The 70,634-nt window shown below is 33.7% G+C and overlaps 8 protein-coding genes, 1 non-coding gene and 1 pseudogene across 11 annotated transcripts; 9 read left to right on the top strand and 1 right to left on the bottom strand.

Moving 5' to 3' along the window:
* The first annotated feature begins 5,003 nt into the window (after positions 1-5,003).
* Positions 5,004-7,772, top strand: LOC102611292 (transcription factor HHO2-like). The gene is made up of 5 exons (XM_006480077.4): positions 5,004-5,656; positions 5,860-6,125; positions 6,227-6,608; positions 6,944-7,020; positions 7,208-7,772. Exons 1-5 carry the CDS (start codon positions 5,440-5,442, stop codon positions 7,487-7,489), a joined length of 1,224 nt encoding a protein of 407 aa, XP_006480140.2. The 5' UTR covers positions 5,004-5,439; the 3' UTR covers positions 7,490-7,772.
* A 5,467-nt stretch (positions 7,773-13,239) lies between these two features.
* Positions 13,240-16,421, top strand: LOC102615614 (la-related protein 6C). The gene is made up of 10 exons (XM_006480182.4): positions 13,240-13,965; positions 14,450-14,531; positions 14,621-14,715; positions 14,823-14,894; positions 14,990-15,069; positions 15,172-15,250; positions 15,337-15,384; positions 15,486-15,554; positions 15,642-15,764; positions 15,893-16,421. The coding sequence occupies exons 1-10, from the start codon at positions 13,585-13,587 to the stop codon at positions 16,136-16,138; spliced, it is 1,275 nt and encodes a 424-aa protein (XP_006480245.2). The 5' UTR covers positions 13,240-13,584; the 3' UTR covers positions 16,139-16,421.
* Positions 16,422-17,009: 588 nt separating this feature from the next.
* On the top strand, positions 17,010-17,083 carry TRNAI-AAU (transfer RNA isoleucine (anticodon AAU)). The gene has a single exon. It is a non-coding gene; the product is annotated as a tRNA-Ile (tRNA).
* A 25-nt stretch (positions 17,084-17,108) lies between these two features.
* On the top strand, positions 17,109-20,995 carry LOC102610999 (peroxidase 10). Of its 2 annotated transcripts, none has more exons than XM_025099196.2 (4): positions 17,109-17,238; positions 19,544-19,735; positions 19,850-20,015; positions 20,433-20,995. In XM_025099196.2, exons 1-4 carry the CDS (start codon positions 17,146-17,148, stop codon positions 20,840-20,842), a joined length of 861 nt encoding a protein of 286 aa, XP_024954964.2. In that variant the 5' UTR covers positions 17,109-17,145; the 3' UTR covers positions 20,843-20,995. The 2 variants fall into 2 exon arrangements, with proteins under 2 accessions (XP_024954964.2, XP_006480139.2); XM_006480076.4 differs by lacking the exon at positions 17,109-17,238 and adding an exon at positions 18,781-19,058.
* A 1,349-nt stretch (positions 20,996-22,344) lies between these two features.
* Positions 22,345-32,251, top strand: LOC127899118 (peroxidase 10-like; annotated as a pseudogene).
* Positions 32,252-35,356: 3,105 nt separating this feature from the next.
* On the top strand, positions 35,357-35,782 carry LOC107177264 (uncharacterized). The gene has a single exon (XM_015530888.2). It carries the CDS (start codon positions 35,357-35,359, stop codon positions 35,780-35,782), a length of 426 nt encoding a protein of 141 aa, XP_015386374.2.
* A 6,332-nt stretch (positions 35,783-42,114) lies between these two features.
* LOC102610492 (peptidyl-prolyl cis-trans isomerase CYP40) lies at positions 42,115-46,270 on the top strand. 2 transcript variants are annotated; one of them, XM_052432930.1, is made up of 10 exons: positions 42,115-42,505; positions 43,129-43,629; positions 43,839-43,926; positions 44,032-44,084; positions 44,843-44,947; positions 45,149-45,224; positions 45,498-45,535; positions 45,621-45,722; positions 45,798-45,895; positions 46,049-46,270. In XM_052432930.1, the coding sequence occupies exons 1-8, from the start codon at positions 42,335-42,337 to the stop codon at positions 45,672-45,674; spliced, it is 1,086 nt and encodes a 361-aa protein (XP_052288890.1). In that variant the 5' UTR covers positions 42,115-42,334; the 3' UTR covers positions 45,675-45,722; positions 45,798-45,895; positions 46,049-46,270. The 2 variants fall into 2 exon arrangements, with proteins under 2 accessions (XP_052288890.1, XP_052288891.1); XM_052432931.1 differs by having other exon boundaries at positions 46,035-46,270.
* Positions 46,271-46,377: 107 nt separating this feature from the next.
* LOC102610178 (uncharacterized) lies at positions 46,378-54,993 on the bottom strand. Its single transcript, XM_006480074.4, has 13 exons — positions 54,615-54,993; positions 53,210-53,406; positions 52,634-52,732; positions 51,918-51,969; positions 51,525-51,625; positions 49,770-49,917; positions 49,357-49,662; positions 48,926-49,209; positions 48,637-48,765; positions 48,130-48,252; positions 47,500-47,607; positions 46,879-47,057; positions 46,378-46,748 (listed from the first exon to the last, which is right to left on the bottom strand). The coding sequence occupies exons 1-13, from the start codon at positions 54,772-54,774 to the stop codon at positions 46,625-46,627; spliced, it is 2,010 nt and encodes a 669-aa protein (XP_006480137.2). The 5' UTR covers positions 54,775-54,993; the 3' UTR covers positions 46,378-46,624.
* A 2,676-nt stretch (positions 54,994-57,669) lies between these two features.
* LOC107177263 (uncharacterized) lies at positions 57,670-58,616 on the top strand. Its single transcript, XM_015530887.3, has 2 exons — positions 57,670-58,027; positions 58,155-58,616. Exons 1-2 carry the CDS (start codon positions 57,754-57,756, stop codon positions 58,415-58,417), a joined length of 537 nt encoding a protein of 178 aa, XP_015386373.2. The 5' UTR covers positions 57,670-57,753; the 3' UTR covers positions 58,418-58,616.
* Positions 58,617-66,076: 7,460 nt separating this feature from the next.
* Positions 66,077-67,041, top strand: LOC102615331 (uncharacterized). Its single transcript, XM_025098367.2, has 2 exons — positions 66,077-66,410; positions 66,538-67,041. The coding sequence occupies exons 1-2, from the start codon at positions 66,137-66,139 to the stop codon at positions 66,798-66,800; spliced, it is 537 nt and encodes a 178-aa protein (XP_024954135.2). The 5' UTR covers positions 66,077-66,136; the 3' UTR covers positions 66,801-67,041.
* Positions 67,042-70,634: the final 3,593 nt, after the last annotated feature.

Genomic DNA, 70,634 nt, shown 5'->3' with positions numbered 1-70,634 from the left:
AACTTTCTCTCTCCCATGAGTAAATTCCACATTTCCCCTTTTTTTTTCTTCCCTCCCTTTTTCTTGAATTGACCAAATTGGCAACTTGTTCTCTTGCATAAATAAATAAATTTGAACGACGCCCATCAATCATCATCATTATCACATCTTATATATATCTATATATATATATATGAGAATGATCTGGCTGGCTGTGGCTGGCTTCAATTCCTTCATTTCCTTGCTATCATTACTTTCAATGGAAGCAGGATTAAGAGAATCTAATTCCCTTTGACACATTTCTAGAGAAAGAATATTAATAAAAATTCTTCACATTTACATTAGGAATGCCAAGCCATTCTTTCTTTTCTTTGGGGGTCACCTAAACTGCCCTTCTTCCTACTATTATTCCTTTATACTGACATTTTACTATGTCAATAATATCATAATTGTTTTCTTTTTCATGACCTTACATTTATTAATACTATTTTATCTATGCTTCAAATCACTTGCAATATCAATAAATAAATAAAAAATGATTTTCCTACATTTCACATAAACAATGACGGAATTATATAAAGTGTGATTACACTTGTTGTTGGGCACTTAAAACTTTTTCTAAATGATAATAGCATTAGCTTCTACATCTTTTATAAAGAATTAGTTATTGTCTATAATAAAATATATCACGGATTAAAAATTCTGATTCCACCACTATATCTGAATCAAACAATAAAATTCAAGTTTACAACATTATTACATTATATGATGAAAAAAAATTTTAATTATTGGATCATAAACTTGAAATATAGATGATGTCTAAGAGTGAAAATTTTGATGACCAAGAGGGAGGAGGGAATAGGGTTTGAAAGGAAGATGGCAGCTACCAATCAATCAACTTGGGTATAGTTTTGATTTTGAAGAGAAAGCCGTATCTACATTTAATTTTTATTAGGGCCGAAATGACTCCACTTGCATAAACATTGCTATTCCACTTATCCCTGAAAAAGACTTCATAAATCACATTCATTCAATCTTTACACTATTTTCGATTTTTTTGATGGGTTGATTATTCCTTTGAAAAAAAAAAAAAAACTTAAAATGAAAGGGTATTTTGGGAAATTTTGTGGAATAAAAATAAAATTCTAGATTCTCTCAAATCTCAATAGACAAAGAGCAAAGGAGATGCGGGAAATTGGGTGGATCCAATCCAACCTACACCTCTGAGATAAAATTATTAATAGAATTTTTTTATTATTATTTTAATATCGTTTTCTTAAATAATTTATTTTATTTTTTATTAAAAGAATTAGCGATCAAATTTGATGAATGGAAAGAGAGATTCTTACTTCTATGGAAGAGAAGACGGAATCTAATGGCTGTAAAAGCTTGTCCTTTATTTGCTTGGGAGAAAAAAAAAAAAAAAAAGGCATCTTCTCTCATCTGTCTTTCCTTTTTATTTTTGTTTTTATTTATTCTTAAAATAAATAAATAAATAATAAAAACTTTGTTGACAAATCTTTCCAACTGAAATCTCAGGCAATATCAAAAAGTGGGACCCTGACATCTTGAAGATTCCTTATCTCTAAGTTAACCATTTTTGTTTGTTTGATGTTGATCCAATCCACACGCTTTTCAGGTGTGTGTGCTTCAAAATATCCAATCACTGCCAGTAATCTGTCAGTTTTAGGAATTCTCACCATTACAATTTTCCCTTTTTTCAAAAAAAGAAAAAAGAAAAAAAAGGAAAGAGATTATGTATTTATTTATTTTTTAACGGAATATATTATTTACACCCTCACCCTGTAAAAATCATTAAAATTTGTGATGCCAATTACAATTTTTTTTTTAAAAAAATAATTATTATTGTAGTAAGCTTTTAGTATGGCACAGGTTTAAATACAACTTTAAATAATTTTACTTGTGGCACTGTTAAATTTTTTATATTTATTTTATTTTTATTGGTCCTCAAGGTCTAAGCCAGTGAATTTTGAGTAATTTTTTTAATCCATCCTTACTCGAATTTTGAGGAGAGAAGGATTAAAAAATTAATTTAGATTTTGTCCACATTCTTACATAAATAATAATAATGATATCACAAAAGTTCATTGTGCATGCTAAAATTTGATTCAAGGGTCTAGTGATAACATTAGGTATATATCTTCTTCAACTTTACTTTGAAATCAAGTGTAACAAGATTTTTTATGGTTATTAGCCAATTAAATTGAAAAACATCTTATTAAATGTTAATAAGAAATCTTCTAAAATGAATTTGAACGTGTTGAATTTTTTTATCTTCACACTTATTTATACTTTGTGGAGAACTTGTCACAATCATTGGCCTCGAATTCAGAGGGATGAGTAAGGTATTCTGATTTCCAAGTTAGTGTTTAATTAAGATTAAAGAAATAAAAAATATGGAGAATATGAGTTTCTCTCTCTAAGCATAAACAATGCTTTTAGAGGTCAAAAATCCCTTTCTCTTAGATATGGGTCTCTATTTATAGATGACGAGTAATGTGAATTTAATGTTTTACTTTGAATCCTCAACCTAATGACACGTGTCACCTATCAATTCTGTACTCGTGGAAGTAAATTTGGTCATAGAATATTATTTCACACGTGTGAATTTTCCTGTCATTGTAAATTTTGGGCGTGATTTTCTTAGACCAATGAATTGAGAAAATAATTCCCCCTCTTGCCATATTTATGAACTCAGTAAGAATTTTTCCTTAAGTGCTATTCCTCTGGAATAGTTAGGGTATTATTACCCTAAAATATCTTCTTTTATCTGCAAAGACAGACATAAGATAAAAGACAGACATGTGGCATGATTTGCTGCCTTTGAAATATGGCACCTACAGGATTTAAAATTTAAACACATGAACTGCGATATAAAAACACTAATTAAGCCAAGTCTCATTCATCTAATTGAATGTAAATGAGATGTGGTTATGTACTTCTATGGTCATATAATAATCCTAATTAACCAGCAAATTTTCCACCAAATTCAGATATTTAAATGGCGTGTGGACGGTCGCGATTAAAATAATCACAAAATTTGCAGGAATCCTAATTAATAAATGGTCCTTAGGTGGACTGTGTGTACCTTTTTAGGTATAAAAGAATAACCACAAAGAAACAAGGGTTACGGAATCAACAAAAGTGGATATTTTCTAATCTAACCACTAACCCAAAAGGCTAATTAGAAAATGGGGGGATTCCCTTTGAAATTGGGAATCAAAAGATCAAGCATTTCAAGAAAGAAAAAAAAGAGGAATCTTAAGGCAGATGGTGAACAAGAATTAAGTTAAAAAGAAATGGTAAAATACACGTGTTGGAATCCCAGTGAACAAAGCCTAACCCTAAAACATTCCAATTAGATGGCCCCTATTGCTTCAAAAAAACTTAAAATGATTCTTGACCTATCTCACTAGACAAGCCAAGCCCCAAAGTTTGCTTCATTAAGATTAAACTAGTTTCCTTCATTTGACTGCAATGTCACCTTTCCATTTAATATTATCTGTTGGATTACCTCAATTGACCCATTCAAGATACAATGATTTAGATGCTTACCCCATTAAATATATATATATATATATAGGGTTGATTAGTCAGTTGGTAAAAGCGGAGGGCATTTTGGTAAAAAGGGAACAATAACTTTTGACATTTTTGTATTTACAACATGACATTTGTCAATCGGTAGCTTCATCCTCGAGAATCTTATGAAGCAAAAATAATAAAGAAATCAAATTTCCCTTTTTTTTATAAATATATTAAAAAATGAGAAAAGGACATTAAAAAAAGAAAAGTTTGTACTCCGTGTACGATTAAAAAAAAAAAAAGATTCCGATTCATGAGTCGTCAAATTCGCTGCCTCGTTTGAGTTAAGTTCGATTTAAGCAATTTAGAAGAAAAGGAAAAAACACTGTTAAATTCTAAAAAAAACAAAATATTTATTTGCTATTTTTATAAAAGGAAACTTGTGAGATATTCCATACTAACCCTGAATACTTTTTACTGCATTACATTTTTTAAATACTTTCAAATTAATCATAGTTTTGATTATTTATAAAAATATGAATATTAATTGATTCATTTGATATAATTTTTATTGACAATACATGGAAGAGATTTTGATGTGAACCAAACCAACAAATTAAAAGGGATAAATGAAATTTTACACTTACTTTGAATTTAATGTAATAAACTGGGAATGTGCTCCTATGATAACAACCGAATCCCTAGTATTTTTAAAAATTATGAAATGAGTATATAATTTGTAACTCACTTCATACAAGTCTTTGTCATTGAATTTTGTTGAAACTGTATTTGTATACTCTTAAAATATGTTAATCTATAGACTTATATATATTTTTGTCAAATAAACATTCATCCAAAAGTCAAACACTAGACATTATAAAGAGTCAATACTTATTGATAAATATCTTCTAACTAGATCACAAAAAAAAAAAAAAAACTAACTTATAAAATAATTTTTGCTAATTGATGAGTTGTACCATTAGAAGATCGAACTACAATATGTCGAATTTGAAAACAATCACGTGGATATCAAGCGAACTACTTTGTTAGAGTCGAACTCAATAATAAGTGGACAACAAACTTGAGTTAAACACAACCACCCAAAGCAAATTTAAGCACCATAATCTTAGTATAATCAATGCATGTTAATATAACTTATCTTATCAATCACGAGCTACTATAACTCCTGAACCTGCCAAATCACGAGCACCGTCCATAGTAGTATCAATGTTTTAACATGTAGTATCCTGTAAAATAATTCAGATTTATAATAGTCAAACGCCGAATAGTTGATATTAAAAATAATATTATTTAGTATTTGCAAGCAATTGAGCAAAAGTACAGGGTCAAGCATTTAATATTACTAAAGCGTGGGGACCTAAAACTAAACGGTGAGTTGGAGAGGAGCGAGTTGAAGAAAAAAAGGAAAGGAAATTCAGAGCAGCGGATGAAGGACGCGACGACGCGAGAGAGAGTAAATAGACCAAAAATCACAAAACACAGAATCTTCTGGGCGTTCCAAATTTCCTCTTCCCACTCTCTGCTCGTTTTCTTCTTTTATTCCTTTTTTTCTCTTTCTTTCTCTCTCTTTCTTTCTCTCCAAACAACCCAACAAAACAAAAAACAAAAAACAAAAAACGAAATACAAAATCACCTCTCTCTCTCTCTCTCAATCTCAATCTCACCGCATACATACATCTATTCATCTGTACATCTATACATACACATACATATATGTGTGATATATTTCCTCTATATATACACAGAGATCTCCCCATTTCTTATTCTCTCCTATTTTCTTCCTCAGCTGCAGCATCCATTATCAGACAAACCTACATATACATACAATAGGAGAAACAAAATCAGATTTCTAAGGAAAGGGATAAGAGAAAAGTTTTGAGTTTTGAGTTTTGAGAAATGGGTTCGGTTCCGCCAGAACTGAGCTTGGATTTTAGACCTACAAATTTTGTGCCAAAAACGATCACTGATTTTCTCAGGGAAGTTTCTTTGATCGGTAATGTTTCTGAGAAACTTTCCAAGCTTGATTCCTTTCTCAAGGGATTAGAAGATGAATTGAGAAAGATCGATGCCTTTAAACGCGAGCTTCCTCTTTGCATGCTCCTCTTGAACGATGGTTCGTCTTTCAATTTTTTTTTCTTCTTTATTTCTAAACATCAAATCCTTAATCGGGTTGTTTTGAAAAATTGTTTTTGAGAGATGTGTTTTGGTTTGTTATGGTTTTGATTGGTTTTAGTTGTTGAAAAATTCATTTTTTATTTTTTATTTTTTTATAAAGTCAATTGAGCTTCTTCTGATACACCTGTGTTGTTTTTGTAGCAATTTTGGTATTGAAGGAGGAGTCAATGCAATGTGCTAGAGCATCAAAGAAAGTGCAACCAGTGTTGGAAGAATTTATTCCATTGAAGAATAACAACTCTGAAGATGATGATGAAGATGCGAGACCAATCAAAAAAGAAAAAGACTCTAGTAAAGATAACAAGAAAAATTGGATGAGCTCTGTTCAGCTCTGGAACACTGATTATAATCATCCAACTAATGATCCCATCTTTGATTCGAAGCAAAATCTTAATTTAAAAATTAAGGTACAAACCTAAAACGAAGTTAACAATATGAAAAACGCGAGAGTTTGAAAGAATTGATTTTGATGTTTTTCTGCTTTGGTTGTTTTTTTCATTTATGGCAGAGAAATGAAGAAGAGAATCCATTCCAGGCCTGTAAAAGTAGGGCTGGGGCAGTGGCTGGAGCTGGGGCTGGAGCAACGGCATTTCTGCCGTTTAAGACCTGTCCAGTTTTCCCAAGAAAGGATGACAAAGAGGAGTTGCCAGTTCATGGGTTGTCTCTTGTTACTCCTGGAATGAAGAATCCTAGAGAGGATACAGGTTCTACTGGTTCAAGAACCAGTTGTAGTAAATCAGTTTCCTCTTCGGCCCCTAATGTACAGTCAAATTTGAGGACTGGGCCACAGCCACCTCAGCAACAGACCAATAGGAAGCAGAGGAGGTGCTGGTCGCCAGAATTGCACCGCCGGTTTGTCAGTGCCTTGCAGCAACTTGGAGGCTCACAAGGTCAGTGATGAACTAAATTTCTAGGTTCAGATGATTTTTTGATTGTGATGTATGGTACTGTTGCTATGATCTTGTAGTTGAGTTGTTGGATTCGATTCCTTTAGGCCAGAGATTAAATTGGCAAATATTGGAAATTGTTTTCTGATTCAATGATGCTTCAAGTAGATTTATAGACCTGGCTAGAAGAAATTGTACAGCACAAATGAATCTTTACACCAAGCATGATTCTCAATGTTGTTGTATCTTTGGTTCCCTTGGCTTAAGTAGTTGTGATGGCTTTTAATCTTTGATTCATTTATCTTGAAGCATCTAATATTTGAGCATTTTGGTTGCAGTTGCCACTCCAAAGCAGATTAGAGAACTTATGCAAGTTGATGGCTTGACCAACGATGAAGTAAAGAGTCATTTGCAGGTGAGCTATTGTTCTTCCATCTTGTTCGATTATTGGGAAGAATGAGCGATGTCAAAGTCAACACCTTAAAAGCTTAAGTTAGGAACTGACTTCTATGAAGTTCCTTTCTAATTCCTATGCTCTTATTTGTAATGTATGAAATTTGAATTTTGTGGAGATTGACAAAAGATTTTTCTTGTCATTCTAGAAATACCGACTTCACACTCGTAGAACGTCACCTGCTGTTCCAGCTGCTCCTGCAAACCAATCAACAGTTGTTTTGGGGAGTTTGTGGATGTCTCAAGATCAGTATGGTGACTCCTCAAAGGCGAGCAGTTCCCAATCTGGTTCTCCTCAGGGCCCTCTCCAGTTAACTGGAAACACTGGAGGGACCTCTACTACTGGAGGTGATAGCATGGAGGATGATGAAGATGCAAAATCTGAGGGCTATAGCTGGAAAAGTCATATTCACAAACCTGGAAAAGAATGATGTATAGAGTTTATCCACCATGAATTTTGCAGATAAAAGTATACATGGGAGGAAGTTTTATGACTATATAACAATAATTATATACTATATATATATAAAGGAGAAGGATCTTGAGAGAAAGAGAGAGGCTGTGAAATTTTGCAGGATTAGCTTTCCTTGTGTATTGAATCTGAGTTTTATTTACTCTCGGAATTGGTATAAGGGTACTAAAATGCTCATGTTTTCGTGGAAGAAACTGAGACCATCTATTTCTATATCATAAAGCTTCTAGTTTCCTGTTTAATTTCCTTGTTTGCTTTGCTTTTAAAACTTCCAATTTTTCCCATGAATTTAAGGTTTTGACTTTTGAGTTTAATCTGTTTCCTTGGTGACAGATATTTCTGGAATTTTGGTAGAATTAGCCTGTCAACTTCCCATCTTTTTAACTTAGATAGCTTGGAACTTCATTTCTCTCCCCAGTCAGAGCTTGTTCATGGGTAAGGTCTGTTAAACACGATTACCAGTACTTCGTTATCAAGATGCCCTTTTTGGTTCTCAATAGCTTGACATATTAGGCTAGAACCTGCAAAAAGATCTCATTGTTCTTCTTATCTTGCACTTAGACCTTGAATATTTCTTCTTCTGAGACTGAACAAGACCAAACTTCAGCTTTTACTTTTGAAAATTAGGAGACAATATCTTCACCCAATCTGCTTCATCTCTTTCGCAATTTTTTTTCCTTTTCTCCATCTTCTTTCAGTAATGATGCTGCATCCTACCTGTTCAAAATGTATCAGCATTTGAGTTCCTTCTGGCATACAATTATTTTTATGTTAAGATACAGAATAAGTTGTTACGGGAATGATTCTGTATGATCTGTATGTAATGCCACTATTGTATTTACCAAAATGATGAGTAGAAAGAAACATGCCATGAAGAAATTATTGTGTTTTTGTTGTACATGATAACAAGACAAGATCTAAAATTATCTTTTAGTGGGAGAGAATACATTGAAAGGGCCTTTAATTTAATGTGATCACTTATCATATTCTTTCTTAATCAAAATCTTAATGAGATTCTCTAGTTTTAATATCTTTTATTGATGGGTAGATGAGTAAGCTGTGGAGAATATTTTCCCATATTTAGACCAACAATTCCCGGTTTGCAAGTCTCAATTTGAGGGACTAAATGGGAAAAAGAACTCAGACCCAAATTGATTACGACGTTAGGCCTAACTGCAGTTTCTTACGGCTACATAGATGAAAGAACATGCTTTTGTCCATGGGGTTTTTGACAAAAGATAATTATTATTCAAACACACCCTAAAAGATTCCAAACCTTTATGTTTTAACATGTGTTTGTAATTTGGTTTTGGCTTTTTTAAAAGTACTTTTGGGCGTTTTCTCAATGTGTGGTGAATGTGGCCCAAGGCCCCTTGTCAAGAGATGTTAAACAAGCATGATTCCAAATGCATGATGAATCTATCAGTTTTCATGATTTTGAAGCAGCTGAGGCTGTGCTGGGTGCTGATCCCCAATAATTTGGTCTACAAACAGCTTCTTGATTGGTGAAGCTTGTTGAAGATCCCCAGATATTATCCTTTTACCTAACCTAACCCTAGTCATATCCCACTAAAATTTAAAGTACACACAAAAAACTGTAATGTTTATTTGGGTTCATGACAATCAAGTCACATTCACAGGCAAAATAATAGAGAGAATCTTATAGACAAGAAGATATCATGGAGGAGCCCACATTGATCGGTCCCCTTTAAATATGGCATTAAATTATTTTGTTTGTTTGGTGAGATGAAAAGAATTGTGATTTGTGAGTGAAAATGATGGGAGCCCTCATTAAATTTTCTTTCTAAATTGGGTTAACTTATATAATCTCTCAGGTTGAGTAAGCAATTAAAGATTCTTAAATGCAATAATTATTTGAGTTCTTTAATTGGGATGTGAGATTAGAGAATGGAATATATGCCAATTGTAGCAGCAGGCTGCAGCTAAGCACTTTGGCTGCAAATAAAATATGAACAAATGATCCCACAATCAGAACAATTCTTATCATAGTTCCTCCATACAGCAGACATAGAGTATGCCCACTTATTTATTAGTATATATTTAATCTTATGATTATAAAATTTTAAGTGGAGAGAACTACCAAAATGGGTAATTTTCAGCAGTATATTTGGCAAAAAGGGCAAGTAAAAACAAGCCAATTGCGATAATGCAAGAGCCAACATGATGATTTTAAACTATATTGTCTAAATTATTTAAATCATTTTTCACATTCAAGCTTTGTTTGGAGTTAGTACCTCTTGTGCCCAATCTGTCTTCTTGCACGTCTTGAATGATGTTTGGAAAATATGACTTTTCCTTTATAGAGTTAATATTTTGACAAAATAGAGAAAGTATAATATCATCTTAATTTTTAAATTAAAATTATAAGTATTTACCAAACATTTTACACCAATAATTTTAAAGCCACAAATGCTAGAGAATAATAACGAATGATATTTTTCTTTTTTCTTTTAGGTTACCTTAGTTTGCTGACACCAAAGCATGTGTTCAAGGAATCAAGGCTCCTTTTTAACATAGGAACTTTGCATAAGTAAAATTTATATAGGTGATTCGCAGTTTATTAATAAAATTATTGAAGCAATTACATTTTAAACACACACTTTCATTTAATAAAAAAAAAATCTACATGACTTTCAAAGTTCAAGAGAGCCCATATATAGAGAGAGTATCTTAATTCATGTTTAAGTAGTCTGAGTTTAAAGTTTATTAAGCGATTGAAGTGATTAAAAATATAAATTATATTATTATTAATTTTTTTTCCTTAGAAGTGAGGCTATGCCCAAAAAGGGACTAGTTTGCTTAAAATTGAAGAAGACAAAGTTGGGCCAGAAGCTATTAGCAGCCCTTTATTGTTTTTACAAAACCTCACTTTGTGTGCAATTACATTTAAGGATAAATATGAATCTAATTAAACACATTAATTTTCTTTCCTTGCAAATTACTTACCAGCATAATCAATCAATTTTTTTTTTAATTTGTCACTTCCTATCTAACCAAAATTAAATTAAACAAATTTAAAATAATTTATTGTTCCTTTTCTATTTCTCACTGATTGAACATTTATGAACTTTAGATTGCTTTCAAGTTATTATTAAAAATATATGTAATCGACGTGAATGATTGACATTAAAAAACTTATTACCCATAAATTTTTAAATGTTTGTGTACAGTAATAATAAGATTGCAAAAGAAAAAAAAATAGATGCTACTTTAAATTTTAACAATAAAAAAATTAAGTTAAAAATAGAAGAGTGTTTTATTTTTAGACTTTTTTAAATTAAAGTAAGAATAACTGTAAAAAAAAAAAAGTTTTATGAGGAGATTAAAGGGGTATCAATAGTCCAACTCAAAGTACTAATATTTTGGTTGGGCTTTAATGGGTAAATCTATAGTGGCAGTTTGACCCATCAAATTACTTCTTCAAAAGGTGCATGGACTAATGTCACAAGATGAGTTTGTTGCATAGTAACTCTTACGACACTTAAACAACTTTTAGCAAAATAGTTGTTAAGTAAGCCTATTGAACTTCTCAAGCTAACTAAGGAATAATGCTTGGGAGTAAGCTAGAAAGACGAAAAAGTAATATGGTTAAAGAGAATTTTATTACTCACAAGAGAGAATACAAGAAAGCTTGACAAGGATGCTTGAGTTGCTTAGTGCATGGTGTGGTGTTGAGCAAAATGGTGGGTGCCATACCCTATTTTATAGAGTGGCTTGCCTAGGTCTAGAAAGTTTTATGCCACTTGCACAACTTGCACAAATTGCCTAGGTCTAGAAAGTTTTATGCCCTGTTGCTTAGCGCACTCCACCTTTGGCCGGTCTTTTACTTAGCGTACCTGTGCGCGCCAATTGAGCCTCCGTTGGTGGCAAATTTGAGCGGCCTGTGACACTAAGGTGACATTTGTTTTTTTCATTTAAAGTCTGAATAGACCTAAATATGTGAATTTGAATTATATATATAATTATATATATGTGTGTGTGTGTGTGTGTGTGTCTCTCTCTCTCTCTCTCTCTTTCTATGAAAATAAGCATTAAGTACTTTGTTTTTTTAACTTCAAAAACTAAAAACATGAATTTTACATTTGTATCCTTATTAAATTTGTATACACACATGCCGCATCAAATAACATAAATACCATAATATTTTATCATATATAAGCAAAACCATGTTCAATAATTTTTTTATTATAAAAATAGATTATATAATTACATAAAAAGCTTAAGAATAATACCTTTGATTATTGATAATGGGAGATTCAAGAACTTGATGAGAGAAGCAAAGTGAGGAGGGATTCCATTATGGTTAAGAAAAAAATAAAGTTGAGATTAGTGGTGGGTAAACATATATAGGTGTGTTTTGGGATAAATATAAAAAATAAATAATAAAATATGAACATGTTTTACAATTAAAATTAGTTGGCTAATTCAGATTTCTCTACTCAACAAGAAGTCAAAAATTAACTTATTTTATTAAGTTAAAATTATCTGAAAAGTCTCGTTAAGTTATAAAAACAAACACATATAAAAACTTAATTAATTAAGTCAATTAACTTTAAGTCATTCAATTAAAAAACAAACACTCTCTAAATGAATAACACTCACTAAATTATTTGAGTGTTATCCAAAAATTTGTATTTGACAGATTCTCTTTAGAATCCACTTTTGTTTCTTCCAGGGGTAGGCAAAACCCAAAGCAAAACCGAAAAATTTTGTTCGGTTTGGTTTTTCTTACTTTCGGTTCGGTTTTTTAAAACTAAAAAAACCAAATGTATAAATACTGAACCAAACCATTTTCGGAGCAAGGGTAACAAAACCCGAACCGAATCAATAATATTGTTTGGACCTATATCCTTTATAAAATTTTAGTACGACACAATGTTTAGGAAATGTTTGCATACAGAAATTCTATTATGACCTCATACTTTTAGCAAACTTTACAAAAGGGTCCTTGACCGAAAGTCAATAGGAAAAAATATCATTATGATCCCTAAAGTTTTGATAAAAACTATTATGACGCAGAAATTTATTTTATTTTATTTACATTTTGGTCTAAAAGTTTTGATATTAAAAAAGTGACAATAATTCTAAACATTCTTCATGTTAGTCCAAACTTCAATAATTCTAAACATTCTTCATTTTAGTCCAAACTTCTTGCAATTTTTTTTGGGCAAATACAAATTTGTAAATTATTTTATATATTTTTATTATACATTGATTATAGTAGGTCTTGTGTGCAACTTAAGCTGAACCGAAAAACCAATTTGTTAATCTGAACTGTTAAGCAAACCGTTATCGAAAAATAAAAAACTAATAATCAAATCGAAACTGAATGGAACCGAATTATTGGTTCTGCTTCGATTTTTATTTTCCTTAAAGACTAATTGATTTTTTTTAAATTTCGGATCTGAACTAAACCGAAATCGAAAGTTTATCCCAAAATCAAACCGATACCCACCCCTACTTTCTTCTTCAAATTTTTGAATAGCACTCAGTTAGTTAGTATACCCTTTGATTGAAAAAAAAAACAAAAACCGTTTGATTTTAATTTTTTTGAAGGAAAACTACTATTTAGGATATCTATTAAACTTGTTTCACAATGTTTGTTTAAATAAAAGATTTATTTAGTGCAAGAAAATCAGGAAAGATAAAAGCCCATCACTATTCACTTGCATGGTGGTTAACAATTCCCACTGAAACATATAATAGAATGACGAAATTACCCTCACGGGTCAAAACCTATTGGCAAAATACAAACCTTTAAAAAATTTTGGTCAAACCCACATGGAAGCAACGGTCAACTGTCTCCTTTATTGCCCATATTTGGGCGCCAAATGTGGATTCACTATGAAATTTTCAGTTACTAAACTTCAGGAGAGCAAGAGAGAGAAAAAAAAATTAAAAACAAAAAGAAAAATATTCAAAGCACACACAACAAAAACATAAGTCACAAAACACACAAAGAAAGCAAAAGGGAAAACGGGAAGAAAAAAAAAAAGAAAAAGGCACCAAACAAAACAAGAAACAAAAATACTAATGGCACAAGCACATGCTGAGAAGATTGAAGAAGACATTGTTAATAATCAAGAGAAAGAGATAATGAAAATCAACAACAACACAACATCAAATAATAATAATGGAAATATTAGTACCAGTAGCAGCAGTGCTAGTGCGCCTTTCAAATTCAATGTGCAGGCACCTGAATTTGTGCCAAGATCACATACTCAGATGCCTATTTCCGGGTACTACTATCCTTGTTTTCAGTACATTGGTGGTACGGCTACTGGGTCTGCTGATTGGATCTTTGTTGGCGATCAAGAACCTGTGTATGTGATCTCAAGCCCTAGCGTCGCAATGCCCAGTAATACCTCCAAGAATGTCCTCACTGATGATCTTAGGGCAAAGATCATCAAACAGGTTAGCCCCTTTTGATATTAAATTTTATGTTTTTGTCGATGGTAGTTAGCTTAACCGGTAAGGTCTCTTGGTCTGGTACAAATGGTCTATGTTTCAAACCCTGCTCACGGTAGCGAGAGAACTGAATTGCCATTAGATTTTATACATCAAGATATGTATATAAACGTTGATAATGTTAGAATTGGCCGCGTTCATGCTCTAGCTCTATCTGATCATATTAGATTCATAGAAAGCTATGGATTAATTCTTATTCTTTTGATACTCGAGAGTGGTATTAATGTGTGAAAATTTGAATCTTGTTAGATATATGTACTTTTGTACATATGTTGTTCCAACAACTAGTTGGGCATATTTGATGAAATTCTAAATTCTAACAATCGAGGCAATCTCTTCATCTCAGTGTGTATAATTTTTTTCAGAGCATATTAGGAAAATTTAGTACATTCGTATGGTTCTGATCTGTTACATTGTGTACAAAAAACAGGTGGAATATCAGTTCAGTGACATGAGTCTTCTTGCAAATGAAACTTTGTCAAAGCATATGAATAAAGATCCCGAAGGTTTTGGTAAGGATAATAATATTATATTTTAGGTTGTTGTTTCTTATAATTCCAATTGAAATTATATTGATTCATTATATTTTACCCTGCAATAGTCCCCTTATCTGTTATCGGTTCCATGAAGAAAATTAAGTCTCTTGTTGGTAGCAACCATTTGCTTGCTCAAGCACTCCGGTCCTCTTCAAAGCTTGTAAGTCCTTTATTTTGGGGGGTTAATTTTCACAATCCATTGCTTAATTTTATCTCAGTTCATTCTATAAATATGCACGCCCTTATTCTTTCGAACTGCCTTGAAAGATTGTAAGCAATGATGGCAAGAAGGTTAGGCGTAAACACCCTTTCACTGATAAAGAAAGAGAGGAATTACAGGTAAATAAATTGGAACCTTTCTCATTACATTGTTGATCCTCAAGTACTTTTTGAAAATTTATTTGGTGGTAATATGATTTTTATCTGCCTTGTAGTCTTGCACTGTTGTAGCAGAGAATTTACCTGAGGATCACTCTCATCAAAACTTGGAGAAAATATTTGGTGTAGTGGGAAGGTTTGGATTTATACCTTCTTATCAATTTCTCTTCCTAGTATTTGACATGTCAAGATTGTTGTTGTTGAAACAGTTACATTTTTCTTTTTTAATCACCAACAGTGTGAAAACTATCCGAATATGCCATCCGCCTGAATCTAATTCATCTCGTGCTAAGAGTGATTTCTTTGTGAGCAACAAGGTATGGTGAATGGATTAAATTGCTTAAGCATGAATATCACTGCAGATAGTCTTTTATTGTAATCTCATTGTTTCCTGTTTCTTAAGCTGCATGCACTTGTGGAGTATGAGAGTACTGATATCGCTGAGAAAGCGGTATGTTAAAGCTAAGATCCTTCGATGTATGTAGCTTGTTTCTATTTCATATTCCTTCATATTAATGCAGCATTGCTGAGAGTTTGATTCATGACCACCAGGTTGAAAAGTTAAATGATGAAAGAAACTGGAGGAAAGGGCTTCGAGTAAGGGTGCTGCTCAGATGCTCGGTATGTGGAAGCATGTTCTTTTCATTTCTTTTATGTTTGTGCCAATGCTCTATAGAATTCGAGAGCTTCCATTGTAAAACTGTGCAGCCAAAATCTGTTCTCAAGACCAAGAAGTCAGAATTTGAAGGCATTTTAGATGATGAGGAGGCTGATGCCTCTGAAGATTCCTCTCACCCAAACAACCAAGAATCAGTTGCTGAGAATAACAATGTAAGCATCATTAACATAAAATGAGCATGTGATGATCATGTACAGAGGCATTGTTGCTACATTATATAGCACATTAGTTTTAAAGAATATAAAAAAGAAATTGTGACAATTCTACATTGTTTTGTTAGGTTGAAGAAAACTCAGGGGGTTCAAAGAAGGGATGGGCTAGAGGCCGCGGGAAGGGGCGTGGACGTGCTCAAAGCCACAACAGCCGCAGCCTGCTTACGCCACCTCCTCAATCAAGCAATGCAACTCAGAATGAAGCATCCGCCAAGCAAACGTTCAAAGGTCCACGAATGCCAGACGGTACCAGGGGCTTCACCATGGGACGCGGCAAGCCATTGAGCTCCCCAGTACCACCCAGTTCACCTTGAATTAAATTTCGTTTTAATTTTCACCTTTTTTTTCCCCCTGCAGGAATATAAGAATGAATGGTGCTCTAGCTAGAATGGTGCTCTAGCTAAATGTATTTCTTCTTTTGCTTTCACTGAATTAGTTACCCAGATAATGGCACTGCATTTCCTGAAAGCAGGAAATGATCAGTTAACTAGGCAATAATATGTAGACTGCTCTATAATTTTACATAATTTAGTGATGGATTATATTGATATGTTGTTATAGCTCTCAAGTTGTGTAGTTATGGCTCCTTTTGCTTTAGCTTTGTTGCACTCATAGTGGATATTTGTTCTTTTCTTTTTTTCCCCCCTAGTACACCATTCAGGTTTTTTCCCTAAGTGTGTGTAACAGTAATTTAATAACTAATATCTGTCATTTCGAATTATTTAAAGAACCACAGATGGCTTTCGTGTAATTATTGTATATACTGTATGCTAAGAAAAAATAAATGCATGAGAAAATTGAAACGATGCAGAGTTAATGTCAAAATCCTCAGTTTCTTCTCAATATGTTAAGGTGAGATAATAAAGGAAGCAACATAAAGAAAAAACCTTTATTGGAGCTTGAAGGACCGAACCAAAACCAATGGCAGCAGCTTCACAAACGTTTCTTGATATGTAAAAAGCAATACATAATACGGATCCACTTGAAAATCAAAATAAATTACTTTCTAGCGTCTCAACAATTTCTCCTAGGCCCTAGCAAAATCAAAATGAATCCATGATCACGAGCTTTAACGGGTTCATGTAATCTTTGCATTAGTCACCGTGTAATAAGCCATTTGCAGAGAATTTTTCACTACCAACACAAACTTAAATTAAAATTAATCTTTAACTGAGAATATCATCTGGCCTATTAGCTCAGTTGGTTAGAGCGTCGTGCTAATAACGCGAAGGTCGCAGGTTCGAGACCTGCATGGGCCAAGATTTTAATGTTTTCGTTTTGTTTTCATGCTTTGCTTTTGTCAGATTGTTCATGATGCTGCATGTTCCTGGTTTTAAACACGATTTTGAAGATTAGACAAAGAGAGAGTGCCGCTGATGGAACGCATGCCAAAATATCTGGGCATGTAACTGAGGTATGTGTGGAGACTTTTGCTAGTTTAATCCACTAACGCATGATATTTTATTATTGCGGTAGAAATGATTATGTTACCTCCTAATTCCATCTTTTATCTGAAACTTTATGCGCTACATTTTGGAAATTATGTGGGTGAAGGTTTGATATTACATGCAATTACTCACTTCCCATCAATTGAGTGCAAGACTTTAGTAGCCAATTAATCTTCCTGTCGTTTGAAATAATTTCTCGGAAACAGGTCAGGATAAGGCTTAATGCTTAATATTTTAGCTCTTTGAAGGAATCATCTCAGAATTTTTCCATGGGATTAAACTAGGTAGCAATCATGTTGAAGTAGTGCAGCCTGCCTTTCTCATTATTATCTCTGCACTTTACTAAAAGCGCAATTAGATTACATAACACCAAGTGCTTATACATGTATCTTTTAGTAGCCTGCCTTAAAGGGACACCTGTATTTCCACTGGTTAGAATTTGATGCAATTGGCAAAGTGTATATATATATGGTGCATTATCTTTTTGGAGTTGACTAGCTTAGTAAAGTCAGTGGCATGTCCCTCTGATGTGAGATGCTACTCATGTTTTAGGTTGTTCAATCGTATGTATGAATATGTTTTGAATACTGTTAATTCATCTTCTTCTCAAAAGAAGCTCAAATATTTTAAGTGCACTACAGTGAGGGTGGCTTACAAATTAAACGGTGACAATTTGGATTTTACCAAGGTTCTTTGTAAAGTGTCGCTTAAATTATATAGGAATTCTTGAAGTTGAAATAAGAAATCAATTAGAAAATCACATAGTTATTATCTTATTAAGAAACCTCTCCTGATAGATAACCCTCTGTGTTGTCACAATCCAATTGAGACTGCAGTGCAAATGTGGGAAGAAGATTGAATCTTGACTTAAATATATTGATATGTATACGAGTCAACATCATAAAATACAATATCTAGCCTGGTACTATCATCTAGCTAGTCTGCAAACTTAGCTGTGTACCTTGCATTAATCTAATTTAGTTAATTATTTTTATGCAATTGACTTGATGAATTGGTTCAATCCTAGAGCTTTAGAGTGGAGAGTACAAGTTTCAATAGCTGGATATTACCACGTTATACAAAAGAGTACACATGGGTAGCTAGCTTGAAAGTAGATGTTCTGCATTCAGTGAAATACGGGTCCAGTTTCAAGAAGCTCTCATGCATTTTCGCTCTACGATGAAGCCGTAGTTTTGAAATAAGCTTGTTCAACTCCGAAGTAGTGATTTTTCACATGAAGTGTTTTTCGAGAATAACGTCCACCAGTTCATAAATGATGGTCCCTATAATAGTACTTTTTTAATAACTTATGTTTAAAGTTTGTGATCTATTTATGTAAGAGAGGTATGTGGAGGTGATGTCATTAAAGAGAAAAGAAAAAAAAAGTGGTAAAATTTTTCATAGCCGAGACAATTAGGTTCAAACAATCATAGTGGCATGGCCACTATCCAGATTTAACCAGTGAAAATGGTTCGACCTCCATTGTTTTTTGTATATAAATTAACCAAGAATTGGTGTTCATCAGCAGGTCACCAGAACTACTTTCTGTTCACTAGCACAAGCATTAGCTAATATGGGTCACATTATTTTCTCAAGCTGCACTATTCCCTTCTTTTTCATCCTGTGTTTGTTTCCCTTTGTTTCCTCTTTTCCTTACAGCCAGTTTGATGGATCGTGCCCATACTTGCCAATGATTGCTAGGAATGGTGTTTGGGATGCTTTTAGGAAAGATAACAGAATAGCTGCATCCCTTCTCCGGTTGCACTTTCATGATTGTTTCATTATTGTAACTATATACTCTCAAACTTATTATTTCTTCTTAGCATTATCCTCAAAACCAATTCGGAATTTTATAAGATAGCCTACAAAATAATATTTTTTTAGTTGCTAGGGTGTTTACTGATGATCAGGTTTGTGGAAAGACTGAAGAAACCTGAAGTGCTGCCAAAACTATGTTTTGTTAAGAGTGAAAGTGATGTTATTAGACATGCTATGTTTAGTACTTTTTAGATTTTGTTTTTCTTTCAGCCTGGGACCCATTAGTTTAGAAGAATTTCCTATTATACACATAACATGGAAATTTTGAGTCAGTTTTTATATTATCTGCAATGTTCATGATTTAGCACAAACAACATCTAATACTAAAAATGCTAAAGTGGTTCAATGAATGTTAAAAGGAAGAAGTAAGATTAGAGTTATCGCAGTTTTGTTTTTGAATTTACTTCCAAGCAGTACAGTTTGAGTTCAAAGTTGTACTCTTTTGGTACACAGGGTTGTGATGCCTCAATTCTTCTGGATGACACGAATGATTTCAAGGGGGAGAAAAATGCTCTGCCAAATCGCAATTCTGCTCGAGGATACGAAGTCATTGACAGTATAAAAGCAGATGTTGAAAAAGCTTGCCCATTAACTATTTCTTGTGCTGATATTTTGGCTCTTGCAGCCAGAGAGGCTGTTGTACTGGTAATTAAACATATTCATAACTTAAAATCTATTTAACTGTTGTCTCAGGACTCGAGCCAAAATGAACTCTTTCTTCAACTGATTTTTCCATCAAATCCTAATATTCTGGTTTAGTCAGGAGGGCCCTACTGGCAAGTTCAATTAGGCCGTAGAGATGGATTAACAGCAAGTGAGTCCGCAGCTAATGCACAGTTGCCATCACCTTTTGAGCCTCTGGATAACATTGTTGCCAAGTTCTTAGCAAAGGGCCTTGACATCAAGGATGTTGTAGTCCTCTCAGGTTTTGATTCTTCTGCTTTCTTTTTCATTTTAGTTGTTATTGTTTTAAAATCTCATGATTTCTAGATAAAAAGTCGATTCAAGAAAGAATTGTGCTTCATTGGCATTCCATCTGAAATGAGTGATCATTCCTTGCATTTGAAAGCATAAAGGTTCTTACACTGGTCGAGCCATTTAAGAGAAAGCATGAGTAAGAGAACATAAATGATACTAAAGAGTCCTAATTTAAACTTAGCTTATTTATTTGAAAATCTTTTGTTTTGGCCCTCTCAATTTACAGGATTTGTAGTTTCTTCATTTGGCCCCACTAAACCAAAATTCTATTTCACCCCCTGCATAATATTCATCTCAATGACTAGGTGATGTCTCAAATACAAATAATTAACATAAACCTTTGGCTACTTGGTTCTTTTTACAGGAGCACACACCATAGGTTTTGCTCAATGCATCACCTTCAAGAACAGACTCTTCAACTACAAAGGGTCTGGCCAGCCAGACCCTGCGCTCGATTCTTCTGCACTGCCGGATTTGAAAACCATATGTCCAAACCAGGATTCGTCAAACAGCAACCTTGCTCCTCTTGACTCCCCAAGTGCATACAGATTTGACAATGTGTACTACACTAACCTCGTTAGAAGGACAGGCCTTCTCGAATCCGATCAAGCATTAATGGGGGATCCTAGGACTGCTGCATTGGTTAAGGCTTATAGCATGAACCCATATCTGTTCTACAATGATTTTGCTACATCAATGGTGAAGATGAGTAATATTGGGATACTCGCTGGGAAAGATGGGCAAATCAGGAAGTCCTGTAGGTTTGTTAACTAAACTGGTGTCTATAATGTTAGTCTTTATGTAATTTAATTATGTATCAAATTAGGCCATCAACATAAAAATAATCTGGCCTAATTACATATCTGTGAGAATCAAAATGTCTGTATAGTCTGTTTATATTTGAAGATTGCTGCTGCCATTTGACCACTTGCTTTGCTCATAAATTTCAATCCTGTGTGATATTTACTCTCACTCAATGACAACGTGAGGACCCTTGATGGGTACTGCTATTTTTATCCGTGCACATTTAAAGGTATAATGCAGAAATGAGACCCCGAACCCCTACAAGTATCACTCGGTACAGGTCGAGTATTTGCCACTGGGGGGAAAAAAAGGCACCTAATCTGGGAAGTCCTGCACTTTCAATCGAATGGTAAGAATTTAGTAGCGAACTAATCTTCCTGTCGTCAGAAATAATTTCATGGAAACAGATCAAGATAAGGCTTAATACTTGATTAGTTGATTTTTAAGCCTTCAAAGGAATAATCTCAGAATTTTCCCTGGGAGTAAAGACAGCCGATATATGATGTTACCAGAACAATATACTGAAGAATTGAACCAATTACTAAACAAGGTGGTGACCATATTGAACCAATCACATTACATTAGCTAATACGAAGAGTGATGCATGATGTATCTTTTGGTAGCTTGCCTTAGAAGGGACACTTGTATTCCCACTGGTTATAATAGGTTGATGCAAGTGGTAATGTGTTTGTTGCTTCTTAATTGCCTTCAATTGCTGCAAACTGTTTACTGCTTCTTCTAAACTCCATTCACTGCTGCAAACCAATGATACTTCTCCTGAAGATCACAAGCACCAAGAGAGTCCGAAAGATTGACATAAAACTTCTCAAGAACAAAATAAACCAAAGACTACTATGCATGTAGTTTGCACCTAGCGCCTTCGCTTTTGTGTGTAACCTATAATATGTCTTGAATGAGTGAAACTCTTCGCTACGCTAACTCTAGGTAGAGGTACAATAAATGACTTCCCTAAAAAGTCAGTAAAGTAGTACTGCTGCAGCAAGAGACATAATCTAAATTTGATATATATATATATATATATATATAGAGAGAGAGAGAGAGAGAGAGAGAGAGAGAGAAATTTTTCTATACAATAAAGATTCAAGATGTAGCCATAAGATGCCATCACTATATATCCTAAACCGTTAAACGCAACTAAATGTTTGCATTTAATTACTACCTGATGGTCCAGTTTCATGAAGCTCTTATGTATGATCGGTATCCAAAATGTACTAGTCTTCAAATGAGCTTGTTCCACTTCCCACGTACTGATCTTTAACATGAAATTTTCTTTAAGAGGATCATCCATCCAACTTCACAATGCTTTCAATAATTTATGTTTAGGCTTTGAAGCTTGTGATCGTTTTATGTAAGGCATTTCTTATGTCTATGTCAATAATGTGATATATATCATTGAGGTGAATGGATGATGTCATTAGATGCTTATCAAACCTCCAATTAACCTCAGCGGCATGGCCACTTTCCAGGTTTAACCAATCAAAATGCTTCCACCTCCATCGTATTTGTGTATAAATTAACCTAGCATGGTCCTCAGCAGGTCACCAGAAATACTTTGTGTTCGGTTGCACAAGCATAATTAGCTAATATAGATCACATTCTCTTATAGAATGACGACAGAATAGTTGCATCCCTTCTTCGGTTGCACTTTCATGATTCTTTCGTTAAGGAAACTCTTCTCAAACTTATTCTTTCTTCTTTGCATTATCATCGAGTCCTTTTCAATTTTCATTATTGAGACTCTAAGCACATGTATATTTACATTTATATTGACATTGACAGTAGAGTACGACTCATAAATATACTAAGACTTGAGACTAGCTCAAAAATTTATTTATAATAATAACATTGAAGACAAATCTTTGAAAAGAAAAAAAGAATCTCATGAGGGCTTGAATGCCTTTAACATTATTAAGACGTTAGAGTACCGGCTTACCTTAAGGCTAACAAACCCAATAGTAATGAAGTAATGTTATTAACTTATTAGATGCAAATTAAAGTTAGTATTTTATTTTATCATATTAGGTTATACTGTTGGGAAAGGGAATTATTAGATTTTTTTTCTTGGAAAATGATAAAGGAACAAAAGGACGATAATAAAATATTTGTCTCAATGTAAATTTTTTTGAATTTTTTTTATGATTATATGTATATAAATCCTCAAAATAAACTAAAAAATAATTTTTTTTGTCATTCTCTTGTCATGATTTAATTCATTGGGTCTAGTTATGTTGCAGCTATGGTATGGTACAACAGTTACTTTTAACCATTAAATCCAACTTATGTAACTATACAACTATAAATCTAACAGTTAAAAGTAATTGTGGTACCATACCACAGTTGCAACATAATTTTATCCTAATTCATTTAGTATTTCTCTTTTTTTCCTTTTGGTCTGAGCTCTGTGTCCAACCATATGGAAGCTCGTTAAAATCCAGTTCGGGAATTGGACCTTTATTCTTACACTTTTGCTGGTACCCATATTTAGAAGAAATTCTAATCATTCATATAACATGGCATGTAATATTAATTAAGTCCCATTTTCATATATATTCAGTATTAATCAATACTTTATGAATATCTTGCTGCGAATAGTATCATCTGTACTTTCCTGCTACATATACAAAATTCCACTGAGAAAGCTTGTACATCACAAGATTCTCAACTTCCTTTTTTATTTATTTTTTTTTTGGGCGTGTGTCAAATGATACTATGACCCTTAAAGGAAGCATATTCTTATCATTCTCCTAAAAATTTGTCTTTATAGTCCATATTATTTAAAGAGAGTTTAAGCACAAAAAAGAGTCATGACTTAGCACAAACAACATCTAATTCTAAAAGTGTATACTAGAGTGGTGCATATATATATATATATATATATATATATATATATATATATATACATATTTTTATTGTCTTATAAAATATTTTACAATACTATAAAATATTTTACAAATTCGTATGTCTTGTAAAAGTACGTATCCGTATAAAATATGCACTTGAGAATAGTTATTTATATATCAAATTTTTAAGTTCAAATATATTTTTGTCTAGGGTACGCATATAGGGTTGCTATGCCTCAATTCTTCTGGATGACATAGATGATTTCAAGTGGGGGAAAAACGCTTGGCCAAATCGTAATTCAGCTCAAGGATATGAAGTCATTGACAACATAAAAGCAGAAGTTGAAAAAGCTTGCCCATTAACTATTTCTTATGTTGACATTAATTTTGGCTCATGCAACCAAAGAGGCTGTTGTGGTGGTGATTATAGTCTTAGAACTCAAGCCAAAAGAACTCTTTCTTCAACTAACTTTCCATTACATATACCTGGTTTAATTTAGTCAGAAGGGCCCTATTGGCCAGTTCGATTAGGGCGTAGAGATGGATTAATTAACAGCTAGTGAGGCTGCAACTACAATTTTGCCATTACCTTTTGAGCCTCTCGATAACATCACTTTTCAAAAAACTCTTCCCTCGAGAGTGTTTTCTCTCTGAATGAGAGAACACTGAATGGAAGCAAATTTTGGATCCTTATGGTCCAGAAAACTGCCCACTAGTTGGGCGTAATTTTCATTTTAATTTTTTCTCTTTCTTTTCTTTTTTCTTCAGAGAGCTTAGTCTTAAATTAGGGCTAAAGGGTAGGTGTGAGTATTTATCGATCATGAGTGTTAGAAAGCTGAAACAGGAGTGAAGAGTTAAGAGCAGGAAAGAAACGAAGCTGGCAAGGTGGTTACATTGCATTAAAGGATTTTACAGCCTCCTTTAAAGAATGGAAACAGACGAATTAATTAAGAAGTGTATGCATACGAGTAAGAAGACAAAATTATCTTTGGGGGTAACATGAAGGAAAAAATGAGCTTAGATTGTGGCAGGTTGCTTGATGGGCAAAATCCTTACTACAAGAAGTATCAGTCATGAAGGTATCCAAACAGCTTTACTACAAGCCTGGAGACCAGTGGGGGTAGTCAAAGTTGAAAGTTTGCGAAACAAAATCTTTATGTTTAAGTTTTCCTTAGAAGAAGATAAACGAAGAGTGTTAACAAGAGGATCATGGCACTTTGATCGTGCTCTTATTGTACTCCAAGAGCCGAGTGGTATTGGCAATCTCACAGAACAACATTTTTCACATGTTTCATTTTGGGTACAACTGCATAATAAGCCACTGATGTGTATGGATACTAGCACAATCCAGGAAATTGGTGCCAAGATTGGAAAAGTAGAAGACGTGGCAACGGATGCAATCGGGGATTGTTTCGGTGAATATGTGCGGGTCAGAATATCAATAGATATTACCAAGCAACTAAAAAAGATCCTCAAGATTCAGCAAGAAGATGGAGGAAAAATTCCAGTTGGGGTGATTTATAAAAAGCTTCCAGAATATTGTTTCTGCTGTGGATTCATTGGACATCAATACAGAGAGTGTGCGATGTATAAGGGCCAACTAAAGGAGGAGATGTAGTATGGGGCCTGGTTAAAAGCAGCTTCACTGACGGATCGAATAAGGGGTCAAAGGAATAAAGAAAAAGAAGTAAGGGAGCAAAGAAGAAGAACATCAAAAGAAATTGAGAACTCGAAGGACACAGACACCCACCATCCTCAACACCCAAACTCGGGGGGAGAAGTTGGGGCAGGGTCAACCCAACACCAGGAAGAAGTCAGTAGTTCACATATGGGAGGAAAACACATGGTTGTGGTAGTTGAGGAAACATTAATGTCTCAGGGGCAGAAACTGAGATTGCAGCAAACTGATATAAAAAAACAGCTTGATGCAGCTGATAACAAGGAGAGTTCTAAAAACTTGAGTCAGAGAGTGGGAATTCAAAAGCAGAAGAAAATTTGAAGGGAAAGACTTTAAACAAGCTCTCTCTATTGGGCCAAACATTTCACCAGCCCAATTCCACCAACACAACCCAAATGAGCTCGGATGAAGAAGTTGTGAATAAGGATTTTTCTTCTAAGAAACCAAAGACTAAATAGAGGAGATAGAAAAACCAAGCTCGAACCACAAACAAAAAAGGCAGCAACCAAGGAGACCTTAACAATGACAAGCGGGCTAGCTGCGATACAAGAACGAATAGCCCAAAAAGTAAAAGACCAAAAATGGCAAGTCCAAGCAAATACAAATCGAGCCGAAAGGCAGACAATTCCCCATTAACTAAGCTCAAACTAAGCTGGGGAGTGACAACCATGGAGGTGGGGGAAAGGTTGGACTCAACAGTACAGGAGATATTGGCGGAGGCTAGTTTTCAGCCCCGCCGGCAACAATAAAAATCATAAGTTGGAATGTCCGGGGTTTGGGGAATACCCAGACGTTCCTAGCTCTAAAAGACATTCTCCGAGAGCACAAGCCTCAGATTCTTTTTGTTTGTGAAACAAAGATGAAGCCTGTGCAGTGACAAATATGGGGAAAATTCTAGGTTTTGAGAACTGCCTTAAGGTGGGAAGAATAAGGATGGGGGGCAGTTTGGCTTTGCTATGGAACGATGAAATTGATGTCATTATTGTATCGCACAGCAACCATCATATAGAAGCTGTTATTTATGGGGTAAAAGGGAATATTTGGAGATGCATTGGAATATACGGTCATCCGAAATCAATGCAAAAACGGTATACCTGGACGTTGCTAAGGAGGCTGGCTGGGAGGCGGTGAAGGACTGCAATTTGGTAGATTTAGGCTGCAAGGGCTACCCCTTTATGTGGTCTAATAAAATATATGGACCCTATTTGATTGAAGGAATGCTTGATAGGTTCTTAGGGAGTAAGGATTGGGAGCAAAGCTCTTATAAGCTTACGGTTACAAACCTGAATTCTTGGTGCTCAGACCACAACCATATTATGTTAGAGATACAAGAAAAGACTCGGTTTAATTGGCACCAAAAGAAGTCCTATCAAAGACTCCACTATGAGGACATGTGGAGTCCATATGAAGAATGCAAAAGAATAGTGAGACGAGAATAGATGGAGTGTAGAAGCTGGGGTGAAGAAGATCCAGTTGAAACCTTCAAGAGGGCTACCAATAATTCAATGGCACAACTGCAGATTTGGAGTAAGAAAGAATTTGATGGCGGGAAGAGAAGCTGAAACGGCTGAAGGAAAAACTTTCAAATTTGAAGTATCAATTTAAACAACATGACAAAGTAAATGAGATTAAAAGCACGGATGGACAGATTGAGAGGCTGCTGTTAGATGAGAAAGTGTATTGGAAGCAGAGATCTCGAGCAAATTGGTTGAAGGAGGGAGACAAAAACATGAAATTTTTTCACTTAAAGGCCTCCTCCAGAAAAAAAATGAAGAATCGAATTAAGGAAATCCTAAATCGGCAAGAAGAATGGATGGAAGATAAAGAAGAGATCGAGAGGGCGTTCGGTGAATATTTCGAAGACCTTTTTGCAACTTTCAGTCCGACAGAAATGCAAATATAGGCTGCCCTTGAAGGATTGAAACCGAATGTGGACTCGAAAATGAACAGCCATCTGGACAAGCTTTTCATAGAGGAAGAAATAGCAACATCACTTTCCCAAATGTGCCCAACAAAAGCTCCGGGACCGGATGGACTGCCAGCAGCCTTCTTTCAAAAGCATTAGGGCTCAGTAAAGCGATGTGCTATCTCTACTTGCCTCTACATTCTAAATGATAGAGGTACAATCTCTCCACTTAATCACATGCACATTGTATTGATTCCGAAAACTCAAAAACCACAGAGGGTAACAGAGTTTAGACCTATAAGCCTGCGTAATGTCATTTATAGGATTATAACCAAAACAATTGCAAATAGACTAAAGCATATCCTCCACCAAGTCATATCCCCAACTCAAAGTGCATTCATTCCCAATCGTTTAATTACTGATAACATCATTGTCGGCTATGAATGCTTGCATAAAATTAGACATAGTAAAGGGAAAAAACACGGGCTGGTGGCTTTGAAATTGGACATTAGTAAGGCTTACGATAGAGTGAAGTGGGATTTTTTTAAGCACACAATGCTAAAGTTAGGCTTCTTTAGTAAATGAGTTGACTTAATTATGTATTGTATCACTATGGTTTCTTTTTCTGTTGTTATTAATGGAACAACCACGGGGGTAATTCATCCCCAAAGGGGACTCAGATAAGGGTGCCCTCTATCCCCTTACCTCTTTATTTTGTGCGCTGAGGCTTTCTCAAGCCTCTTAGAGCAGGCAGAACACCAAAAGTTTATCCATGGAATTCGTTTCGGCAAAGATACAAAGATCTCCCACCTCTTATTTGCGGGTGACAGCCTTATTTTTACTAGAGCAACAGTGGAGGACTGCAAACACTTAAAAGCCTTATTCGAGTGCTATGGCAAAGCATCCGGACAAATTTTCAATTTTGAAAAATCTTTTATGTTCTTCAGCGGGAGCACTAAGAATGAACAGATTTCAGCCATTAAAGACATCTTTCAGATGTAAGTGGTGTCTCGGCATGAAAAGTACTTAAGGCTACCTTCAATGATATGGAGAAAGCATAAGAGTTTTTTCAAGGAAACCAAGCTCAGAGTGTTGAACAAAATTGGTAGTTGGCAGCATAAGTATTTCTCAAGTGGAGGTAAGGAGGTTTTGATTAAAGTTGTTGCACAAGCAGTCCCATCATACGCTATGAATGTTTTCAAAATTCTCATAGGGTTATGTGAGGATATCCAAAGAGTAGTGGCTAGGTTCTGGTAGGGAACTAAACAAGAGAAGAAGAGCATCCATTGGGTGAGGTGGGAGAAAATAAGCCACGCCAAAGTCAGAGGTAGGTTGGGATTTAAAGATCTTTCAAGCTTTAATCAAGCTCTTGTGGCGAAGCAAGGTTGGAGAATTCTTCAGTTTCCAAACTCGCTGGTAGCAAGAGTGTTGAAAGCTATGTATTTTAAACATATAAGCTTTATGGATGCAAATATGGGGTTAAAACCATCATTCATTTGGAGAAGTGTTTTGTGGGGGAGGCAAGTGATTCAAAAAGGGTCTAGGTGGAGAATTGGAGATGGGAAGAATGTGAAGGTGTATAAAAGCATTTGGATTCCCAGACCATCAACCTTTAGACCAATTTCAGCCCCAACGATGATGGCCAACATTACAGTGGCAGAGCTAATTGATAATGAACAAAATTGGAAGGAAAACTTACTTTTGGAACATTTCACAACAGAAGATGTAGCAACTATTTCTCAAATCCAGCTACCGAGAAGGCCAAAGGAAGATCAACTAATATGGCACTACGACAAGAGAGATACCTATTCTGTCAAGAGTGGCTACCAAGTGGCTATGCAAATAAAGTTCCCAGATCACCCAAGTTGCTCCACCCATTTCCAATGGAATATGATTTGAAAGCTTGAAATACCAGAAAAGATAAAAATCTTCTTGTGGAGAGCGGCTCATGACCTACTGCCAACAGCGGAAAATCTATGAAAGCATAAAGTTTTACAGGAACCAACTTGCCAAATATGTCGCTGCAAAATGGAGTCCATTTCGCATGCTTTGCAGGATTGCAAAATGGCAAGGAAGATTTGGAATGGCTCTCAATTGACAGGTGGCTCTCAAAGAGAGCAAAACTAGGATGTAATTGGGTTGCTGCAATCTTTGCCCCAGCAGCAAGCTCAAAGGGACGGAGCTTCAGTGGCTGCTCTTCTGTAGGTTATTTGGAATGCAAGAAATAAATGGTTGTTTGAGGGCAAAAAAGAAAATCCAATCAGAGCAGTTGCGTGGGCAGAATCTATGGTAGAATCATTTAAGAGAGTTAAACAACCTGAGAGGACATATGTTGCAAGTCAGAAGGCAGGGGAGCAGAATCAATGGAGCCCCCCACCAAAGGGCTGGGAAAAAATAAATGTGGATGCTGAGAATCAAGTGATAGGCTTAGGGGTGGTGATTAGAAATTCAGAAGGAATTTGCAAAGCTGCTGCTAAGTTTTCTGGGAATGTGGCAATGGCTGAAGCTGCAGCCATGGAGTGGGGCTTACATGTAGCTTTAAGAGCTGGTGTTACTGCTGGATTTTTCGAATCTGACTCGCTGGAAGTAGTTGAGCTAGTAAACATGAAGACAAGCAGTATGGTTGAAATCTACTGGTTAATAGCCGAAATTCTGGAAAAAAAGAAGAATTTCCAGAACTTTAAAGCTCAGCACATATCTAGGAACTATAATGGCACAGCTCATGAGTTAGCCAAATTAGCTTTGCAAAAGCAGGAACTTGTAATATGATTGAATGAAATTCCAACAGACATCTTGTACTTGTGCTCAAGTTAATTCTATGAAAGGCATACTTTCTTTTCAAAAAAAAAAAAAGATAACATCACTTCCAAGTTTTTAGCCAAGGTTCTTGACTTAAAGGATGTTGAAATTGTAGTCCTCTCATGTACGGTTTTGATTATGGCTTTTGTTATTTTACATAATCACTTAAGATACATTATTCTTTCACAACCGTTGGATGAAAATCCAACGGTTGTGAAAATAACATAATTTTATTAATTTATATTTTCATAACCGTTTGATTTTCATCAAACAAATCAAACGGTTGTGAAATAATCATGTATCTTATATGATTATGTAAGATAACAATCTCATTTGATTATATTCTTCAGTTTTTTTTCATTTTAAATATTATTTAAATTAACAGCCATTAAAGGTCTCCTCGAGAAATTAATGAATGGTGTTTCATTAGCATTAATCCATCTGAATATTTCTCGCAATTGAAAGCAAAAAGGTTCTAGAAGTTTAAGAGGAAGCATAAAAAACACAACAGAAATGATACTTGAATGTTTGATATTATGTACAGGATGTGTTTAGGTTAGATATTAATATAACTAATATCCACTTGAGAGTTCTCAACAATTCAAGAGTGTTTAACAATTAAACCACACTTGTTAAAAATTTTTTATTATTATAAAACTTAATAAGGTCCCTATATATATGTGTCCATAAGGATCAAAATTAAATTTTATCGTAATTCGACCTTTTTCTTAGCAAAATAGATGTGATTCATTGTGAGTTGGTTAAGAATAAATAAATAAATAATAGTTGACCTCTAGTATTCATTGTCACAAATGATCATAAGAAAAGAATATATTAAAGGCCTAGGAGAACTCAAGTGATAGGTAAATCATCTCAAGGCTATCAATACTGTAACTAGGGCGAGCCTATGCTTTTACCTGGGCCAGTCGTGAAAGGTTCCATAGAAAATATGGTCCTAATTGAAATTTAGCATATTTCTTTGAGGGTGGGATATTTCCATCACACTTCTAGAAAATAGTTATAACAAATTCATATTATTTTTAAAAATACAAAGCAATAAAAAGTTCAAACAGTCACTCAACTAAATTCTCCTCATAAGTCATTTTACTCCGATTTTTTTAACCATCGTTAACCATTAATGATGCTTTAAAATAAATTTTATTCACTATTTTACTTTTATAACATAAAATGACCAAACTACCACAAGAACCATGAGCTCTTATATATAATAGTTCACATATTTAATTTTTTTGATTAAATCTCAAAATTGCTTCTTTATTTGAAGTTTTTAAAAATAATGTAAATTTATTGTGATTATTTCATGAAAATAAAGTGGGTTTACAAAAATTATAAGGTAGAAATATCACCATCCTTTCTTTGAAAATCATACTTTTTTGCCCCTCTATTTGTAGGAGCCGCAATTTTTTTCATTTTTGCCCCCTTTAAACCAAAATTCTAGTTCTAGGCCTGCATTGCAAGCTTAAAAATTCATTTCAATGACTTGAAATGTAAAGAAAGCGGCTTGAATGATTTGCGTATGAATTGGTAACAAACAAAGTCTAGGTGATGTATCAAATATAACTAATTAGCAAAAACCTTTGGCTACCTGGTTCTTTCAACAGGAGCACACACCATAGGTTTTGCTCAATGCATCGCCTTCAAGCACAGATTCTTCAACTACAAGCCAGACCCTCCACCCGATTCTTCTGCGCTGCCGAATTTGCAAGCCACATGTCCAGATTAACCGAGCTGCACCAAACGGCAACATTGCTCCTCTTGACTCCCCAAGTGCATGTGCACGGACTTGACAATGCGTATTACACCAAACCTTGTTAGAAGCACAGGCCTTCTCGAATCCGATCAAGCATTAATGGCCGATCCTAGGACTGCCGCATTGGTTAAGGCTTATAGCACGAACCCATATCTTTTCTCCTATGATTTTGCTGAATCAATGGCGAAGATGAGTAAGATTGGATACTCACCGGGAAAGATGGGCAGATCAGGAAGTCCTGTAGGTCTGTTAACTGAATTGGTGTCTGTAATGAATTAATTAGTCTCTTTGTTGGAACTTCTGTGGTTTAATTAATTATCTAAATTAGGCAGTCAACACAGGAATAATCTGGCCAACTCAGTGCTTTGTGTGCCTAAATACATGCGTGTGTGTATCAAAATGAATATTTAGTGTGATTATATTTGACCACTTGCTTCTCTTATGAATTTTCATCTCATTGAAGCCCCATTAACTTCAAATTATACATATCTACTAAATGAAAAATGATTCTCTTTTGATCTGATCTCTTCTGAGTTTTTGAAGATCTTCTGCCATGTATTTTTTAGTGGTAGTGTATGGATAAAATTTAATTTCTTATATATTTTTTTATTTATTAACCACCAATCAGCAATTAAATTGTTTGCTCACGACATAATCAGATCAGGAGAGAATCTTAATCCCTACTAAATTAGGTAACTAATTGATGAAAATTACTACAAATAACTATTGCCATAAAAACGGTTCATATTTAGTGGCTGCCCACTATGTGTGACCAAGTGACCGACCACTAGATATCAAGTGCCAAGAAAATCTTGTACTGCTTAACATTATTTTATGAATTGTTTGGCTTCCACTTTGATTTTGGGATCAAGAAAAGTGTTTAACAAGAGAAAAAGAATAATAAAATAGGGCTGAATTCAAATGCACGTAAATCTATAAAAAGAAGCCGACAAAGAGTGCATGGATTCAAAAAGGAATATGAAAGGAGAGCTGCAGGTTAGATGCCTGAGCAGTGACCCAACCCCTTGTACAAATTAATAAAACTCACCATTGAGATTTCTGTCTCTTTCGTCGATTGAAAAAGCACTTTTATCGCAAAGCCAATCTTTATATATATATATATATATATAATTTGATCTGCCGAAGTTTTATTGGTGTATATAAATCATGAGCTATCATAATCATGCTTGATCATCAGATTTATCACCATCCTCCTTCTGAAACATATTCTCTGCTTTCTGAATAGATTCTCCATGCTGACTCTCGAGATTTGTTTACTCAATATTTCTTTTTTTTTTACCCATCTAGGCTTTTTAATTTCTTTTTTTAATAATCAATTTTTTGGATTTCAAAATGTGCAAAGCAATTTAATATAATTCCGAAAAATCTTTCAGTTCTATCATTTTAATGAACCCGAAAAATTTTCTGTATCCTTATGTGACTTGTGTCAGGGGGTATATAGGTGAATTATGTAAAAGCAAGAGCTATCCTTTTCTCGGACTCCTATACAAAATTCTACACAGCCAACGCTTTGGTAGGCTTAATCATTAAGATAGCGTCTAATGAAAGTTTCCAACTTTTCATAATTCGAAAATATATATATAGCACAAAAATAATAACAATGGCGAGTTTAAAAATTAAGAAGAGATTTTTATTTTTCAATTTTGGGAAGTAATTTGAAAAGTTCTTCTCCTTGCAAATGTGTACAGGTTCTACATATCATTTTGAAGTCAGACAATTTTAAATACAATTTTGAGGTAAGATAATATTATCTCGCTAATGACATAATGTTAAATTACAGTCAATAGTATTATCAAGTCTCAAATTTACATTAGAAAATATAAATGTTTACGTTGATTATACGTTAACAATGATAAACCGCAAATAATTATATAAATATGTTTGTACGAATTGAGTTAACAACTTATATTGCATTCGGTGATTGATTGAAAAGTAAAAATAGTTAGTAAAAATATTATTCGGGTCATGTGATCCTTTTATCTAAACAGCTTCTTTACGATAAGTAAGCTGCTAACTTAGTTTGCATAAGGGTATTTGTATTATTAATCTAATTTAAATATAATCTTTTATAGAACGGAACATATTGTAATCAAAAGTTTTAATCTTTTATTTTATTTTATTAAAAAAAAGGACTTCTGTTCGAATTATAAAAACACATATTTTATACACTTCACAAGAAACATTTGTGGCAAATTCTATGAATACAACTAGCCATCACTACGGGCCAGCATGGCATTATAGTGGGACAGAATGAAAAAGAAAGGAGAAGGAAGGAAAAAAAAAAGATGGACCGATTGGCTCACTATTTGAACATAATTGGCAACTTTTTGGACATCTTTTAAATGTAACTTTTTTGACCTTTCATAAAAAAGCAAACTTATCCTGTGCCCATAATTAACTAAACAATTTTTAAAAAACGAATGAAGGCACTTTGAGCTCCTTCATTCGGTGCCAAAAATAAACAATAATAATAATAAATAAATAATCAGAAAAGAAAAGAGGTACAAAAGTGAAGATAAAGATCGAAAATGTTATTTTAGGGCTTTCTTCATAATGAGTAAGAGCACTAAGAGCACACTTTCCTCTAACCTTTTTGGAAGTGTTTTGGACTTGGAGTGTGATTCAAAGTGTTTTTGACATTATTGAAGTGTTATTATATCATTTGTTTGATACTCTTTGGCATTATAATTTGTTTTTTTGAAAAAAAATTAAAAATACTTTTATAAAACACCCATTAGGCCCTTCATCTAAAATGTTCATGCAAGATTGCTCCCATTTTTTTTCTCGTGAAATCTGAAAGCTGAATACATTTTCAGATCATGCGACTCAACTCTAATATAAATTTTAGTTAGCCACTTAATTATAAATAACCAAAATAATTAATAAAAAGCTTTATTTCAAACTTTAACATATTTGTTCATAAAAGTATCACTATTCATGCAGAATCTCTTGGCTCAATACCTAAAAGTGGAAGTGAAAAAATTGTGATTTTTTTTAATTAAAATTTCAGGTACACTCAACATGTGATTCAATTTTTTGCCAAAGCAAAGAGACTGCACCTCCCAACGAACCCAGTCCAGTCCATTTGGCTTTTCCCATTTCAAAACATTTTCTCATAATAATTTCCTTTCAGTACCAGAAGCAATTCTCCCAACAGAGGAAACCCATTTTCTCCATTGGAACAAGACTTTCCCTTCAAGTTTTCCCCTCACTTTCTTTTCTTTTCTTTTCTTTACAACCCAAATAAAAAGAAAAGCAAACGAAAAAAAGAAAAAAAAAATCCCACATTGCTTATCTTTCTCATTTCCATCACCTTTTATGTACCAATAATAATTTGATTTTTCATGCTTTTCCCACAACAAATATCAAAATTGTTTATAAAAGTTACACAAGAACGGAAAAAAAAAAACATAAAACCTCGCAGAAACCCTGATAAATTTATGTGAGTATGTCGATGCCAGTGATTGGGCAGCAGCCACCGCCGGCGGTGGAGGGGACCCAGCAAGCGTACACGGCCCATTCGGGTCACGGGTCGGTCGGGCCGGTGATAGCGGTTCTTGCGGTGATCACCATCTTGGGGGTGATAGCCGGAATGATAGGGAGGCTGTGTACGGGTCGTCGGATCATGGGTAGCGGGCAGTACGATTTTGAAGGGTGGGTTGAGAGGAAGTGCTCTTCTTGTCTTGATGGTAGTATCGACCCGGCTCCACATCGCACCACCCGACCCGATATCCCCGTTGAAGAACCCGTAGTAGTAGTGGAGGAAGCTCAACCTCAACCTCAACCTCAACAACAAGAAGAAATTAAAGAAGAGGAACATGTACAAGAGCCAGTTCATCAAGAGAATAGACAAGCAAAAAAAAATGAATCTTGAATCTTGATTTTGAGCCTATTCATCATTTGTGGGTAGTTTTTTTTTTTTTTAAAGTTAATTTCTTAATTTCATTTTTCTTGTGGGGTATTATTATTTTATGTGATTTTATGAGGGCATGTAAATTTCCTTTTTTTATTTATAAATCTTATAAAAATTAATGCTTCAAGTTTATGTTTATGGCAAAAAGAATAAAAGAAAATGGCCGAGTACGGATGAGGATTCGACAACTTTAATTGGGTAGGTTAATTACTGTGTTATTGGTGGCATAGGATACTCTTGTTATGAGGAGGGAACGTGAAAGTTTGCAGATTTTGCATTTATAAATGCATCATAACATTCCTTGTTGGGGCATAAGAGACACTAGGGTTTTAGTCATTAATAAATTAATGAACATTTCGGAGAATGAATTGATGTTGCCAAGAATTAAGAATATTGTTTAGGGAAAAAAAAAAAAAAGAGAGCCTCTTTTTGGCCAATTTTTTTTTTTTTAATAACTATATATTCTCCTTTTTCATCAGTGAATGTGTTTTATTTTGCTCTTTATTAACCTAAAAACTTTTCTCGGTTTAACCAATTAAGAGCTTGTAAGTTTCTTCCTCCTTATCCAAGAGTGAAGAATAGATATTCTCGAATATTTGTGAAGATTAAAATCTGGACAGAATTTTATTAGTATTGATGTAAGTTGGTATCAGTAATAGTCTGATTTGTAAATATCAGTTATAATCTCATACAATATGAGTTATAGTTTGAGCAGTAATTCCATAAAAAAAAAAGAAAAAAAGTAGCTTGCAAGTTTCAGTAGAAGAGTTGAGAAATTCAAAAGCTAAGCCAACAATGCATCACGTACATATTTGTTTATAAAAGCAAAAGTGCAGAGAGGCTTAATAATGGAAAAGAGACGTGTAAAAAGTTGGGCTCTCTCGCAAATTTGTCTCGCTTCCCACCTCTTCTTTTCTCTCCCAAGAATCAAGAAAATGCCAGAAACCATAGCTTTTACAAAACCAGCATTAACATTTTTTCATATACCCCAAAAGCTAAAATGTTATTCCACATACGTTTGATATGCTAGAAAAATCGTTTGACTTAGAAGTTAATTTAAGTTAGCGGGTTTGAGTTTAATAAATATGAAAGATTAATTTTAACTTACCCCCTCACATGAGACGTCAATGTTCTTATTTAAAGTATAATGAATCTATAAATGTAGTGAGACGTCGAGCCATGAATATAGATTAAAGATAAAGTTTGCACTTTTGTACACACAGTGATGCAGCACAAGACTCTTTTTTCTATATTAACATGATAGAGAAACTATTTAACGGATTTAGGTGATTCCAGACGCGTTTGAGGCAGCTACACAGCCACGATGCAGCTGCCACAAACGCACTCTACAATTCTGTTTGAGACTGAGATACTGTATTTTTTAAGTTGTAGCCGCTATGAAAAAAAAAACTATAATTATAAAAAAATATTAATAATATATAGTAAATATATTAATACTGTAATTTAAAAAATTATAACTTTCTAACATCAATCTCAAACGCATTCTACCTCTTCTAATATATATAATTTGAGACCTCAAATAAATAATTTAGAAGGTATATAGGACAAAAACACACTCGTTAGACTACTGGAAATTAAAAGGTCGTATGTATAAGATGATGCCTGGTGAATTGGTGATGTATGTGATGAATTTAAATAATAGAGAAAGGGAGAAATCTGATTGTGTTTTGAGAATCATGTGTTGCAGGCAGCTTTTGTCTGAGACACCATTTATTTTCACCTCAACTCAAAAGTAAAAGGCTGATGACTCCAGTAGTCTAGCTCTCTGTGTAGTGTGTAACTGTGTACTGTGTTGTCTTCTTTTATTAGTGAATTTTTTATCTCTTTCACTTTCAAATCTTCGATTCTGCTGTCAGTCAACCTTTTAGTACCCGCTTTTGCTCGAGTGGAATTTAATTATGTAATTTTTTCTTCAACGAAATTGAGGGCACTAATTTAAGTTTTTGTATAAGGGTAATTTCCCCTTTGTGCTGTGCTCAAATCCATCTGGTTCTGTTTTGCTTGGGTTTTGTAAGCCCATTTGTAACTGTTTATCAAGTAGTAATTTGATTTTACGACAGATGTGAATTAGAATTCATAACACCTCAGTTAGTCAAATTTTTTGGGATATAAATTTGGAATCATGAAAGCCGATAGTTTCATTCCTTCTATAAGTTTTTTTTTTCTTTAATTTAATAGTTTTCAAAGAAGCCCATATCATTTCATTTTGTGCATAAAAGTTTGGCTCCATTTATTTCAATTATTAAAAATTGAAAAAAAGAGATAATATTTGATTATTTTTTGTCACTTATCTTTAGACCATCCGTGGTGTGTTCATGTTTTACTTAATCTTTTGCCCTCTCATTAGTTGGAAGTAAATAAATTTATGGACACCACTCATGTTTAACAACAACAAATGGCCCAACTCAAAATGTGTCTTGGGCTAAGTCTAGACTTGATCGAGAGGCATGATAAATGGACATGAAAAAATGCCGGTAACTTGTGGCTTCTTGTAATCAATGAATCTTTTCAATTTTGTGAATCAATGAATCTTTTCAATTTTGTGTGAGTCTTGGTTTTATAAGGGTCCGGCTACGGTGCAATTGTGGTACCATGCCATAATTACATCCAGCCGTTGGATCTACTTAAACGAGTGAGGTTTATTGAGATCCAACGGCTGAATACAACTATGGCACGGTACTACAGTTGCACCACAATTTTTCTCGTTTTATAATTAAACCACAGCCTTTCATAAATTGACTTTGTTTTCTTTTTCTTTTTTTTTTCTTTTTTTAAGTAGAGGGATGACAATTTCATCCATTGACTTTAACGTCACATAATCACAAATTTTTAGTTAAATTTCAATTTATTATTTTTTTAATGTTGTGATAGTGTAGAATTGGAGTCTATGTAAGATAGATTATATATTATTTTAGGAAGAAAATAAACCTCATGCCACTTTCCATATAAAAATAAATGACTAATCAATCAACAACTGCTATATATGAGTGGAAATTTAAGTGCTCCACTTGGGAGTTGCGATTATCGTCGCTATGCACGAGTCAGCTTTTAGTAGACACCCTTTTTATATTCAAAATTTGTCTCTTTTATTTGTTGCAAGTTGCTTTAATATTGACAATTTGGAATGTATTTTCTATGCTACTCAAGTGGACTTTTCCATTAAAGGTGCCGAGTTATTATTTGATTCTGAGTTTTATGCCAACATTTTATTTATTTATTTATTTATTTTTGCAATATAATAGTTAATAATAATATTTAATCACATCTCTACGTACTATCAATACTTATCTCGTTTGATGGTGTAACTAACAATGCTATAATGGTGTCTATATCTAAAAATATTATTGGGGAATTTGTGCTTTTGTTATATGAGAGAGGACCCATTTCATTTTTATGTCACATGCTCGTGATAATAACTGGTGAAGGTTGAAGCATAGTTTATACCGTAGCGTTAGCTTAAATTTAGGGAAATAACGGCCATACTTGCATCACAAGGAAGCAAGTTGTGATCACTCTTATTCAAGATACGGCAAATTCTTCGAGTGATGGAACTTTTGTGATCATCAAGCTCCGAATAGGCCATCTCTTTTTAAGCATGATGTATGTATGTATGCATGTTTGTTTGTTTTTGTGTGTGTATAATTTTTAGGTGCGAACACTCTCGTTTTTTAAACACGAATATGCTGTTAAATTATAACTTTATTAAATTATATATTTAACCGTCTGTCGACAAAAAAAAAAAAGAGCGCCCGCATTTTAAAAAAATACACACACATACATTTTTTTTCTTTACATGTCCAAAATCTTGTGTTACATATATCCCGACCCGAACCATGTGGTGCAGCATAAATTACAAAAAATTTGAGACGTGATGGAAAGCAATTAAATTATAGGGACAATAGTATCATACTGTGGCTACAGCCATTCGATAGCATTACACGGTTCTGTCGATGAAATTTGAAAAATGATCCATTTTTTCAAACTTTCACTAGTACAATTGGTACCATAGATATGGGCAGTGGCTCTCTTTTTCTCCGAATCTTACCCGAAAGTTGATGAGACACACAAGACGTGACCGTTGATTGATCACTGCAAAGACATTTTTTCCTTCTCTTCTTTGTATGCACGTGATGATAACTTATGGTACAAATAAATCCCACGACCGACGTGCGTACCAATATTTTAATTTCAGAGAAGAAAAATATTAAACATCAATCAACTTTCCCCGTTGTCATTTTTGCATATTCATGAAAGATTCATTTTCAGTGTACTCATAATGAATTATTGAATATTGATTACCTAAGGCCAAGACCCTTTTTGAGTTTTGATAGAGGATGGGTTAGAAATAGGCAAGAGGGTATATCATTTAATGGTGTAATGTTGTTAATAATGCCGTAATTTGTGAAGGTTCTAAGAAGAGCTATGAGCTAAGGATGGTAAAATTGTTTACGGGTTTGGGATCCCATGAAGCCCCACCCTAAATGGAAAAAATTTTGAATAATTTTTGGGAAATGGGGTGGGGAGTGAGGGAAAAAATAATTCTCAAATTCTTAATGAGGTGTGATTTGATTTTGTACTCTCCACCCACTCCCACCCCACCTCATTGCCATCCCTACTTTGCACGTGAGGGATAATAATAATAATAAGATGGATTAAATACTATTATTGAGTGAGTCCTCACACAAAATGGAGGGGATTCTTTGTGTTGATTCCCATGACAAACCAAATCCGTCTTCAAAAGGAAAATTAAAAAAAAAAAGATATATGTATATAAAATTAATTTTTGTCGATTTAAGTAATATCAAATGTTGATTTTTATTTTTTTATTTAAATGATACGAAAAAAAATGAATAAGAGAAAAAAAAATCCGGTGTCTTAAACCGATGTTTTAGAAGATTTTAGGAGTCTTTAAGTAAATACTTCTTAATAGAAATATGTGGCTCATCTCACTAGATAAAATTATTTAGGAAACACTCAATCACTCAAGTTAACTAAATAATTAATCACAAAGTTACCTCTCACGATATGAAGTACGTAGTTCATGAATTAAACTTTAACAGTTAAACTATTGTGTATATAATTACCATGGAGGATGAAATCTTACTCTATAAATAGGTCAAAGAAGAAGAAGAATCACTCGCTAACCCTTAAGGTGGTGTTTGGTTGGAAGAAGAGAATGAAGGAAAAGAAAGTAATTTAAATTTTCTTTTTATTTCTATTATTTGGTTTGACAAAATATATAAGAATTTAATATCCATCATAGTGTAGAATTTGAATTCCACACCAAGTAATGAAGAATTTAATTTCCTCTTATGTTAGAAACTAAATTTTTCAAAATTACCCTTTAACTTTTTAACTTGTTTAATGCCATTAATAATTATTATTTATAATTTTATTTTATTGATTTAATAACATAAATGGACCTCCATTGGAAAGTCGCCAGACTTCGCAGGACTACCGTCGGATCACCGCTGAACTTTCTTCGGAAAGTCGTCGGACCCACGTCGGAAAGTTGCTGGACCTCGCCGCTAGCCACCAGACCACCATTTTATTTTTTATAAATATATTTTTTTATTACTAATATAAATAATTTAATATTTAAGGTAAATGATAAATTTATCTAAAGAAAAAAATTATAATTCATTTCCTTATTAAATTTTATATCAAACTAAATAACAAAATTTAATTTCACTACTCTTCTCTCTTCCTCTCCATTCCACTCTTTTTCTCTCCTCCCTTTTTTTCAAACCAAACATGGCCCAAAGGTTTCTTTGAAGAAAAATATTGACCCACATAATTAGTTTATTAATAAATAACGTATAGCTTCGCCCTAATTTTCAATTATAGCATATTGAATCCTTTTTAAGGTTTGTTTGTCATCTCAGGCTGACTTCTCAGCATTACTCGAATTTCTTAATAATGGATAATAAAATTAAATTTTTTTTTTTTTTAACACGTCAAAAACTATTCGCAAAAAAGAAAATTTCAAACAACAAGGACACGATCTCTGTTTGTAAGCATGTGCTTTTTACAAATATAAACGACAGCTCCATGAATATTCTAGATGACTTTTATTATTAATGGTTGTTGGGTTTCCTATTAATATTATCCACTTCCAAACGGTTACCATCAAATCGATTCTTCTGGATACAGTCCAAAATCTGTAAAAAGAACTAAAATTTGGGACCTGAATCGAAATATTTAAATATACAGGGACCGCTAAGAGAAATTATAGAATTACATAAAACCCCACACAAACCCCGAAAGATTTTAGATAGAAAAAACACCCAGGAACAAAACGAAACAACAGCAGCAGCAGCAGCAGCAGCAGCACAAGACAAAACAAGCAAGAACCAAACCTCAAAGGGCCCCCACCCCCATCTCTCCGCCCTCTGCTCTTTGTTTCAAACTATAAATAACAAGCGGTGTTAGGGTTTGTTTCTTGTTTCCTCCAGAAACAAACAGAGAGCTCTAACAATCTTCAAAGAGAAGATGGCTAGACCAAGGTGTTTTTTGGACATAAGCATTGGAGTGGAGCTTGAAGGAAGGATTATTGTGGAGCTTTACAACGACGTGATTCCCAAGACTGCTGAGAATTTCAGGGCTCTTTGTACTGGTGAGAAGGGCATTGGGCCTAATACTGGTGTCCCTCTTCATTACAAGGTGAGTTGTTTATATGAATGTGTCTGTTTCTGTTTTAAAAGTTGACCTTTTCATTATTTGTTGTGGGACAAAGGTTGGTTCTTTGTTATAATCTTATGATTTTGGCACGCATTTTGAAGGGTGTTTGTGTTTTTGAAGTTGTGTTGGTTATGTAAATGATGGGTTCCAGTTGTTGATGATAAAGTGACGCTAATGATCTTGAATTTTGATGAAGGGGACAAATTGTGGGATATTAGTGTACTTTAGAAGTATGGGAGGAGATAATATTAGAAGGGCATTGCTGGTTGTTGAATGTCTCGTGTATGTAGTTTGATGGTTGGTTGACCTTTTTGATTGTGAGTTGTTTTCCAAATTTTTAGGCAATATGTGGATTACTGACTTTGTTTGAAGCATGTTTGATCTCTTCATCGAAGATTTATCATCTATTCGAGAGTGCAAAGACTCCCTAAGCGGTGATAAATTTTGATATAAGATTGTTTCAAGTATCAATTTGATAGAATATGCTGCCGGCTAGTTGTTTGCACTGTAGGTTTACCATTTACTTTGGTGTGGGGGGCCGTGATTACCCGGCATCTTTTATCTAATGCTGCTTTTTTAGTCTAATTAGGTTTATGTTGTTTCAGGGAGTTCGCTTTCATCGTGTCATCAAAGGGTTTATGATACAAGGAGGAGATATTTCTGCTGGAGATGGGACTGGTGGAGAATCAATCTATGGATTGAAGTTTGAGGATGAGAATTTTGAGTTGAAACATGAAAGAAAAGGAATGCTGTCTATGGCTAATGCTGGTCCCAATACAAACGGGTCTCAATTCTTCATCACCACAACTCGTACATCTCACCTAGATGGGAAACATGTTGTGTTTGGGAGGGTAACTAAGGGAATGGGAGTTGTTCGTTCAATAGAACATGTCATGACTGGTGACAATGATTGCCCCATTGCTGATGTTGCCATCACAGATTGCGGAGAGATTCCTGAGGGGGCTGATGATGGGATATCTAATTTTTTCAACGATGGTGATTCATATCCTGATTGGCCAGCTGACCTTGATCAGACACCTGATGAACTTTCTTGGTGGATGAATGCTGTTGATTCTATTAAGGTTTTTGGAAACGAACATTACAAGGTAATAGTATCGTGATGGTTTCAATTTTATTTGGTATATTAAATAGTACTTCGGCGAAGATGAAGTTCTAGAAGTCGGGAGGAAATTAACATTACCGTCTTTTTCAGTGTCTTAGTAGTTCTCATGTTTATCTATCACTCTTCAATTACTCTTTTTACAAATTTTTCCTACAATAGAAGTTTTAATTCCACACTGATGATTATGTGCAGAAACAAGACTATAAGATGGCACTTAGGAAGTACCGGAAGGCCTTACGCTATCTGGATATCTGCTGGGAAAAAGAAGGGATTGATGAAGGTTAGTTATCTCTTCACTGCAACTATGGTATTTTACAACGTTTTCCAAATTTTACGGAGCCTCTGATACCTGATTATACTTAATCTATTCCCTCTGATTCTGCAGGGAAGAGTTCATCTTTAAGAAAGACAAAGTCACAGATCTTCACAAATAGTTCTGTAAGTTTTTCATGCTTTTTGATGTTTGATCAATGAGTGCTCTATATGTAAATATTTTTCCTCACAGCTCTTTGACTAAAATGATCATCACTTTTCCTTATGTGCATATATACTTGCATGTACGTACTTGCGAACATATTTTTCTTGTACAAACACATTTACTTGTACATATTTGTGGGCATAAATATGTAGGTTTATGTAATAAAGTTTGAACAGAATATCATAAAGCTGCAGCATCCATGAAAATGATTAGTCATGATAAGTATTCACCCGTACTTTTGCACTAGTTTGACTCATTTTCAAAGTAACATGATCTATTGAAACCAGAGTTTTTCCGGTAGAGGTTTTTTCTCTTTAAATTCCCCTGTCAATTGTGACTTTGTGGACCTTCTTATGACAGGTTTCTGGTAATTCCTAGTATGTGCACAATTCTACCAGTGCATACCATGTAAAAATATGGGGAAAAAAATTTATGTGGAACATTTTTCTTTGAATTTTTTTTTAATCAGTGTTAAAGAGAGAGGGGGGGGGGGGGTTTATGTTACAAATAGACTTGTAGTCTTCAAAAGCTAATGCCGATCAAGTTTAGCTCATGCACGTGTTTGTATTTCTGATCACTAAAACCTCTAGTGGGGGCTTATTCCTTCCATCTTTGTCGGCGGCATGTTTATTTATTTCTTTTCCTAAGCCTGTGTACTATTATTATTCTTTCCTTGGATTATTTTCCTTTGATAATTGGTGCTTTCTATTTGCTGTAGGCTTGTAAACTGAAATTGGGTGATCTGAAAGGCGCATTGTTGGATACTGAGTTTGCAATGCGTGATGGAGATGACAATGTGAAAGCTTTGTTTCGCCAAGGTCAGGTTAGTATCATTCTTTTGTAAGGAATCTAACAACTGGGAGTTGACCGAATCAAGCTTTGTTTCTCTGCTTCATCTGACAAGTTTCGGTGCTATAATTTCTTTAAATTTTGGATAGTTTACTCGTGTTTGGAAAGTTGTAATTGCATTTTGGGTCCCCTGAGGTAGTTTCTAATCTTAATGATTGTTCTTTTTATCTATTAGGCATACATGGCCCTTAATGATGTTGATGCTGCAGTTGAAAGCTTTGAGAAGGCACTAAAATTGGAGCCAAATGATGGTACGTGAGTAATTTTGACTGAGCCACTGCCACAAAATTAATGATGGAATGGCATCCCTTGTTAGAACTTTTTGCTCTGGCTTTTACTTCAATGCTTGGAAAATAGGGGAATAATATGTCACAAAAGATGTATCTGTAGTCGACTCAGTTGTTCATTTCTGTTAATTTGAAGAGTCTAACACAAGCATTAATGGTCTAGCCAAGTCAGTGTTTACACAGAAACAGCCGTTAGAATCAGTTATGGGTAGCTAACTTGTTATTTGGTGCATTCAGGTGGTATAAAGAAGGAACTTGCTGTTGCTAAGAAGAAGGTTAGTAGATGAAACTGAATTTGTAATTTATGTAGCAATAATTAGTTATGTTTAACTGGGTTTTAAATTGTAAAACTTGTCACAGATTCATGAAAGACGTGAGCAGGAGAAAAAGCAATATCGCAAGATGTTTCAATAGCACTTCTGTAGTCAACTGGTGGCTAAATAATCTTTTGAAAGTTATTAGGTAAATAATCTTTTGAAAGTTATTATTATTCTCTTGATGTCTGGAATGACTATGTAATCTGGTTTTGGAATGCAGGCTGCTGATACCATATGATGGTTAGATAACAACTGGTTCAGGCTTTTTTTTTCCCCCAAATTGTTAGAAGCTCTGATAATCTGGAGGGGATGTCTTAGGTATTAATTAACATTCAACCTCTACTTTTACTCACGACTTTGTAAAGATCTTATGTGTGGTACTATGTTCGGTGTGCGTACAAATGTGGCAAACTATGATTGCTGAGATTTAAGTATAACATCATTGCTTACTTCGCAGGATTTAATTTGCAGGTTTGTTTTACAGCAGAGGCATCTTTACAGCATATTCAACTGTACAAATTTTGAGGCTTGAACCAATTCTTAATAGAATTTTCATACAAGTTTCTTAAGGAATGTAACTCCAGTAGCATAGTACTGCTGAAACTGATGAATTTTCTCTGCCCATGACATTTTAATCAGATCCTGTTTTGTTCCATTTGAAGTATAATTTGTACAATTTTCTCTGTTCCATGACATTTAGACTACCTTTTATGATGAAGCAATCTCATGAACTGCACTTCAGATTGCCACCGGTTTGTTTTTATTAATCTGGGTTGAAATTTTTCTCAATTTAGGCGCAATTTAGGATTAAGATGCGGCAACCCTGCTTTGAATTCATAATTACTGTGAAACTGGATCACTAGTTAAGAACAATGTGGATAGAATCACTGGGCAAGATTTCCTATCACCATCAAAATTTTTTAAAAGAAAAAAAATAAATAGATAAAAAGAAATTGTACCAGTGTTTTTTTTTGGTTGGGGGGGGGGGGGGGGGGGGGGTTTTGGGGAAGGAGAATCTTTACTAAAACGGCAGTGTCTTACAACAAGCTATTTGTTGTAGTCATCAAGCCCCAAATCTCTCAATGCATCAGTGGCTGCATCCTTGCAGATTTCGTGGTTCTCCTTTGCCTGTCTGATAAGTTTCTCGACACCATTACTGAGCAGAAGCTTTCTGTTCAATTAAAAATCATATTAGAAAAACTGTGGTCTCAATCCGCATGCAAATGGTGAAATGCAAGCTTATAGAAGTTGAAGCTGACCTGGCAAACCTTTCAAACCAAGTTTATTCCTAATGCGCTCACCTGTTTTCTGGGTTCCTTGCTACAAGATTGCGGATCATGAAACAGGAGCTTCTCTGTAGTTGTTGAGCATTGGGAAATTTTAGCATGGCTTGGATGGCAAGGTCTCCGGATCCAGCTTCCATGGCACGGGCTGCATTCTCTGGAGATCTTAATGATAGTACAGTAATGATGGACATAACCTAAAACCACAGTGGAAATGATAAATTAAAAATGAACTATATAACATGTAAATGCATGTATACCACTATACGATCTGCCTAATGATATTAAAGATGACAGTTATTGGACTGAGTGCCAGGGAAGTATGGTACACAAGCCTTCAGTGATACCCACTATATAAAAGCATCACTATTCCAAGCATTACGCTGAAATACAGCAAAGAATTCCTAGGCACATCCTTATCTGTGGACACAGAACTGCCATTCATTTGGGGCATCCTTGCAATGACAGGCAAAATTTAAAAGAAATTCCCATAGCTAATAGTATGGCAAGATTTAAGTGAGGATTTTAATCCAATTTTCATATTGAGACTTTCAGTTCAGCAGAATGCTAGACTGACCATGGATGCACTGGATATGCCATCAGGCACATTCTTTTATATAGGTCCTGTCCGCTGCTTACCTCTTGCAAAACAGAAGCATCATCAGAAAATCTGGCTGAGACTACAATTAGCTTGTCCATTCCTCCATTCTCAATAATAGCACTCTTATTTGAGTCACTTCCTGCCAACTAATCAGATAAAACATATAAAGTGCTTAAATGCTTCAACAAGGAGTACTACAGATAAGAGATTACCAAAAAATAGACAACTACTGCTACAAAATTAACTAAGAATGCTGGGATTGCAAAAGTATCTGGTGGAAGGGATCATTTGATTACGTATCTGGAAAGAAAACTCAACATTCTACAACTTCACTAAAATGAAAACAAATTCTGTACTGCCAAGTGATACAAAAGATTAACAACATATGCGCATTTCATTGATGGATGAATTCATTGCCAATGACTTTTAAAAACAAAGGAAATTGATCACAAAATAATCCACCACTTCTTTTTCAGGGAAGAAAAGATATGGAAAGTTTGAGAAAGGTGTTTAGTCTGATTTTAAGCAGTACACAAGAAAGACATTAATGAAAGCAAGGAAGTTGAATGCTAGATTTTTATATTTTGAAAATACAAATTGATATTGAAATTCGATTTAAGACAAGAAAAAATAATTGCTACACCAAAGGGTTGATTTGAGCTTTATACCTTGGATAACAAAGAACAACAAATTCTAGCAACAGTTTTGTTTCCCTGTAGGCCACTGTCATCAATGCATCGGAGAAGTGCATCAATACCACCATTTTCAGCAACAGATTTACATATTTCATCCTGCAGCAAGGGGGGAAAAAGTTCCCAACAATTATGCACACATACATAAACATGTTTCACTTAGGTATAGTAGTGGGTATCCTGATCCCCAGAAGGTCTTCTAAACCTTCCCTAGATAAGAATAACAATGAAGGCTTGTGTTTGCAATCTTAACTAAAAAATTTCTTAAAAGAATATTTACCAAATAGGAAGCACAAACAGTGCGTGAAATACGAATGTTGCCAGATCATTTGCTAATCATACATTTCTAAGAAACTGGGAAAGTAGTTCATATAAAGAATATTCTCTCACCACTACCACAAAATGAACATGCAAATCAAATGATAAAACCTCAAAACACAAACTTGATGAAACTTAAGAACCTATCAGCTTTGAAAAACTTACATTGACTGCAACAGCCTTTAATGCAATGCTAGCTGAAATAAGACTAGGTGAGCTAAGCCCTGCATGTAGTGAATGGACAAGAGCTCTAGCAATTCCAATTTTGGCAAATCGTCGCGCATACCCATAAACCTGAAGTTTGCATAACAGTCACAATTAATTCAAGTAACCCAGTTCATGAGTAGCTCAATTATTATTATTATTATTTGTAAATTTCACAAAGAAAAGCTTGCTCAGCCCAACAAGTGAGGTTCTGAAATGCAGGTTTGATTGCTAATAATCCTGCACTTACTTGAGAGGCCACAACTTGATCATCATCAGGTGTTAACAGAACACGTATAGCATCGTATAAACTCTGAATGCTGTCATTTCTCTGTCTACTGAGTATTTCCAAAATAAGCTCGTCAATTTTCAACTCCATGTATGATTCTTTGACCACCTCATTACCAGTTGCAGATGCAGCAACAACAGCAAAACCACTATTCAAGATCTCTGGATCTTCATTGCCATCTATTAGGATGTTAACCAGAAGTTTTGGTCCACCACCTGTCCTAAATGTTTCTGTACTTTGGACATCTGCTTATAACAAAGAGAGAGACATCTAAATAAAACACCCTAAAAAATAACTAGATTCAGCTCAAGTTACGTTATCCACATATATGAATAAATTAGCAATCATAAACGTATAAAATACCAAATTAACTCTATAGCTAAACCATTTACCATGAACTAACAACGCCATTGTCTTCAAACATGAATCAAGAACGCGTTTGGACCCACATCGCATCTTGTAACATATCGAACAAACCAATTCCACGCCACCATTCTTAGTTGCTACAGCCGCATTTACCGATCCTTCATTGCCTCCACATAACTCGATTAACTTATCAAACAATCCCATCATCTCATTTAAATCTTCATCACTGAATTTATCCTTGGAATTCAAATCCAACTGCTTCAGTCTTTCCAAAGACTGTATCAAGGGGTTGTCTTTCAGGCTACTCTCTCCAGGCACGCACTTCACAATCCCTGCAATATGAGGAATACAAGTGCAAAGAATCAGTAGAGCGATGTTTGGCTGATTGGAATTTGGCTTCTGTTTTCTCGGGGAAGTGGAAACAAACAGAAAGAGTTACCGGAGAGATCGACGCCTTGGAGACTGAGGGTCTGAATGGCGTCTTGGAGGGCTTCTGTGGGTTCCATTCCGAGATCTTCCATGTTCTCCTTCACTACTTCGTCGAAGGCTTCCTGCGATATCGTACGTACTGTATTCGGTGGGCCCATCTCGTGAACCGTCAGATCGGTTCGCACGAAGAAAGGATGGTCTTTTGGAACGAAAGGGTGAGCTCGTGGCTGTGGGAGAGTGATGAGTGATGACTGTTTTTGGAAATCAATCTGTTCTGAATTTGAAAAATGTTTGTAATAGGATTTTGGCACTGTTCTCATAACACCTCTCAGCTTTGCCAGCGGGAATTTCTTCACACCATCTCCCCTACAAATTCAAACATCACCATAATTTTCTTTGAATTTTGCATTTTTTCTTTTTTCCAAAAATCCTCAAATGAAATTTTATAACGGGTAGGTTGTGTGTGTGTATATTAATTCTGGTAGATGAAAGATTATTATTCAAAATATAAATAAAAGAAAAAGCCTCGAACACTAACGAGTCTTTCGCCTAATAAAAGAATTTTTACTCTCACAATGTGTGAGAGTAAGGTGTTGAAACTTTATAAAAATATTATGAAAATTAATTTTAATAATAAAGTGGAGATAATTTTCTCCTTTGAATATCAATGTAAAACCCGTCGAGCATTAATATTAAAGAGAATTTAAGATTAATTTCATAATTGAGAGAGTTTAAAATTAGTTTCATACTTAAATGGAGACAATCTTCTCCTTTGAAGATCAATGTGACATCCCTTGAATATTAATATAAGAGATGGTTAAAAAATCTCAATAAGACACTCTTGAAGATCAGGATCAATGTGATAAAAATTCTCAATGTAACATCCCTCGAATATTAATATCAAAGTGTTTAAAAATCTCAATGAGACACTCTCTTGAAAATCAATGTGACACCCCTAGAATGTTAGAATATTGGAGAAACCCGGTTGTAATCTAATTATAAAATTAGAGAGAGTTTAAAAATCTTAATGAGACACCCTCTTGAAGATCAATGTGACACCTCCGGAATATTAGAATATTAGAGATGATTTAAATATGTTCTAGTCGTGTAAACCAAATTATAAGTACTAAGGGTTTAAAAATCTCAACAGAACACCCCTTGAAGATCAATGTGACACTCCCTAAATATTAGAATATTAGAGAGAATTTAAAAATGTCTCAATTGTATAATCTAATTATAAATACTAAGGGTTTAAAAATCTAAAGTGTAATAGTCTTATACATCAATATTAAAAAAAAAAAAGACAAAAAAGCTTCGAACACTAGGCAAAGCAATAAAGTAAAAAGAGTCTAAAAGGCATGTAATCAAAGATTTCTTCTTCTATATTCAAGAGGTCATGAAAACCTTCTAACCAACGTATACCGGCTTTCTAGAAAAGCAAAATGCCAAAATACAACAAAATATAGAATATACACCCAAATTTAAAGTTTGTAGTTCAGCTATTTACAGAGCAATCATCAAACTATAGTATAATATCATCAAAAGGGGTACCCCAACTATTTTAAGCCACCTGAGATCCAATATCTCATCCAGAAGAAAGATTGGCAGTTGGCTCAAGTGAAGTTTAAGAAAAGTAGAAACCTAATATACACAATCCATCCACATATTCACAGTACTCCAAAAAGTCACCGTCAAACTCGGGAAAAGGGGGCTGGAAATCATGGATTCTTGTATTTCATTCATCAGCAGCTGCTAACTGCCTCACACGCTGAGTTAGTCGGCGGCGGCGGTATATTCCAATTAAACGAAGGATAAGTACCAGTGTGATAGCAGCATAGTCAAACACTCGTACAATTCCCAAACTCCCTGTATATGTGCAGCCATCAATTTATATCAGGAGGCAAGCCACAAACATTGAATACTAGAACTCGAAACCTTCAAGTTTAAAACTTGCTAACATATTTTTCGAAAATGTTAGAAACTTCCAGTATTTAGTGAAATGAACCAGAAGCATCATTTAATCCTAATCGTCTACAGGACAGATGTCAATGACAGTATAACGGGTTCATCATTATGTATGCTTGAAACGACAGAAAATAACTGTTCCAATAAATAACGTACAAGTCCAGAAGCCTGTTTTCAAAAAAGAAAACCTCACCAGTTGGAATGAAATCAAAAGGAGTGGCTGCATAGAGGACACTCAAGGCCATCTATGGAAAAGAAAGAGGATTAGTGTTTACTTTAATAAGACTCTCGAAGGTAAATTTCAAAAATGAGATGAGCAATGCAAACAAACAGATTACATAAAGAGTAACTCACAACTGTCATTCACTTATTGACGATTTTGTGCAAAGAACTCAACGTGATAAGTAGAAATGGCCTTCAACTAATCATCAACGAAGGAAAGCAAGCAAAAATCTCTACACTTTGTCGCATTTAAATTCAACTACCAGTTAGATGCCAACATAAGTAGATTAAAACAAGACATCCAAGTTAACTACATTTATTATACCTCAGGACATTAATTCTTTCCCTTCAGTGACACTAACATAAGTAGAAGCTCTCCTACTCCATACTAATTTCATATCAGCTTCATATCCAAAAAGCTTTTATTGGAAGAATTCAAATCTAGGGTAGAATTGACAATACAACACATAAATACTCCTAAATAGGCAACCAAACATATTATATGTATACTATCTAAAGCATGCAGATTTTCAAGCAAAAAGAGTCAGAATAAGTCCAGACATCAGAAAAAATTAGCGAAAATAAAAAACCACTAAGTCCACCAATCCATACAGGAATAATTCAATCAAAATAAAAATAAATGGCAAGAACATAATATAGTCAACCAGAGATTTGGCCGAACTTAACTGCAAAAATTCTCATTTCTTGCAGATAGGAATCTTCTGTATCGGGATCCATCATTGCTACAAAAATCCTCTTCATGAAGAATGGCAGCTCATACACTTTCTGTTAAGAGCAGAATGAAGACAATATTCAAACCATCTTGACAAAGAAAATAAATTCTCTAATATGCTTGAAGTGCAATTGAGGCAACTGATGAGTCACAAAGAAAGCATGAAAATTCATGCATACAAATTGCAAAAACACCTTGTCTGAAATAACAATGGAAAATGAGAACAAAAAATAAAAAACTTATAAAAAAAAACCATAAGTACTTGAAAAGGGTTTAAGAACCAAAGAACAGAATTACAACACTGATAGAAATAGGATTCTATATGTGACTGAAAATTCATATTAGCAAACACACCAGAATAAGAACATCTTTTATTATATTTCTCAGGTAGATTAAGGAACTGAATTGCACTAACCATATTCCAAGTAACAAACATGAAGCACCAAACTCTAAAAAATATTATGAAGCTAAAGCCGTCACATATAAAAATTATCAATGTTTAAAAAGATAATCATCAACTAAAACTATACCTGTACAAGGCCACGTGCCCCCCCAACAAAAAGGAGGTTGTACCTCACAACCTTTTTCAGAACTTCAGCAACCTCCTGTTCCTGCTGGAGGGATAGTGATGACTCTGGAGTCAACCTGTTAATGTAGCGAGAGCACATGGGACACTTGCAAGGCTTAGATGCAGAAGAATAATTCCAGAACTGCAAAATGCAATTGGCTGCAGAACAAACACCAATCGTAAGACAACTCATGCCCAATATTTCATTAAATGGTTAAATCAGAGGACTACCAGTTGCATTTTCCCAAAATAAATCAAGAAATAAAGTCCACCGAGGATTCAGTCCTTTCACTTAGAAATACTCTCAACAAAAAGATGTTCTATATTTATCTTGAGCTTATGGATCAATCACAAGTTAAAGACACTACTACTTCCGCAAATATAGGTTTCTCTAAGACACTCCTCCAACTTGACACCATCAAAAAGTTGACAAAATCACCAGGCTATTTGACAACAAATGCATATTGTGATAGCAAATCACTAAATTATCCTCAAACTACACATAGACTAACACCAACTCCACGCAATGTATCTCACACCCCTTCTGGAGATTAGAATCTCAGAGATTAGAAGAAGCATTTCAAACTAATTGTAAACTACACAATTTTTTTTTTTCTTTTGGTAAGCTACAATCTTCAATAACATAGCCACAAAATCCAACTACCAAAAACTGTTAAAAGGAAAAGAAGGCAGAAAGTTAATTCCCTTTTAGCACAAACTTAAGCGGAAATAAAGATCAAATAGAACAGAATACTAAGACATAGGCAGAGTCCTCTATTCCTCGTGTCTTTCCAATTTGCACTTTGATACATGCTAATAATAATAAAAAATAAAAAAAACCATGGGCTAGCATTTCACAAGTAGGATATATTCTTGCCTTCAAACTATGTGCAAACACTGACAAAAGCTTCCTAATTATCATACTATAACAAACAAATCGTTAAACACCGAAAACAGCTCCACCTCACCATTTTCATTCATAGACGAGACAAAAACAGTAGTTACTAAATTGTGCGTGCCCGACCAGCATTTGAACAAAATCACGACTAAACCCCCTAAATTTAGAATAAATAAATAATTTCAAAAAAATTAAGAAAATTGAAAAGAAAAAACATTACAAAATAATAAGAGGTAATTTCAACTACTGTCCAACATTTTCTCAGCAACCGAACAAAACAAAAACCCTAAGTACAGGTACCAGAGCAATAATCTAATTTTCAATTCAAACTTTCTCTCCCAAACGTAAAAGTACGCCTCTATCCAAACAAAGGTAAAATACAAGTAAAAATAATAGTAATAAGATTCATATAAGTTTTCAACTGATTAAAAATTAAAAGAAGGAAAAAAAATAGAAAAGAAAAACTAACCGCAGTACCAGTGACCGCAATTGGCTTTACAAGGAATGGTAAAATCGCCGAAGCAGATCGGGCAGCAATCGTCTACAGGCGGTCCATCTTTTCCTTCAATACTCTCACCTTTTCCCTCTCCGGAAACTTCCACCACCGGATTGCTCGCGTTCTCTTCCATTTCTCTTTCTCCAGATTCTCTTGTCAAAATACGACTCCTTTTTAGCTTTTCATTTTCATTTAATAAAATCGTTTTATATGTAGACTCTTCCTGTCGTCGGGAGGAGAGACTCCGTTGCGTCAAAGAAGAAAATTGGAATCGGAGCAGTTTTGAATTTATCGAATGGATATGGATGCGGGCCGGGTTATTATCACCTGGATTTTGTCGTTTTGCCGCGTTGAAATGGGCACACACGGGCTTTGCATGATATTTGATGATATTGATTCTCCCATGCCTATCTATTATCCTACTGTTTTTTTTTTTCAATTCTTGAAATTAAATTCAAGTTTTGTTTAAATATTATATTACGGTCTAAATCTTGAAACATACAACCAATCAAAACAACTCCATTATGGTGCAATTTGAATTTGTGGGTGGTCAAATTTATCTCCAAATAATTAAAAAAAATTTCTTAAATAGTTTACCGCCTAACTTATGTGTGGTATTTACGATCTAATTTATAATTCTCATGTTTTAAACTCTAAAATTTTTATTTCTGGACATCATAATCAATACTTAGATCTTTTCAAAAAAAATAATATCAATACTTAGATAAACAATGAGGAAGTAATATTTTAAAAAAAATTAACTACAAAATATGTGTAATTTTTTTAAATAAAATAAATATAAGAACTATCAAATAGCTTCTTTTTTTTAAAAAAAAAGAAGCTTTTGACTGTTCTTCTTCATCTTCTTCTTGTGCTTCTTTTTTTTGGGGGAAATATTTATAGAAAAAATATATATTTTTTATACTATGTTCGCATTACTATATGTTTTGGGTGCAAAGTCCAATATTGAAAGTAAATAAAAAAAATTAATAACTAAAATGTGTTAACATTTTGTCTCCACTTTGTATTTGACTACATTTATTGTAAATATTTGTTAAATCTCTTAAAATAGGTATATTGATAGTTTTTTTAGTATTCTAAGGAAATAAAATTAATTAATTTAAATGGTTTAGGTAATAATTTTATTTTTGCATTTTTAAAGAGTGTACAAATCAAAACTTTTTTTTATAAATTAATATATGAGTATACAGAGTAATAGATTGTTGAAAATAATTTTTAAAATACAAATAACCCACCCCATGGTTATTCACTTATTCATCTTTAACATGCTTGCTTTTTTTTTTTTTTTAATTAATCTTAGAAGTGTTTTTTCTATTAAAAACTTGAATTCATATCCGAAAGTGACATAGCTTTACCTACGGATAAAACTAAATTATGTACGTGATATATAGGATTGCTTGCATTGCAAATTTATTCTTATACTGAATTTGCCTTCCATAAGCTTCAACAAAGAGCCTTATTGACAGAGAAGATGAACTTGATCACAAATGTTTTACTAAAATGACCATTTTTACTAAAATTATCCTCATCAAGAAGTCTCCCGCATTTTATTAGAATAACTTCTTACCCCCATTCTCAATTTGTGTTTATCGCTCAAGAGCCCTTATGGGTCTATCTTTTTTCCTTAAATGAGAGTAAATTTCACACAAATCAAACAAATATGACCGTGAATAAGTTTAGACTTGGTTCAAAATGAGTTCAGATACATCGAGCTACATTATAAATAAACTAATTTAGGTAGTTAAGTCCTCTTGAATTTTTTTGTTTGGTAATTAAAGTCACATTACCAATCTATTGATAGTTGCATCATAAGACATGATTTGATGAGAATCAATTTTGTAATTGTGGTTAGGATAATTAAAAGTAATTTTCAGAAGCCAAAAGTTACTTTAAGTATTGGTTATTTTTTAAAAAAAAAAAATCATTTGTGATAATCACTTTATGCTATAAAACATACTTTCAAAAATAAGAAATGAGTAACTTTTAAAAAAATCTAATTTTGAGAGAAACCTTATGTTTCATATAGTTCCAAATATGTCATCTTATAAGTTGTACTAACCGCCATTACCCTTATACAGAGTATTCAATATTATATATGATATTTTATATATAATTAACATATGAGTCCTTCTCTCGTGTGGGCACCGTTATTTATTTATTTATTTTTCATGTAGACATGCTTTAGCTGTACAACTTAAGAGAGTTAGTCTTTAATGCTTAAACCGTACGACTTTATAGTTCATTAAAAATAAGCCTATTAAACCTCACAGTTTTAGAGCGTGTGTCTGCATCAGAAAAAATGAGGGCGCTCGACACCTAAAAATGGTTATATATATATATATATATATATATATATATATATAATATTCCATTTAAACAAAATAAATCGTGTCGTCATCATCACATCATTCCACCGTAATAAGATATCTTATATTAATTCCTATGGTCCAACTTAATTTGGTCAAATTGCATTGGTTAACATAGCACAATTACGTTTTTATTAATATTTTAATTAGGTTCATATAAATTAATTGACTTTGTCTTGGTCAAAGGGATCAACTTTTTAAACTTAAAAGGTAATAAGAAATGATTATAGCATACAATCGAGTAAGTTTCCCTTTTCGATTCTGAAGGAGGAGTACTTTCCCTCTTTGCCAACCGAGTACCAACCCATTCGATATTGCAGCTCCTTTGGACGTTAATTAAATTTCTCAAGTTCATTTTGTTGAAAACGCATAAACTGCTTTCACACTATTCAATTTAAGTCTACCAAAAGAGAGCATAAGTTGCAAAATTGACTCTTGGTAAGCAATATTTCATTAAGTTTGAACAATTTGACCCAAAAAAAAAAAAAGGATCTGAACTAGAAGGATGTTCATGAACTTGTTGAAATTTTGAGCATATCATGATCACTTTCTTAATCTTTTCTATTTCTCACCTAAAAAAAAGGATAAATTTTGGCAGTTCGACACTCTCCCTTTTCCCCTATAAAAAGGAGCCAATAATGCACCCATCTTCATAACATCAAAAACCTCTTCTCTTTACAACTAACAATTTTCAGTGTCTTAATTTTTTCATTACAGATTAATCAATGGCTTTCAAAGCTGCACATTCACTCTTTGTGATTCTATCAGCAGCTTCAATGCTGACAGTGTGCTCGGCGAACCGGGGCTGGTCTAATGGACTCAACAAAACATATCAATGGCCATGGGGTCACAAAAATGAATCCCATAACTCCAGCAACACAAATGATGATAATGGTCCCAACAAGATCATCGTGGGTGGCTCTGATAACTGGCGCTTTGGCTTCAATTACAGCGTTTGGGCTTTCAAAAATGCTCCCTTTTACGTGAACGATGTGCTAGGTAATTGACTAATGTAGTTTTCATGTCACAATAAATTTGATTTTATAAGCATCTTTTTCATATATGTGTATGGATATAATATTTATTACGATGGCGCGCGGCATATATTGATATTGCATGCATGCAGTGTTCAAGTATGATTCCCCGAACGACACCGTTTTCCCACACAGTGTGTACCAGCTACCAAATCTGTGGAGTTACCTGAGATGCGACCTGTCGAGAGCCAAGATGATTGCAAACGCCACGCAAGGTGACGGGGAGGGCTTCGAGTTTGTGCTGAAGAGGTGGCAGCCTTACTACTTTGCTTGCGGCGAACACGGCGGCCTCCATTGCAGAGAAGGCAGGATGAAGTTCATGGTCCTGCCGCTGCTCCGTCGCTGGCATTACTAGTATCACACATATAGATACAGACACACACACACACACAAAATAAAATTAAGAAGCTGAGGGAGCTGAAGCTATCGATTATGTTATCTTTGAGCATTTAAATAAAGTTTTGAGAGAGTGTTACGTTTTAAATTATTATTTTTCATAGAATGTATGCAATAATTTGATTACTTTATAAGTATAAAATGCCCGCGTTTCTTCTTCTTCTTCCTTTTTCTTCCTTATCCACTATAACAAAATTGTTGCATTATCACAATTTGAATTGATGAAGTCATGCTCGGCTCCTTATGAATGAACGGAAGACCATTAAGGTTTTGGTGGCAACAAATAAATATCCACCCTGCCCCTGAAACCGGCCACTACTTTTTTTTTGTCCAGTTCCAATTAATGTCAAAAGACCGATAAGGCATTATAAACGTTGTAGGGAGTAAGTGATCAAAGCAAAACACAATAAAAAGAAAGTGATTTAGCTTGCTAAATAATTAAAATTAATAAGTGCTATAAGTAATAATAAGTATATAAAGTTGGGATATAAAATTTGCATTTAAAATAAAATAAAGCTCATTCATTCATTGATGATAATGATTACATAAAAAGTCAACCATTACCTAATACGTGATAGTTATTGATTGGTGACACGTCATTTATCATTAATAGATAGGCAAAGCGAAAAGAGAGTTTGAATGTTTAGTTGTGGCCTAATAACTCTTAAAAACTATTTACAAATCATAATATATAAAATAAGTCAGTCCCCCCTAACTAGGTGTCATTTTCTCTTTTCTCTTTATTTAATAAAATCTTCCCTTATATTGCCAAGGTTAACCTCAAAAAATTGTTATAACTCCTAATAGCTACACAAGATATTTCGAGAAGCACTTTGATGAATCAGACTTGAAAGAGCAGACCAGATTAATCCAACAAGAAAGAAATCACAAGAATTATACTTAGAGCACAGTTCCAAGTACATAAATTGATGAAGGAAAAAACTTCTTTTTTATTGATCTCAACAATCGAATTAGAGGCTGATTACAAAGAAGAAATTACAAGGATCACAAAGAACCAAATTGCAAGAAAAATGAACAAGAAATGAAGAAGATATCAATATGATATCAGATGCTAGTCACAAGTGCCTTTTATTCTGATCTTTCTGGAAAACGTCATAACGAACTCTCAATGAATTCTGCCACATCAGCATACGTTTTCCAACAAGACCTCTCCAACTGAAGTCAATTTGCACACTGCCCCAAGAATTATTCAAATCTTGCATTTAAACCCAACATACCAACAACTTATTTCCTCACAAAAATAATAAAATAAGTAATGTTCATATTTGTCCTTCAAATAGTTTTTCATAACCTCAATAAAATTAGTAATATGCATATCAGTTATTATAAAAAGATTCATATATATGACTAAAAAGTTCATATATCTTAATGAATAATATTTATGAAAAAATTATTTTAATTTAGCATAGATTAAGACCCTGTTTAGTATTGTAATTAGACAGTTGAAGGCATTAGCACTAAAGTATTTTGTAAAGGCGTAGCTGTTGTGATTTGGAGCTAGTATTTTTTTATAAAATTATTATTTGAAAACTATAAATAACTATCAACCTTTATTTCATGACTAAAAGTTTTTCTTTTACATAGACTATAGTTTTTAAATCATAAGAACACCTCAATAGTATATAGAACCTAAGAAATTTCCTAACTTTTCCGTAGTTAGCATAACTACAATAAAATATATTAAGTAAATTGTTATTCAATATCATTTTTATTAAATGTGTAAAATTTACCTCCATATCAAAGATGTATTCTACTTTCCAACTATTAACTCAGAAAAAATCTTTCAATAAGATCACTAATATTATCTTCACAATCTTAGGTGTGAAGATTAATTCTAATAATACTTCATTATTCATTGCACTCAACTAATAATAAATGTTACTCGTTAATATAATGATAGTGACTTTCGTTATGTTCGTTGAATAATATCCCAAAAAAATATAATCAACCTCATACAATTATGGCTATCTATTATATTTCTTTTTATTTCGATTGAAGACACCAAATGTTTCTATTATGCCGTGATTACTACATAATTGAGTAGAACAAAAAGGTCATTTGCAAAGGAAAATACCCTCGGTAATACACTGTTTGGAGGTAAATTTGGGATGTTGATTTTAACCAAATGGTAGGTGACACGCAGAGAATAAAATAGAAGAAAAAGTCACCAATATAGCTAGAATATGGAGGATAGCTTCAAAACAGCAAGGTTACTCTCAAGTAGGACAGCTCCTATAAATTTGTCCAGTTTAAGGGGCAAAATTAGAAATAAAATATAGTAACTTAAACTTTCAGGTGTGGGAGCTATATGTCATTGGAAAAGGAATAAGTATCTTGTTCTTTAGGCTAAAATCAAGGGACCAGTAGAAATATAGATCAGTTGAGCATAATAATGAGAAAAAGACACGTCATTACTCATTAATTATCCCCCTAAAAGTAGCAGGACCATTACACTAGCACTTGTCACGTGTGCACGTGGTAAAGGGCAAGTAATATATGACAGTAAAGGGAATTACTTGTTCACCAGTTATTTGGGTTGATATCAAGTGAATAAAAGAAAAAAAATGAAAATAACCTCATTTGAGGAGGATGATCCAATGAGAGTTTGCCAGCTGTCAAGAATTATCAAGGTACTCTCATGAACACTCTGACATAAGCTCCACATGTTCAATTTTGAAAGATCTTTGGGCTTCTTTTGAGATATGAATTCTCTGGAGTTTTATCTTCTTTTTCCACCATTTCTAACGTGTCTTCTTTTTTTTGTAAAAAAAAAAAACTCTATGAAAGATCTTGACCACTCCATCTTCTAAAAGAGCATTTTCCTTATTCTTCTTTTCGATTATTTTTCTTTTTTTTTTAAAAATCCGTACACTCTAATCTCCATCATATTGTAATGAAAATTATATAATACTTCACTTACATAATAGATTGGAGATGATTACTTCTATAGATGTAGGCTAAAAGGTTGAACCGCGTAAAATTTTCTATTTTCTTTATTTTTTATACTTGTTTTCTGATTATTGTGATGATTTTAATGGCTAGATCACATTTCATAAATGAATTCACATGAGTTATATGATGAGCTCTATTGAGCTCCCTAGATAAGCTCTCCATAGGTATTTCGTAACTGCACCTGAGATAACTGAACTCTCTTAAGCTCTCCATATCAACTCTCTAACCTAACTCACATGAGCTCCAACTGAGCTCCCATATTATTCCCCACTTAAAACACCTCAGATCACCTCCCACATCACCTCAGATAAGCCACATGCCCCCCCAAATATCAGAAAACACACCTAAACAATTATTAACCCAATCTTCCTTCATTATAAATTTATTTGTTTAAATTGGATTTGAGCTATATAAATTGTTCAAATCAAACCCTAACTAAATTCGATGAAGACATATACATATGCCTATGAAAAAAGTCATTTCCGAGATAATCATGCCGTTGACCATCGTTGAATTAAGTTACATTGGAAAAAGATAGTTTCCAATAAGTTGTTAGAGGATTTTTTTTTTTTTATATAGTATTGTTTCGAAAATGACATTAACTACCCTCAGAACAATCTCTTGGAAGTAGGGATGGCAATTTTTCCCGATGGGATGGGATCCTGCGGGATCCCATCCCATTTGAGACGGGATTGAGACATATTTTTGTCCCATAAAAAAATTTAGGGATGGAATTGAGACATTTTTTTATCCCAATTACATATGTGGGATGAGAATGAGATTGACAAATTCCATCTCATTACCAATTAAGAATGAAAATTTTTCCAATTGGGATGAGATCCCGCAGGATCCCATCTCTTTTGGGATGGGATTGAGACATATTTTTGTCCCAAAAAAAATATAAGGATAGGATTGGGATGTTTTTTCATCACATTTACATATACGGGATGGGACTGGGATTGGTAAATCTCATCCCATCCCGTCCCATTACCAACCCTACTTGGAAGTCAAATAATTACACAATTCGAGCTGCATTTACCCTTGAAAATACTAATTTAGGCGCTCAAAAATATGTAACCCTTTTCTTCAGTGTTCTCATTTATTTATTCAATAATATTATTTCATAAGCTTTTTTCTTCTCATTCTTCGTAATAAAATAAAATATGGATTTAATTTTTGAAGTATCTATATTATGAGTGAATATAAGATAACTAACAAAATAATTATACATAAATTAAACACGTTAAATGTAGTATTATTTATTTCAAACGCATAATAAAGTAAATCAAACATGTCAAAATCCATTTGTAGAAGTCCTGTAAACGAGTTTAAGGCTGTCCAGACGCTAAGAATATACATATAATTATAACAAGCAACAAACTATCATTACTCAATTCTCCAAACTGCAATGTAAAGACTGAAAGAAACTCACTAATCTTATCCTACGGAAGAACAGGGAACTACCACCTCTGATAGGTACCATATTGAGGTATGAAGCAACCTGTAAAAGTTAAAAACTCTTTAGAAGAAGAAAAAGAAGATTGAACTATTAGAAGAATAGATAACAGAGATTTAAAATTCCTTAGCCAGCGGCTCAGCCACCTTTTAAGTTTTAAGGAATGAATACAGATATTCATGCATTAGAAAGAAAAGAAGAAAGACATTATTAGGATTATTTTCGTAAAGGTTTTTCAACAAAAACACTTAAAGTTTATTAAAGTGAAAAGCTAGCTCTCTGCCTAAGTACCTGAAACTGCTTCCTGGAAAAAAAAAAAAATCAGCTGGTTTCGGAAAAAGGCATTTCAACTTACAGATGGCATTAGGTCTAGATCATATATATAATTTTGTCTTTGCCTTTGTCTTGCAAGTGTGTTCCTAATTAAATAGTACCAACTGCTGATAATTGATATTACTTCTGTAGGCTTACCGCACTTTCAATTTATAGGGGTATATATAATATATTTATTATATCATCACCATATTAGTTTAGCTATAGCCTATAGAGCGTTATCAAGCATAACTATGTCTTTGGGTACGTAAGATCACAATTATATGCATATATGTTCATCTGTGAGTGTAAGCATAAAGTCAGTGTTCAAACTTACATGCAATTTTAAGTGTTTCAAATAATAGATGGGTTCAGATCTTCCACTCAAAATGGAGTCATGGATAACAATTTACTCCAATAATGATATAAACTAAATAAGACATGTCTACAATCAATAAACCAAATTAAAAAAAGGGGAAAAGGCTGGAAATATGAACAACAGAATTGCAGAAACATGAAGTAGAAATATTATAAGGCACTTGGAAGGGGTACCTACCCTATTGAGTAAGCAAAGGTTAAATGAAGAAGAAAGTACCGAAAAACAAAGTCTACTCAAGCATGAGATGAGAATATATATATATATATTCAGTTAATTAGTATTTTGAAACAAAGGCTACTCAAGCATGAGATCATCATATCTTCAGAAGTATCAGTTTTCAAAAGCATCTTATTGTGTTGCATTAAAAAAAAAGTAATAAATGAATGAATAGTAGCTACTTCAAGGCAATATTAACGTGATACATATTAGTCTTGCTCATCAATCTGAAATGATAAATATAATAAAAAACCAAAGGCTAAAAATAGAGGCGTTTGCTACTCTATCAAGATCCAAGATACTTGTAAAAAGCCAGCTTTCCACACTTCTTCGAGAGCAATAAAATATCTACAAACGGTGATACATATAAATTGAGAAATTGTCATAAGATGAGTTAGATCTGCTTGAAGAAAGACTTTAGCTTATTGGCATTTAGCTATCTGAATCGCGAATGTACCAATTCCATTATGGCCTCCATGTACCTAACAGTTTAATAGCTACAGATTAAACCCCTACCATATTTAAATAACATTTTTTATCCCACTTACATATACAAGACAAGACTGGGATTGGTAAATCATGTCCTGTCTCGTTCCATTGCCAATCTCCTACTTAAAAATCCATAGGTGGCCATATATATAAGGAATTTTTTTACTCCATTAAAGTTAGAGATAAGGTAAAAGACCAAAAAAAATATATATATAGACTCTAATGTAATGTAATTTGTCTTCGAGTTGTTTATTGAAATGCTTGATAAAAGCTATAGATTTAGATAGTAACTAACTTCATCCATGTTAAAATATCCAATAATTCAATAACGTAATAATAAACCAAAACAACAACTAGAGTTGGCAATGAGATGGGATGAGACGAGTTTTGTCAAATCCCAATCCTCTCCCATTTATGCAAGTGGGATAAAAAAAGTCTCATTCATGTTCCTTTATTTTCTTGAGACAAAAGTATGTTCCAATCCCATCTCGTAGGATTCTATCCTAATAAGAAAAATTACCATCCCTATATATAAGTTATTTTCTACGGCGGGCGATCATATATTTTAAAAATATGGATTTGGGATATCACTATAGTGTCAAATACTTTTACACCATTGTAAAATAATTTTTCAACAGTTTACAATGGTGTTCAAGCAATAGACACTATTGTGAATCTCCAATTCTATATATATATATATATATGGCCATGTGTCACTGATCTTTGGTTTGCATCTCTTAGTCCGTCCAATAATCAGGTGACACGTGGCTTGTCGCGCACCTAATCATATTCATATATTTTGTGTGTGTGTGTGTGTGTAGAGTAATGATTAATTTGGTCTAAGATTTTAAATTTCTTTAAGTCCAAGAAAGTTATTAGGTCATATGATTTAGTAGCATAATGCTCAAGAAATCTTTGTGTGTGTGTGCGTGTGTAATGGGCTTTCAAATCATTGTGAAAGGGTTTCGTAATGATATAAAATATTTTTATAATATTTTAAAATAGTGTGAAAGTTCGTCCTATATTTTAATAAAGCGGGGGAACTCCCATTGAAAAACTTCTAATCTATATATTAAAGACTCTCTGATCAAATATTCTAAATTTTATTAAAGTCCGAAAATATGTTACACCACGTGATGTAACAGTATAATGACATTATATATATCATATTGCATTTAAACTAAATAAATCGTGTCATCATCATAACATCACTTAACCGTAATAAGCTATATATCTTATATTAATTCCTACGGTCCAACTTAATTTCGTCAAATTAATTTCTAAATCAATTTTATATAAATTAATTGACTTCGTGTTGGTCAAAGGTCCACGTTTTAAACTTCAAAAGTAATTAGAAATGATTTATAGCATACAATCGAGTAAGTTTCCCTTTTCGATTTTGAGGGAGGAATTTCCCTCTCCGCCAACCAAGCACCAACCCATTAGATATTGCAGCTCCTTCGGACGTTAGTTAAATTTCTCAATTTCATTTTGTTGAAACACATAAACTGCTTTCACACTAATCAATTTAAGTCTACCATAAGAGAGCATAAGTTGCAAACTTGACTCATGGTAAGCAATATTTCTTGAACTTTGTAGAATTTAAAGAACAAAAGTTTGGCCCGAACTAAAAGGATGTTCATGAATTGTTGAAATTTGGAGCATATCATGATCACTTTCTTAATCTTTTCTATTTCTCACCTAAAAAAAAGGATAAATTTGGCAGTTCGACACTCTCCCTTTTCCCCTATAAAAAGGAGCCAATAATGCACCCATCTTCACAACATCAAAAACCTCTTCTCTTTACAACTAACAATTTTCAGTGTCTTAATTTTTTCATTACAGATTAATCAATGGCTTTCAAAGCTGCACATTCACTCTTTGTGATTCTATCAGCAGCTTCAATGCTGACAGTGTGCTCGGCGAACCGGGGCTGGTCTAATGGATTCAACAAAACATATCAATGGCCATGGGGTCACAAAAATGAGTCCCATAACTCCAACAACACGAATGATGATGATGGTCCCAAAAAGATCATCGTGGGTGGCTCTGATAACTGGCGCTTTGGCTTCAATTACAGCGTTTGGGCTTTCAAAAATGCTCCCTTTTACGTGAACGATGTGCTAGGTAATTAATTAATTTAGTTCTCATATAACAATAAATTTAATTTTACAAATATCTTTTTCATATATGCGTATGAATATAATATTTATTGCGATGGCGCGCGGCATATATTGATATTGCATGCATGCAGTGTTCAAGTATGATGCCCCGAACGACACCGTTTTCCCACACAGTGTGTACCAGCTACCAAATCTGTGGAGTTACTTGAGATGCGACCTCTCAAGAGCCAAGATGATTGCAAACGCCACACAAGGTGACGGGGAGGGCTTCGAGTTTGTGCTGAAGAGGTGGCTGCCTTACTACTTTGCTTGCGGTGAACACGGCGGCCTCCATTGCAGAGAAGGCAGGATGAAGTTCATGGTCCTGCCGCTGCTCCGTCGCTGGCATTACTAGTATCACACATATATTTTTACAATAAAATTAAGAAGCTGAGGGAGATGAAGCCATCGTTTAGGTTATCTTTGAGCATTTATATTATTTTTTTTCCTTGATTTAAGCGATTATATATTGGGTTTTAAATAAAGTTTTGAGAGAGTGTCACGTTTTAAATTACTTGTTTTTTTTTCTTCATAGAATGTATGTAATAATTTGATGTCTTTATAACTATAAAAAGCCCGCGTTTCTTCTTCTTTTTTCTTCCTTATCCACTGTAACAAAATTGTTGGATTATAACAATTTGAATTGATGAGGTCAAGCTCGGCTCCTTATGAATGAACAGAAGACCATTAAAATTTGGTGATAACAAATAAATATCCACCCGGACCACCCCGCCTCTGAAACCGGCCATACTTTTTTTTTTTTTCCCTGGTTCTAATTAATGTCAAATCAGTAACGACCAATAAGGTATTATAAACGTTGTAGGGAGTAAGTGATCAAAGCAAAACACAATAAAAAGAAGGTGATTTAGCTTGATAAATAATTAAAATTAATAAGAGCTATAAGTAATAATAAGTATATAAAGTTGAGTCATTGATAATAGTGATTATATAAAAAGTCAATCATTATCTAATACATGACAGTCATTGATTGGTGACACGTCATTTGTCATTAATAGATAGGCAACACCAAGAGAGAGTTTCGACATTTGGTTGTGGCCTAATAATTTTTAAAATTTATTTATAAATCATAATATATAAAATAAATAAATCTCCCCTAACTAGGTGTCATTTTCTCTTTTCTCTTCATTTAACAAAATCCTCCCTTATACCATCGAGGTTTACCTAAAAAACTAATTAAATAAATAATGTTCATATTTGTCCTTCACATAATTTTTCATAATCCCCATAAAATTAGTAATATGCATAACAGTCCTTATAAAAAGACTCGTTGCATGACTTTAAAAAAAAATACTATTTTAATGAATAATATTTATTGAAAAATTATTTTAATTTAGGATAGGTTAAGACCCTGTTTAATATTGTGGTTAGATAGTTTAAGAGTTTAGCACCAAAGTATTTTGTAAGCACTTATTTGTTATAGTTTGGAAGCTAAATTGATTTAATTCCACACTTATATAATGAGAAATGTATGTGTGTGTGTGTACACTTTATTTCATAGCTATAACCTTTTTTTTTTCATAAACTCCAGTTTTTAAGCCACAATAACACCTCAATAGTAAATAGAGGCTAAGAAATTTCCTAACTTCTCCATAGTTAGCCATAACTATAATCAAATATATTAGGTAAATTCTTATTCAATATCATTTTTATTGAATGTGTCAAATTTAGCTCCATATCAAAGTTCTATTCTACTTTCCAGCTATTAAATAAGAAAAAATCTTTCAATATGATTAATAATCATAAAACTATTATCATCCCAATCTTAGAATTATTAGGTCTGAAGATTAATTCTAATAATACTTCATTATTCTCTACACTTAACTAATAATAAATGTTACTCGTTAATATAATAGTCAATGCCGTTATCTTCGTTGAATAGTATCACAAAAAATATAATCATGCTCATATAATTATTTGCTATCTATTATTTATTTTTATTTCCATTGAAGACACCTAATGTTTTTATTATGCCATAGTTACTACATTACTAAATTTTGGATGATTTGGACCAATTGGCCAGCTACATGTGGCAATAGAGAATAAAATAGAAGAAAAGTCATCACTGTAATTAGAATGGAAGATGGCTTCAATACAATAAGGTTACTCTCAACTAAAATAGCTCATATGAATTTGTCCAGTTTAAGGGGCAAAATAAAAAATAATAACTCGAGCCCTCACATGTTGGAGGTGCATGCCATCGAAAAATAAATAAATATCTTGTTCTTTAGGCTAAAATAAGGATCAATAGAAAAATGGATCAGTTAAGCACAATAATGAGAAAAAGACATACCATTGCTCTTTAACTGTCCCCTAAAAAGTAATGAGCCCATTATACCAACATCTTCACGTGGCAAAGGACAAGTAATATGTGAAAGCGAATGGAATTACTTGTTCACCAGTAATTTGGGTCACTATCAAGTAAATAAAAGAAAAAGACAAATATAAACTCACTTAAGGAGGACAAACTGATGAAAATTTGCTAGCTCTCAAGAATTATCAAGAAACTCTTAGGAACACTCCGATATAAGCTCCATATATTCAATTTTGACAGATCTTTGGGCATCTTTTGAGATCTGAATTCTTTGGAGCTTCATCATCTTTTTCCATCATTTCTAAGGTTTCTTCAATTTTTAAAAACTTTATGGAAGATCTTAACCACTTCATCTTTCAAAAGAACATTTTTCTTATTCTTATTTTAGATTATTTTTCTTTTCTCTATAAAATCCATACTATCCATCATGTTATCATTCACCATAAAAACAAAATTTAACAAAGTTCTGTTTGTATGTAATAAAAATTATTTAATATTTCACTTACATAGTAGATTAGAGATAATTACTCTCGTAAATGTAGGCTAAAAGGGTGAATCATGTAAATTTTTTTGTGTTCTTTATTGTTCATACTTGTTTTCTGCTTATTGTGATGATTTTGATGCCTAGATCACATTTTATAAATGAATTCACCTGAGTTATACTATAAGCTCGTAGCTCTCCAGATAAGCTCTCCATAGGTATCTCCCAACTACCTGAGCTCTAAACTAACTCTCGTAAGCTCTATTGAGCTTCCATATTATTCCCCACTTCAAACACCTCAGATCACCTCCCACAGCATCTCAGCTAAACCAACTACCCCCTCAAACATCAGAAAACAAACCTAAACCATTATTATTTCATATATGAATTCACTTGAGTTATACCATGAGATATAATGAGCTTTGTAGATAAGCTCTCTAAAGTTATCTCCTAATTGCAGCTAAGGTACCCTAAGTTATCTTAAGCTCTCTATATCAACTCTTTAAACTAACTCCTAGGAGCTCCACTAAGCTCTTCATAATATTCCCCACTTAATTAAAACACCTCAGATCACCTCCCAGTTCACCTCAGCTATGCCACATGCCACCCCCCAACATAAAAAAAAAAAAAAAAAAACACACACACACACACACACCTAAACTATCATTAGCTCAAACTCCCTCAATTATAAATTTATTTGTTTAAATAGAATTTGGGCTATACTTGGTAAGAACAACCACTAAATTGTTCAAACTAGATCCTAGCTAAATTAATTTGGTGAAAACATATACATATGCCCTTGGAAAAACTCATTTCAAAGAGAACCACGCCATTGATTAAGGATGGCAATTCGCCCGATCCGATTACTAAAATAAAAGGCTTGATTGAAAAAAAAAATCCAGTCATTCCAGCTTGACCCAATTCAGGTCAGGGTCAAGTTGGGCTTTGTCCGAGCCCGACCATAATTTTTTTAAAGAATTTTTTTATATTTAAGTAATCTAATTTGTTTAAAAAAAGGGACATAACCTCTCATATATATTAAAATTTAACATAAGCGTAATCACTCAAGGTCTTAACCCTATAATTATATAAATAATAAAATAAGTATAAACAAAAGTCATGGCTTTTTTTTTATAAAAAGTTTTGGGTTCAGTTCGGGTTAGGCAAGGCCCAAACCCTAACTCGAATTTAATCGAGCCCTAATATTTAGACCTGAGCCTAACTTGTGACCCTTAAATTCGGGTCAAATCTCAAAAAATTCAGATCGAGTCAATTGAGTTAAAATTTGGGATATGTCATTTTGCCATCCATATCGATGATCATCATCGTATTAAAAAGCTCTTTAGAAGAAGAAAAAGAAGATTGAAATTTTAGAA

Source organism: Citrus sinensis, chromosome 8 (genome assembly GCF_022201045.2).
Source record: "Citrus sinensis cultivar Valencia sweet orange chromosome 8, DVS_A1.0, whole genome shotgun sequence".
Classification (NCBI taxonomy): domain Eukaryota; kingdom Viridiplantae; phylum Streptophyta; class Magnoliopsida; order Sapindales; family Rutaceae; genus Citrus; species Citrus sinensis.
Note: the sequence above shows the minus strand (reverse complement) of the source record. Positions and strands in the feature narration are given on the sequence as shown.

Bases quoted from the DNA above. Each gene is read 5' to 3' on its own strand.
- LOC102610492 (XM_052432930.1), top strand. From the start codon at position 42,335: ATGGCTAGACCAAGGTGTTTTTTGGACATAAGCATTGGAGTGGAGCTT. The intron at 42,506-43,128 runs GTGAGTTGTTTA...ATGTTGTTTCAG, and splicing joins GTGTCCCTCTTCATTACAAG to GGAGTTCGCTTTCATCGTGT. The intron at 44,948-45,148 runs GTTAGTATCATT...TTTATCTATTAG, and splicing joins CTTTGTTTCGCCAAGGTCAG to GCATACATGGCCCTTAATGA.
- LOC107177263 (XM_015530887.3), top strand. From the start codon at position 57,754: ATGGCTTTCAAAGCTGCACATTCACTCTTTGTGATTCTATCAGCAGCT. The intron at 58,028-58,154 runs GTAATTGACTAA...GCATGCATGCAG, and splicing joins TTACGTGAACGATGTGCTAG to TGTTCAAGTATGATTCCCCG.
- LOC102610178 (XM_006480074.4), bottom strand. From the start codon at position 54,774: ATGGAAGAGAACGCGAGCAATCCGGTGGTGGAAGTTTCCGGAGAGGGA. The intron at 53,407-54,614 runs GTTAGTTTTTCT...TTTGTTCTGCAG, and splicing joins TTGCGGTCACTGGTACTGCG to CCAATTGCATTTTGCAGTTC. The intron at 47,058-47,499 runs GTAAGCAGCGGA...CTGTGGTTTTAG, and splicing joins ATGCTTCTGTTTTGCAAGAG to GTTATGTCCATCATTACTGT.
- LOC107177264 (XM_015530888.2), top strand. From the start codon at position 35,357: ATGTCGATGCCAGTGATTGGGCAGCAGCCACCGCCGGCGGTGGAGGGG.
- LOC102611292 (XM_006480077.4), top strand. From the start codon at position 5,440: ATGGGTTCGGTTCCGCCAGAACTGAGCTTGGATTTTAGACCTACAAAT. The intron at 6,126-6,226 runs GTACAAACCTAA...CATTTATGGCAG, and splicing joins ATCTTAATTTAAAAATTAAG to AGAAATGAAGAAGAGAATCC. The intron at 6,609-6,943 runs GTCAGTGATGAA...TTTTGGTTGCAG, and splicing joins GCAACTTGGAGGCTCACAAG to TTGCCACTCCAAAGCAGATT.
- LOC102610999 (XM_006480076.4), top strand. From the start codon at position 18,846: ATGGGTCACATTATTTTCTCAAGCTGCACTATTCCCTTCTTTTTCATC. The intron at 19,736-19,849 runs GTAATTAAACAT...ATTCTGGTTTAG, and splicing joins CCAGAGAGGCTGTTGTACTG to TCAGGAGGGCCCTACTGGCA. The intron at 20,016-20,432 runs GTTTTGATTCTT...TTCTTTTTACAG, and splicing joins GGATGTTGTAGTCCTCTCAG to GAGCACACACCATAGGTTTT.
- LOC102615331 (XM_025098367.2), top strand. From the start codon at position 66,137: ATGGCTTTCAAAGCTGCACATTCACTCTTTGTGATTCTATCAGCAGCT. The intron at 66,411-66,537 runs GTAATTAATTAA...GCATGCATGCAG, and splicing joins TTACGTGAACGATGTGCTAG to TGTTCAAGTATGATGCCCCG.
- LOC102615614 (XM_006480182.4), top strand. From the start codon at position 13,585: ATGGCACAAGCACATGCTGAGAAGATTGAAGAAGACATTGTTAATAAT. The intron at 14,895-14,989 runs GTAAATAAATTG...TCTGCCTTGTAG, and splicing joins AAGAAAGAGAGGAATTACAG to TCTTGCACTGTTGTAGCAGA. The intron at 15,555-15,641 runs GTATGTGGAAGC...AAAACTGTGCAG, and splicing joins GGGTGCTGCTCAGATGCTCG to CCAAAATCTGTTCTCAAGAC.